Source organism: Cetorhinus maximus, chromosome 2 (genome assembly GCF_964194155.1).
Source record: "Cetorhinus maximus chromosome 2, sCetMax3.hap1.1, whole genome shotgun sequence".
Taxonomy (NCBI): domain Eukaryota; kingdom Metazoa; phylum Chordata; class Chondrichthyes; order Lamniformes; family Cetorhinidae; genus Cetorhinus; species Cetorhinus maximus.
The window spans coordinates 190,012,896-190,084,984 of NC_135880.1; the positions used below are offsets into that span (position 1 = coordinate 190,012,896).

Here is a 72,089-nt window from a genome sequence, read left to right on the forward strand (position 1 = left end):
CCAAAAGACACTCATATCACCCCTCACAAGTGAAAGTCTTTGGTTCTTCAAAAGCTTGTTTTAGAATTTTATTTTCTCTGCATCAGGCAATGAAAACCAAAGAAATATGAGCTGATTTAAAGACGAGCCAAAGTGGAATTAAAATGCCCAAGACTCCATGAGCCACAGGATGTTCAATTTATTACAGCTATATTATGTTTTAATAGCATTTAATGATATTTTAAATATGAATAAGTACAGTGTAATGACCCTGCTCACACAAGCAGACAACTTTCCATTAACCCTTGTGTTAGTAATAGTGAAAGTAATAAAAACTTAACTGTTGTCACTTTATTGTATCACGTTGCTTTTTTCCATCTATTAAATCATTTTGCCAAATTTCCTCTTGGACTGCAGCTGGCTTCTGTGCTATTCGCTTTTGATCTCGCATTGCAAGACTCCCAAGACCCCTGATAGATCTTTAATGTATTTTATGCCCCTCTCCATTTTTTGCTGCCTTCTTTGCTGAGTCATGCTGATGTTCAAGTCTATGGGCCAACTGTACTCTAGCAGTCTGTCACCAAACTGGGCATTCTTCATGTTAAGTTTTGACATTGGGTACAGCAACCTCAGTAATATTTTTGGTTATGCGAGACCTGCTCATTTAAGTGCACAGTACCTTTAAATTTATTGCATAGCATGCACACATGGTATCTTAAAGACAACAACATGTGTATGGCCTGCACAGTAATTTCCAGGTTGCTGAATGGGTGCAAACCCTCATAGTTTAGAAGGATGCGCTGGCACACTCCTCCATTACCCCCCGCACCTCCTCCCTTTCCTACAACATCTTTCCATGCAAGCACAGGCAATGCTAGACCTGCCCTTTTGCTTCTGCCCACCTCATCACCCAAGACCCAAGCACTCCTTCCAAGTGAAACATCAATTTACTTGTACTCCTTTCAATTTAGTACACTATATTCACTGTTCATTATGTGGTCTCTTCTACACTGAGGAGACCAAATGCAAACTTGGCAACTACTTTGATCTGTTCAGATCACAAGCCTGAGCTTCCTGTCACTTGTGGTTCTACTCCCCACCTTGTTCCCACTCTGACTTTTCTGTCCTTGGCCTTCTACTGTGTTTCAATGATGCTCAACACAAGCTTGAGGATTAGCACCTCATCTTTCATCTGAGAACTTTACAGGCTTCTGGACTCAACATTGAGTCAACAATTTTAGATTAAAACCTCTGCCTCCATTTTGTCTCATTTCATTCCTTATTCATTCATGTTGCATTCAGATGGCCATTATCCAGTCATTCACATTCCACCTGCACATATCTTTTGTATCTTTATTTTAGCCATTACCACATAACGAGCCTTGGCTAAGAGCCCAGACAACTATTACAACACGAGAACACCTGCACCCCAGAGGAAACATTTGTTTGATTGACAGCTCATGATCTCTGTTCTCTGTGGTCAATTTCACAATGTTTGTTGACACACGTTTTGTAGTTTCAAGGGTTTGTGGTTTTTGAAATGTCAAACAGCCTGGATGATTGACACTTTTATTACTTTGCCATCCAGTCTTTTATTTTTCAAGAATAGGCAAAAGTTATCAATGGCTTATATTGTTTCAAAGCTTTTCTTTACACTATCACTATACACTATGCTGTTCATTGGTTCTAGAAAGTGTAGAGTGGGCCAATGAGCATGGATGTGCCAAAGCTTGACATAGGAGTCATGAGGGGCATTCAAGGGGCATGTGAAAGAGCAGAGCTTGGCATCAGGGGCATAAGGGGGCATAGGGGTGGGTGGAAGGGCAGAAGTTGACACAGGGTGCATGAAGGGGACCTTTTAAACTTATCTTTTAAAAGGCCTCTCATTCCCATGAGGGTTCACAAATCCTCTAAAAGGCTGTGAACCATGACTCTTTAAAAACCTGATGCAACTCCATGAAAATTGCGAAGGAAAAGGACATACCTACCCCTGTGATGGAGCTGGCCAGGTTGGGAGTGCTGGATGCGGACTTTTGATAGGAACCAGCACCCTTTAAAGGTGCTCCTAAAAATCAGGCTGCTCAGGAATGGGGTCAGGAATCCATGAATCAGACTCACCTGTCATTCTTAAAGGGCTCCCGAGTCAATCAGGCTGTTAACTTTATTAATCTCCACAGGCGCTGCCTGTCCTGCTGACTATTTCCAGTATTTTCTGTTTTTATTTCTGTTTAGGGGGAACATCGATTCAGTATCAGTTCTTGAGGAGCAAAACACCTGAGCCCAGTCCTATACTTGCCCACCATATACACCATCACTTCCCATCAGGTGCACTGTTATTGGATCAGGAGAAGTAATCTCTCCCTTAACCATGGACATTGAGGTCAACAGGAGTGCTTGAATTGTTCCACTGACAAAGGCCAGTTAATGTAGCACAGACCAGGGTACAAAGTTGGGAACCTTCTTGGTCTACGTGGTATAGTTCTACACTACATAGTACATTGACCCACTAAGCTATAAGTGCTGCTTCTTTCCTAAGGAGCTTTATGGGTATTCCTGTGCTACTGGCCATGAAGTAATTGTGTTTTGGGGCTAAATAATAACTCACGCAAGGCCCAACATTGATTTTTGTGGTACCTTGCTGTCCTCAAATTAACTGCTACATTTCTACATTACAACAGTGAGTACATTGTCTGTAAAGTACTATGTGACATCCTGAGGTTGTATGATGAACTGTACAAGTACATGTCTTTCTTTTCTTTTCAATAAATCACTCACCACAAGTCAAGCGCCATAGTTAATTTACAGGAAAACTACTTTCTGCAGCCTGCACTACTCAGTGTTCTCATGTTGGAGAGCATGCAACCCCTGAGAAAGGACTGGCCAACACTGACACTGGGATGTGGAGGAGGCAGATGTTATAATTATGCAGAGCAAGTTTTAGGTAATGATTCCCTGTGGCTAGTCTGTAGAGCTGTGCACTGGAGTGTAGAGCTATTGTGGAGAAGCTTTTTATCTCCACAGTAAATTTTATCTACAGCAACAACGTGAGTCCAATTGAGACTCACACAAAGAGGTGGTTCCTGCGTGGATCTATCCTTTGCATTATTACTTGCCCTATTATTGTCCTTTGCATCATCATCCCTTTTATCATTTAATCTCTCCTGCCTTCCACCCTATCATAGATCTTCCCTTTTTTTCTCATTATTATATTATTATTGGCTATCCCTCGCTAGTGAGGGTGATTGTCTTCCATGAGTCCGAAGGTGGCTGATGAGGTCAATTCGGGATCTGCAGACGTAAGGCATTTGTTGTCATGTGGGATATCTGGCTGTAATATTATCCATTTGAATCATGGTGTCTTCTTTTCGCTTTTCCTCTTCGTTTTGACGTCATTTGGTCTTAAAATGCTGGGATCCTTCCCACAGACTGTGTTGCCATCTGATTTGGTCCAAGACGATGGTCTCCCAGGAGTTGATGTCAATGTTGCATTTCTTCATGTTGGCTTTCAGCACATCCTTGAAATGCTTTTTCTGTCCTCCTCTGGTGCGTCTCCCCTGACTGAGCTAGGAGAAGAAGACCTGTTTGGGGAGCCTGGTACCTGACATCTGAACTATATAACCACCCCAACGAATGGTGGCAGATGATCATAGCTTGTGGTGCCTGCTTGTGAGAGGACACTGATTTTGGTGTGTCTGTCCTCCCACTTAATATGTAAGATCTTTCGCAGGCAGCATTGATGGTATAACTCCAGTGCTTTGAGGTGCCTCTTATGAGTGGTCCATGTTTCAGCCCTGTACAATAAGTACCACATGGTAGACTATGAGCTTGGTTTCAGTTTTGAGGTGATCTTCAAACGCTCGCTTCCTCAGGTGGCCAAAGTATGGACCAGTAGATTTCAGGTGATACTGGATCTCTTCATCAATGTCAGCCTTCTGTGAAAGATAATTTCCAAGGTACCAGAAGTGGTCCACATTTCCCAGTCGCTCATCGTGAATCCTAATCAATGGGGCTGGGGTGTGTACGTTTGGAGCTTGCTGATGGAGGACTTTGGTCTTCTGAATGTTGAGTATAAGTCCTATCTTCTTGTATCTTATCTGCCTCAGTAAATACGTGAATGATTCTCCGGAGATCCGTTTCTGACACAGCGCTTACTTCAGTATCACCAGCGTATTAGAGCTCAATGACTGAGATTGAGGTGGTTTTAGTTCTTGATTGGAGTTCTCTGAGGTTAAATAGTTTACCGTCCATTCGATAAATAACCTACACTCCAGCGGGGAGCTTGTCTCTAGACAGGGCAGCAAGGAAGAACAAAAGAATAGTTGCGGCGAAAGATGGTAACGAATTTTGGAGGACACCCATATTTCAGCAGAATCTTCCGGAGCACTTCATGATTTACAGAGTCAAAGACCTCTTTCAAGTCAAAGAATGCCACATAGAAAAGGTCATGTTGCTCGTGACATTTTTCTTGTAGTTGGCGAGCTGTAAAAATCATGTCAGCCGAGCCTCGTGACAGCCTAAAGCCATATTGAAATTTGGGGAATAGCCCTTCAGCAAGTGTAATAAGTCGATTCAGAAGGGTTCTTGTAATTATCTTTCCTGCAATGGAAAACAGGGAGATGCCATTTGTTCTATCATCCCACAACACCTCCCCTAACCCCCAGCAGCAACCCCCTACCAGTGACCTTTTGAACTTGTTTAATCTTGTTAGATCTCCAGTTCTGATGAAAAGTCATTGTCTTGAAAAGTTAATTCTGTTTCTCTCTTCACAGATGGTGCTAGTTCTCCTGAGCATTTCCAGCTTTTTTCTGTTTTTATTTAGGCTTCTAATTAATCATCAGGTTGCAGGGTATTCTTGTATAATTGCACTGCATTCCTGGTTGCTCAGAAAATTGAGGGCTAATCACTGAGCTCTTTATTCAACAGGTAGCAGTTACTCACGGTATTACTCTTTCTGGTTTTATTGCAAATTTCCAGCATCTACAGTATTTCACTTTTATATTGTTGAATTATTACTTTTGGCTGTCATTTGACTTCTTGGGTGATTTTTAATAAGTTCTAGCACAGTTCAGAATTTAATTTGTCTCTCCACACAGAGGCTTGGCTGTCATTGCACTCCTGTTGACTCCTTCACAAATGATCAATTTCCGGACATGGGCAGCCTGGTAAGGCTGTCTCAAAGAATAGAGCACGACTGGACACAATGCAGATCAGGACAAGGTGTCAGATGAGGGACGACAAGGGCAGGGCACTTAGAGGGAATCATACCCTCAGAGATCTTCAGAGAGCAGCGTAGGCACTTTTTTCATTACCAAGGAACTTGTTACTGAGATGTGTCTGCTGCTGAAGCTGCTACCTTAGCCTCAAACTAGGGTATGGATTGCACTGTACACAGGTGTATTAGGATGGCCACTGAACTTCTATATGTTAAGAGAAACACATCTCCTTCCCCTTTAATGGAGAAGCAGGAAGAGAGAACATAGGCTTCCTCATGGTGCAAGGTGCCATGACTGCACACACACTGCCTTATGTGGCTGCTTTGAGAACCTTGCAATATCAATAGAAAAGGATTCTATTTTGTCAATGTACAACTGATCTGCAAGTAGAGACAATGCATTATGCAGGTCTGAACCTGTAAACCAGCAGCAGTCACGACTCCTGCATGCTGCATCAGTCCTCAGTGTTGCCTATATTTCTACCAGAGTTCCAAGTTAAAGACCGATTATTGGGCAATTAAGGTAATTTCTTCTGCTCTGGGCTCCTGCCAGGAATCTGTGCACAGCTGCGCAGCAGGAATAGCGTGAGGGCCATTTAGGAACATCATTGAGTAAATAATTGACATTGTCAAACAGTACTTCTACCTGGATTATTCAGGAAGAGTGTTGGAGTACACAGCAGGAGGCGATTGAGAGTTGTACTGCTCTGATGCATGCTATAGTCATCATCGTGTATGAACCTAGAAATTGAGAAGGAGGAGCAGGAAGTGCGAAGAGAGAGAGGGGGAAGAGGCAGAGAGAGATAGCAACTAAGGCTTTCTTCAGGTTTCTGTGAGGTCAGCCAATTGAGATATATTTTCACCAACCACAACTGCAACTCCCATTCATCAGTGATTACACAATCCTTACTTTTCTTCTTAGAATAACCATCATTTAGAGAATCTGGCTGCAGACCCACCATGTTGACCTGGGCAGCAGGAGGGCTCGCAGGCACCAAGCATGAGCACTGGTATTGTAGCAGGGGTGGGAGCATGTTTGCTTTCATCCTGAGTAAGAACAGCAGACTCCTCTTCCATTGTGATATGCCTTTAAGGGATATCAGCATGGCAGTACTAGAATGTCATGTGATCCAGTCTTAGTTTCACTTTTGCCTTGAGCAAAGCACACACACATATAGCTCTTTTGTCTTCAAGCTTTATACCTACGTGTAACTTTTCTCACGTGCCTCGTCTTAATAAATGAAGCCACAACATGTTTATCCAATCCCTTATGAGGGATTGGTGCCTTGTGCCTTGTATTGTAAATAGGGTGTTATATAATTATAATAACACGACAAGGGCAGCATGTTCCGCTTCCAAGAAACCAATGGCAACCTACTGGGCAGATGCCACAGGAGCCCTGGCAATCTTTAGTGAATCAAGTGCCAGATTGCTGTCAATACCCTGAAAAAAGCTCTTTCATCAGTAGCACCCTAAGATACATTGGCAACTACATGAGTTTCCTTGAAAATGTTTCATACTGTGATACAAGCTGTCATTTTTGTCATGAGATGCTCCATCATAGTGCATTACGTAACTGTGTGGTTGAACTGACCATTCATTCTTCATGGGAAAGGATGGATTCCAAACCCTGTGCATAGCCCTGCGCCAAGATGGAGGTGGGCTCCTCCATGTTCTGTGGCACTATAGGCATGTTCTGAAGCATGAAGCATTTTGTGGTGTATGCCCATGAGCCTTCCTCTGCTTGGCCCATCGAAGCCCACATCTGGGTCCTCTGAGGTTGAAATAACAAGTGACCTCACTCTCTGGTGAGCTGACATCTGTGGCATCCTGTGCCCCCACCCTGCCATTTACGCACCTGTGTCTGGTGACTCACTCCAAACAGATCGCTCTCCTACCCTAGCCTCTTTCACCATCCTTTCAAAGGTCATCAACCTGAAACTCTGTTTCTCCACTGATGCTGCCTGGCCTGCTGAGTATTTCCAGCATTTTTTGTTTGCAGTTCAGATTTCCAGCATCCTCAGTGTTCTGCTTTAGTATTAGTGTTTAACTCAGGACTATCCCTCAGGAATGAAGGGAGAAACAGAGAGGGATTATCAGTGGAATGATGTAACAGTCAAGTGATGGAAAGAATAATTCAAGAAATAGAAAAAATTGATTTGAAGAAATGGACAACACTTGAATCGAGAAATGATCCTTGTGCAACCCAGGAAGGATGCACCTAAGGGCCACAGTAAATTGTTCTGCCGGTCTCATTTGATTATTAGCAGTGAGTTGGCCTTGGAGGTAACACTCCAATCATGAAAAGGGAATAAATTCAGCCTTGTCAGACGGCAAACGTAGCACTCAGCAGAATCCAAGAGGGGAGCTATTTGGAAGGCACGGGAGGGTGAAAGGTCGCCGACAGAAGGCTGTGGATTAAATGTGGAGCCAAGAGGAGCAACCCCATTCCCTCTGCATTCATGATAAGGTAAATGAAAAGTTTAAAACATTTTCTTCAGGGGAAAACCTCCAGCAGTTACTTTTAAGACTGCCGGTTTAGCTGAAAACACCTGAAGACACACAGTGCCACACATGCCGCAGTCAATCGCAATCAAAATAGGCAAAGGGACCCTCAAACATGCATGAGAATCTCTATTTGCACTTGCAATGGCCAATACCACTGAGCATACGGAGGAACCCTAAGCAATATAGCCGAACCTGAATGAACGCACATACACTGCTTGCCACATTGGACCTTTGGACACCTTGTTCCATGCCCACAAAATAGCCACTGTCTGATCTAATTTCCTAAGCTGGTAAAACAATAAAGGATGAGTGGTTGAGGCACTATGAGGCCTAAGGAGAAAGCTAGCATGGACATGACAGGCTGAATAGCCTCCTTCTGCGCTGTAGCTACTTAGGAAAAGGTGAGAAAATGGGTAAGATGGGATGCATAGAATCCAGAAATAAGGCTTAACATTAAAACTGACTAGAGGTTGAAATTGAAAAGATGGCAAGGTGAATGCGGGTCTCACATCCTTTTTCTGATCCTATTAAAATGTTTTTCTATCTCCATTTTCCAATTCTGATCAAGATAGCCACTGTTCCCTTCACAGATGCTGACCGAAGGATCCAATTTTTTTTCTGAATTTTAATCAAATTACTTAATTTATTTTCAAAGATACAGTTGGATATGAACTTAAATGTGTTCTTTATCAGATTTCTTGTATCTAGACTTTTTATTTTTTATCAGTGAGATTTGGTTTCTCTGCTTTGTTCTATTTATTCACAATGACCCTTACTGATCTAATGTTATTGCTTTTAGTTTGCTAACTTTCAGTCTGTTTGATTATCTGATCATTTAACAGTTAACTCCTCCTTGAAACCAATTGTAAATTTTTGTTTCATGAATCTGTGATATCAGAAACTGTGATACCCTGAAGCCTGAAGTTGTGACATTTCCTTCTGTGTGACATGGCAGGTGCAGGCAAGATGGAAGACTTTTACTTAAATTAGTCTGTTTAAATTAGACTTTAGATATTCAGCATTTTTAGAGGGCACAGATGTAAGGTAATTGGTAAAAGAACCAGGGGCGAGATGAGGAGAATTACTTATATGCAGTGAGTGGTTATGATCAGGAATGCAATCCTGAAAGGGTGTTGTAAGCAGATTCAATCATAACTTTCAAAAGGAAATTGAATAAATACATGATGGAGAAAACCTTGCAGGGCTCTGGGGAAAGAACAGCAGCGTGGAATGAACAGGGTATAGCGATTTCAAATATTCACTTGATGGTGCAGAACTTGAATATTGCTGAAACGAAAGACATGCTGCTGAAGCTTTTTGTCCTACGAGCATATAAACATGCAAAATAGGAACAAAAGTAGGCCATTTGTCCCCTCGGGCCTGTTCCGCCATTCAATAAGATCGTGGCTGATCTGTTGGTGTTTCGAATTCCACATTCCCATCTACACTTGATAACCTTTGATTCCCATGCCAAACAATCTATATTGCTTTACCTTAAAAATATTAAGTGACATTGCCTCCACTGCCTTCTGATGCAGAGAGTTCCAAAGTCACACAACCCTCTGGGAGAAAAGATTTCTCCTTATCCCTGTCCCTAAAACGGTGACCCCTAATTTTAAAACAGTGCAGAGGAAACATTGTTTCCATGTCCACCTTGTCAATACCGTTCAGGATCTTATATACTTCAATCAAGTCACCCTCACTCTTCTAAACTCCAATGGAAACAAGCCCAGCCTGTCTAACCTTTCCTCATGAGACAACCCACTCATTCCAGTTATCAATCTAGTAAACCTTCTCTGAACTTCCTCCAATGCATTTACACCCTTCCTTAAATAAGGAGACCAAAACTGAACATAGTATTTGAGATAAAAACAAAAAGCTAAAAGCTACTGTGGATGCTGGAAATCCAAAACAAAAACAGAATTACCTGGAAAAACTCAGCAAGTCTGGCAGCATCGGCGGAGAAGAAATCAGTTAATGTTTCGAGCCTTCATGGCCCTTCGGCAGAACTGCAGCCGAGATGTAGCCTCACCAACGCCCTGTATAACTGAAGCATAATATCCTTACTTATATGTTCAATTCTTCTCATAATAAAGGATAGCGTTCCATTAGCCTTATTGATTACATGCTGTAGCTGCATACTAACTTTTTGTGGCTCATGCATGAGAACACTTAAATCCCTCTGCACCTCGGAATTCTGCAGTTGTTCTCTGTTTAATTAATACTCTGTTTTTTTATTCTTCCTGCCAAAGTGAACAACTTGACATTTTCCCATATTAAACTCCAGATTTTTGCCCAAACACTCAACTTATCTGTTTCCATCTGCAAACTCCTTATGTCTTCTTCACAACGTACTTTCCTACCTATCTTTGTGTCATTTGCAAATTTAGCTACCATGCCTCCGGTCCTCTCATCTAAGTCATTGATGTAAATTGTAAAAAGTTGAGGCCCCAGCACAGACCCCTGTGGGTCTCCACTTGTCACATCCTGCCAATCAGAAAATGACCCGTTTATGCATGCTCTGTTTTCTGCTAGCCAGCCAATCTTCAATCTAGGCTAATATGTTACCCCCTACACTATGAGCTTTTATTTTCTGAAATAACCTTTGATGTGGAAACTTATCAAATGCTTTCTGGAAATCCCATACAGTACATCTACAGGCTCTCCTTTATCCACCGTGCATGTTACTCCTTCAAAGAGCTCTAAGGTTGGTTAAACATGATTTCCCTTTCATAAAACCATACTGATTCTTCCCAATTACCTTGAGCTTTTCTAAGTGCCCAGCTATGACATCTTTAATAATCAACTCTAACACTTTCCCCACGACAGACGTCAAACTAACTAGCCTATAGTTTCCTGTTTTCTGCCTCTGTCCATTCTTGAATAGAGGGGTTATATTTGCTACTTTCCAGTCTGATGGAATCTTTCCAGAATCTAGGGAATTTTGAAAAATTAACGCCAACGCATCTACTACCTCATTAGCCACCTCTTTTAAGACCCTAGGATGAAATCCATCTGGACCCGGAGACTTGTCAGCCCGCAGCTCCATCATTTTGCTCAGCACCGCTTCCCTAGTGATTGAAGTTCCTCTCTCCCCTTCACCTTCTAATGTACAGCTGTTGGTGGAATTTTTTTTGTATCCTCTACAGCGAAGTCTTGCATTCATCAGGATAAATGCATGAATGCCAAATTTTAAATGATCACAAAACTTTATAGTACAGGAGAAAAGGGTGCTGATTGGTGCCCAGTCTACCTCAAATTACCCTGGAAAGGCAAAATATGTCAAATATTTGAACAACAGTTTAAGAAAACCGTTTCATGCCTCTACTGTGAGTAACTACAGTAACTTAGTGTTTTCCACTAAGAGGATGCTGCCATCAGTCCAAAAAGACATTCTGCCTCTCACACAATTGAGCAATTGTATGAGTTTCAGTGCTGGCATGATGCTAAGTTTGTAGGTTGTAATTATTGATTAGCAATTAGCTGATCAATCAAATGGCATGTTACTTTGGTTGATGATTATAGGCAGAGAACAGACCAGTCCATGACATCTTTGTCAATCTCTCCTTAGCCCCCACCTATTGCTAGCCTTCTATCCAGGTGAACTGCTCCGCCCCCCTTAAACAGTATAAATTTCATAACATTTCTATTCCTCTTTAGGTCTGAAGAAGGGTCATACGGACTCAAAATGTTCATTCTGTTTCTCTCTCCACAGATGCTGTCAGACCTGCTGATTTTTCCAGCATTTTCTGTTTTTATTTCAGACCGTACTCAACCAGCCCATGCTTGCATAACCCAAAACAAGACTTCAACTAGTAGATGTGATTCTGTGATTAGGCAGCACTTGCTGAACAATCCTTATTGCGCTGATAGCAATGTTAACAACCAATTTAAGAGCTTGTAGCATGGCTCATTTATACTTGCTGGAATCAACATACATTCATACACAAAGACCACGCTCTTCAAACAAAAAGAATAGGTTCAAGCCTTGTATCTTTTTTGGATAACCCAGGAGCTTGGGTTTCACTAAGCTGTTGCTTTCTTCATGGCCTTGACCAATCAGAGTTAACTTCCTAACCAATCAGCACCTTTTTTCCTATAGTATAAATTATTGTGATTGGTTAAAATTTGGCATTCTTGCATTTGTCCTGATGAGTGCAAAAAAAAACTTTAGCAACATGTTTCTCTTTTCAGCAATAGACATCAAATATCTGGCACAGATGCAATGGGCCAACTGGTCTCCTCCTATATTTCTGTGACATTAATATTGTGTGATGAAAGAATAAAGAGGATTTTTTTCAGATGGGGCTGCAAATTCATTGGAGTAGAAATTGGTTTTGGCTTCTTCTTTGGCCCAGTGTTGGTGCTATGTGGGCAGTCACGTCGAAACCTATTCCAAGTTGGCTTCAGGGCTTACATATTCTGGGTGAGCTGCCAGTGCCTGTTTGCACCACCACTCCCTTCAAGAGGATTGAGTTTTGGGCCACTTGCTTCACCGGTAGCATCCTCAGGTGAGTCCTGGGGCAGGGGCAATGATGGGGTACAGATTGGACAGAAGACAAAGGCTGAATGACTGTGACCTTCCAGCATGCTGTGAACCTGGGAGGAGAGCTCTTGGCTCCACATGAAAATTTAAATTAGTTTTACTTATGTTTTTTTGGCAGTGGTCGCTTGCTAAACCACACACCAGTGAGATCTAAACAGTCCAGGGCAGTACTACTGTAATCAGGGCAGCCCAGTTTCCCTAAATGGTCCTAAAACAGGTGTTAAGCACCTCATTTACATAGACAAGGGACCTAATTCCTCTTTAGGTGAAAACCTGGGTCAAATTGGCGTCTGGTGCCTTTTGAAGTTGCGTGTTTCTGTCCTGTTTGTGGCACTATAATTATTGATTTCTACCTCTGTTCTATGGTCTTATCTGAAGTTCTGTTCCAATGACATCATTAGCCTTTCTGCTGCTGTCATATCAGTGGGCCTTCTATACAAAATAGCTGCTTCAAGACTTTCACAAGCCATAAAACAGTACAATTACATATAAGTAAGAATAAAACAGAGCATAACTTACATTTAGAGTGTTCATTCCCCTTTAATTATCAGTATATTTAGTTGCATTTGATTGTCCTGAACCGTGTCTTCTCTCTGAGCAGAGTTACTCTTTTATATCCTGTCACCTGCACTTGTTTTCACACTTAAATGACATATTGTAAGTAATGTGTGAAGACTTGACTGTGACTCGGATATGACTTGAGTCTTATTTCAAGTGTTGATCAATACCATGTGGTGGTTTTGACTTGCTTCCTTGTAAAAGTGCTGTGTGGGTGTACTTACTGCTGTAATGGAAAATGCTAAAGATTTGCCAGAACTAAGTTTTTGTTTCTCAATTAAATTTCTGTGTCATAATGGATGACTCGAGATATGGCTACAGGAAATATTCTGAAAGAAAGGATAAAATAGAGTAATACTGAATGTATCCCATCTTCAAGGACAAGTACCTCTAAGGGCCTTCTTCATCTCTGGATTTGACCACTATGCTGTCTTCAGTTTATCTTCCAGGCCAATAAGTAAGGAATGATAAATAATGCTCCTTTTTCTGCATTTTCCCCATTGTAGTAAAATCCCAAACACAATTCACTGGGATGAGTAACTGATATAACAGTATCAATCTGCCTCTGCATTCTATTACTTTGACCTGCCTCTGCAAACAAATAGATTTCCTTGTGAATAAAGTTAGGCTCTGTTTTAGTGCACACTGTCTGTGTGGATCACTGGAATCTAAAAACTAGCATACAGTTAACCCATCAGTAAATTATAGTTAATATATTACAATTAATCCTAATTATATAGATTATCTGTGTCTGCCTGCCAGTTTTGTTGTAGCAGATCATGTTATTCACTGTTATATGCCTCACACATCAGGACTTGTGAAGAGAATAGCTGAACAAAGCATTCAAAAAGCTACTTTACAAATACCTGTTATGAACCCCATGGAGACCACCAAACCAACGCAACTGATTTTACTGAATTGCCTTAATGAGAAGACTAATGGTTAAGATTTCACTTCTTGTGACTTTTACTTCAATAATCAAACCAAAATCATAAATCGTCTTCATAAATTAAACATGACTTAACAGGAAAGTTGTGGTCAATATAAGCTAAAAATTACACGTGGAATAGCAGATACAACATTGGCAGATTTTGCAGATTTATGGGCAGTTCCCTCAGCATATATGGCACCAATTTCAGCCACAAAGGTTTTCAAAGCTCTGAACGTCCTCAGGTAGAATTCCATCTCCTTTCTTTTCAGGATTTAACCAATGATTTTCATCCAACAGCAGCTTACAATCAACCTGATTTCCAACCATGTGGCATGGTCTTCACCACATGTCTTCACCACATTGGCACACTTTTCCAGAACCTCCTCAGCTCAATTGACGACAATCTTGATTGCATGAATTCAAGAGAAACACCTTCATCCAAACCCTCAGTAACAATCATGTGCACTCTTTGGCCGGTGCTGGTCAAACCTTTAAAATAATGGAAGCAGTGACAGTAACCTTATTTTTCTTTATTGCCACTCCCAGATCCAGCCTTCATGTTCACTTATTTCCAACTACACCACTGGGGATCTAAGCTCGAATGGCTCTGTGCCTTTTATCTGGTCTCAACCAGCTTCAGTTTCCCCAGAAACCTGGGCCAGAATTTTCCAGTCGGCGATTTGGGGGCGGGGCCCACTCGCCAACGGGAAAATGACTCGGGATGACGTCGGGAGGAACACCCGACGTCATCCCGCCCTATTTAAATATTTAGGAAGGTGGGCGGACAGCGAAATCCGCCCGCCAACCTGTCAATGGCCAATTGAGGCCATTGACAGGACAATTAACCCAAATAAAGGCCCAGCCTGTCCAACCTTAAGGCTGGCGGGCAGGCCAGGAGCCCCGGTGGGCACTAGATAAAACATGAAACCTCATCCACTGGCGGGATGAAGTTTCATGTCCTTTTTAAAAATCTTTAATAAACTTTATGTCATATTTATTAACATGTTCCATTGCATGTGACATTGTCACATGAGGGGGACATTTTAATAATTTTTTTATTTTTGAGGTTTTTTAAACTGTCATCAATCTCCCTGAGACAACACATAGTCTCAGGGAGCAGTGTGCACTTTGATAGTTGTCCCGCCCACTCAAAATGGCGGCAGGGCCCGTTTCAGCGACGGAGTTCGGCTGTCCGCCCGCCCAGCGAGGACTAAATTCTGTCCCTGAAGTTTCCATTTCAGTTTCCCAAGAATTATGTTTAGTTTCCCTTTCAGTTAGGGTCGTACCCAAAAAGTACAAGCTTCAAAATCACGGATTCCATCACATACTTAAGAGACTCTTGCAACACTCATGACAGAAGTAGACTTCTAGGTGGCTCTGTAACATTAGTTGACTGTCCCTGCTCTAGTTGGCTCTGTAACACCAGTTGACTATTCCTGCTCTGGTTGGCTTTGGAACACTGGTTGAGCACCTCTGCTCTGGATTCTCTGATACTTGTAGTATCTGAGCTTTCTGCTTCTGTTTTGCAATTTACTATGTTAAAATTGAAATGATATAACTGTCAATGCCTTGTTCCATTTATGGATGACAATATTTGGTTACAATTGTGCTCTTACCTCTGAGAAGGAGGTTGTGGGCCCAAACGCTATCCCAGAGACTTGAGCACATAATCCAGGCTGACACTCCAGTACCATCTTTTGGATCAAATGCTAAGTTGATATTCCATCTGCTCTTGCAGGTGGATGTAAAAATCCAATATTGGAAGAACAGCACAGGGGTTCTCCCTGTTGTCCTGAGCAACATTTATCCCTTAACCAGTATCATTAAAACAGTCGTTCATTTCATTGCTGCTTGTGGGACTTTGTTGTGTGAAAATTGACTGCTGCTTAATCTACATTACAACTGTGAAAATGCCTCATTGGGAGTAAAATACTGTGGGATGTCGTGATGTCATGAAAGGCTACATAAATGCAAGTCATTTCTTAGATTAATTTGAATTGTCCAGGCATCTGACCCTATATAGGTTTAAGCAGTATGAAGAGCACAAAAATTGGAGACTTCACAATCATTAAATTCAATGACATTTATTGACATTTTAAAGATTGCAATGATGAATAAATAACATAAACATAGTCAATACTCAGCCTGATCTAGGGTAAATAAAGCCAGATGCAGGGAATCTAATGCCTGCTAAGAATATGGACCAGAATACAAATCTTTTCCAGAAGAGATAAGAAAGGAAAACCTCACAGAATAACTCAGCATGGGCTTCTGTAATTTGAATGTTCAGATTCTGGGAATTTTCTTCATTATGCCTCCTGTTTTAAGATATGCTGGCATATTTTATTTGTTCAAGAAACATCTGCCAGTGACATGAAGAATTTGCAAATGTTCACATTGTGTCAAAGTAACAGATGCTTCATAAAAGGTTAAGCTGTAAGCATCCTTCAGGGCTCAAACTGTCTCCCAACAAATTGCAGAATATGTGCAGCAGCTGCATTTATGAGTATTTGCAATTCACAAACCAACAGCCAATTTAAAGCTGATTTTTTTACTCTTCCCACTGTTATGTCCCATTCCCCGGCTGCATGGAGCATAATTTCTAAGCCTTTCAGTCAGCCCAGAGCGTGTCTCAGTCGACTGCTGGGGACTTTGCTAATGAGAGAACCCCAGCCAGACACAGCGGGTGGAACTTTCAATACCTGTTGGGGGTGGGGAGTTGGCAAAAACAGCAGTACTGGATTAGCTGCATGTTTAACATCCCAACCAATTTAGAAATTTAGAAAATAAATTTGGGCACTGTGCAATCAACTTCTTGCCAGCAGTCTTACAACAGCCGCCAAAGTTGAAAGTTCTACCCTGTATGTGCAATTTTTAGTGGTGGGAACTAAAAGCTACTAAATAGATAGTGAAAGTAGAAGCTGGTCAATCATGTTGCTAATGCTGACTCTTCCTTGTTGATGAAATTTCAATGATTGAATCCATTTTTCTCCTTCTTTCTTCAGTATGCTGAAGCATCGTTCACTCCGTATTACCCTGCGAATATAGGCATTCTGTGAAGCAATTTGGGCTATGCTGATTTAAGTGGGTAATTTACCAACTTTAGGTGGGGGCAGATTTTAAGGAGTCCACTAGAGCGGGAAATGTGGCGTGCGGGGTGACTTAATTAGGAAGGATACGAAATTTTGATTTCCCGTGAATGGTGGGTTGAGAAGCAGTGATTAAGTCTGTGGCATGTTTGCGCATGTCAAAAATTAAACTTGCCTGTGATGGGTTAATACTTGTAATACCTTTGCATTTCACGAATATTCATTGATGTGAAACAGTTTTCAAAAACGTCCTACCCTTGGGATAAAGTCAGCAGTGCAAGAGAAGCATGTGCACCTGGCTCAGGGACATTTAAAGGTGGGGTGCACCCATAAGCTTTGTGCAGTCGTGACTAAGGTAAACAGGTCTCCATGTTGAACTCTGTGGCACAAGGCCATGGGTGCTTAAAGTTTGGTGTTCGGGTGCAGGGAGGTGCAGTGGAAGGAAGAAAGGGTGAACAGACATCTCACTGGCTACCACATATAGGTGCATAGAGGTGACCAATGCCTATTTAGTCATGCCAATGATTTTATCCACTTCACCATCGATGAAGACAGCCAGGCTGCAAGATCAGCCTGTTCGGTGTGATCGCTGGGTTTCCTTGAGTGTAAGGTGTCATCGACTGCACTTATGTGGCCATAAAACCTCTCTGGGAACAGCCAGCAGCACTTGTAAATTATAATTAGTCCATGGGCAGAATTTTACGGCCCTGTTTTGGCGGGCCGTTATAAATCCCATTGACGACAGCGGGAATGTAAAATCCCAGTGTCGTAAAATTCTGCCCCATGAATGTACAACTGGTGTGTGACCACAGCAGAAAAATAATGCAGGTCTGTGCGCCTTTCCTTGGGAGCTGTCAAAACGCATACGCCTTGTACAACACATGGCTCTCAGAGCTTTTTGAAGCTCCAGCCCGGGTTGATGAATGGATCCCCAGTTTCATGGCTATCCCCTGCGTACATGGCTGATGACGCCAATGAGGCATCCCCAGAGCGAGGCACAGCAGCACTACAATCAATTTCATGTCTCCACCAGAGCCATTATTGAACAAACCTTTGGGCTTCTTAAAATTTGCATCTGCTGCTTTGACTGGTCTGGGTGGGCTCTGAAATATATACCGCAGAGGGTACCATGAGTTGTATTGGTCTGCTGTACACTACACAACCTGGTGCTGTAATGCAGACCAGGGAAGAGTGTGAGGAAGATCAGCACTCCTCAGGTGTGTAGGATTTGTCAGAGCATGAGGTGGACCCCATAAATTCAGTAGAGCCTTTCATGGATTCCAAGTCCATGGAGAGATGTGCAAGGAATGCCAGGGACAAACCTAATCTATACAAGATTTTCAGAACAATGACGTGTCTACGTGACCATCACTCCATCACCTGACCTCCATCGCCTTGCTGGGATGCAGACCAGCCCTGCCATCCTCCCTTGCTGAGTAAACTATAAACTTGCTTCCTCTACCACTTAGAATATTGTGCGTCCTTTATTAATGCAACACCAAATGGAAAAATCACCTATTCCACTTTAGTGCTCATACATTTATTTTCTTCCATCATGACTAAGCGCAGCCCTAACATCAACAGTTGAGTTAGAGACAATCTACTCAGTCTCATGCCCTATTGTCTTGGATGACCATGACTCTGGAGCCATGGGGCCTTAAGGGCTCCAGCCTACTGGGGGTCTCCCGCACTGATACAAGGGCGTCTGCCTTGGCCTCGCCTTCTGGGGCTATTGGTGGAAGAGATGAGGAGACGTTAACACTGGAGGTGCCCTGAGGTGATGGCCCTAGGGTAGCTGGCATGCACTCCTCCTGTGCCTGTGTGCACGATGGCACCTCCTGTCCCTCTGAGGGGAAGGGGCTCCTGGAGGGAGGTCCAGGTGCCTCATCCCCATCTCACCTAACCATGGCTAGAATGATGGAATGCAGATCAGAACACATATGGATCGAAGGCTCAGCCTGGCTCTCTATGGTAGTCACCATCTTCTCCATGGATGAAGTCATGGGCTCAAATGTCTGGAACATGGTCGAACTCATGGCTTACATGGACTCCTCCACACCCCACCTAAAGCTGTGCACAATCCGCCATATTTTCCCTTAGCCTTTGCAGGCTTCTTGAGGTCATGACTAGAGGCCCATCATCAGCCTGGGGTTCAGCTGGGGCCTGATCACCAGTGGTCCGCTGATCACCTGGGGACCTGGCTGTCACATCCTCTCTCAGCTCCTGGGATGTGTCTGTGGTGTGTGCATCAGATTGTGCTCCCAAATCTACACGTGAACCTTTTCCGGACTGGTTATAACTGTGCCGGCAGAGGTTGATGATGAGGCAGTTGACTATGGGGCACTGGTTGCTTCGTCCCCAGGGGTGAAGTCTTTGGGCTCCTGTCTTGGCTGAGGCCTGGCCTTTGGATGGTGATGACCTGTAGTGGAGAATAAAAAGAATCAGATTAAGAACCATTACAGTTTGAGCCTTCAAATTTCATCACAGCCATCCCGTGTTTCCATTGCCACCAACAGGATGACTGCCTCTTTCCCTTTGCTCCTGGTTGGTCCAGCCTCACCATCTGACACTGATTGTGCTCCCTCCTCACCAATGATCTCCAACACCTCATCCTCAGTGGCTGTGACTTCATCCTCAGGTCTGGAACCTCTCCTCCTGTCTGTCTCCTCTCCCTGCTGTTGTGGGTGAGCTTATCCTGCACAACAAGGAGCAGAATTAGTGACATGTCAAGTGACACCTAATCCCTTTGTCTGCATGCATCCCCAGCATAACATACTACCCTGTCATTTACATGTTGCATCCCCCATGAGAAACTCCTGTTGAAGATGTGACACTGGCACTTTCCCTTACAAATCGGAGAAGGCCATTGAACAATTTTCTGCACTGGACCCAGGTTCAGTTGCTCATCTCCTCTGCCTCCTCTGTCCAAGCCACCTTAGACAGGAGGGAGGACCTTCTTATGCCATCTTCACCTCCCGCCTTTCCCTGACAGCCCGGAGGAGAACATGCAGGGAGGCATCTCTGGGCCGTGGGGTTGGGTTGCTGTGACAGGCAGACATTTCTGCAAAGATTATGCTATTCTCAACCAGTGGTGAATTGTCCTGGCAGTGATGCACAGTGATGCTCTTTAATAGGCTGCCCGTAGATGCTGCATTGTCAGCTGACAGTAGGTTTTACCAATGAGAATCTACTCCACTGCTAAATTGCACATGTTTTGCATGCATGCCTCTGGCACTTAGAATTTGAATTATAATCGCTTGGGAAAAGGCAAAAAAAGAGAAAGCAGAAATAGCACTCAGTTCCTATTACAAAGTCGGAAATGACACGCTGTTGATAAAATCCTGGTCTCTTTGTTTCCAGCATGGATTCCTGCCTGCTAGAAGCACTTGTCAAAAATTCACAGGCACACAACTTTATAGCCAAGGTTTCAGCCTACTTTCTCAAAACTTAGCCCTTTTTAAAATCAGTTTAGTTCACAATTAAAACTGGTGACTTGTGGCATTTCCTCTCCTTCTGAGTTCTAACTAAATCCTCCATTCTCCTTCTTCCTCTATCCTCACTATATTAAAATCAAATCAGCAGAAGTCTTTTTTATTCTTTCATGGGATGTGGGTGTCACTGGCAAGGTCAGCATTTGTTGCCTATCCCTAATTGTCATTAAACTGATTAGCTTGTCACACTATTTCAGAGGACAGCTAAGAGTCAACCATACTGCTGTGGATCTGGAGTCACTTGTAATCCAGACCAAGTAGGAATGACAATCAACAATGATTTCATGGTCATCATGACTGAGACAACCTTTTCAATTCCAGATTATTAAAGTTCCACCAGCTGCCATGTTGAACCCTTGCCCCCAGAACACTAGCCTGGGCCTCTGGATTACTAGTCCAGTGACATTACCATGACACCACCATCTCCCCCAAATGAGCATTTAGAGTGGAGAAAGGGCAGTGGATAGCTGTAGATGGCCACGGGCAGATGGGCATAGTGAGGAGCTCCCTAGGGTGCTGTCTGCATAGGAGCCACCTTGGATTAGGGCTGCTCCGCATGTGGCAGAGTCTGCAGGTCATGCATTGGACTTATCAGCCATTTCAGAACCCATAGAATCAGAGTGGAAGCAAGTCATCCTCGTTCCTGAGGAACTGCCTAAGGAGAAGAAGAAAATCAAATTCAAGGCACCATCTTCTACACTCACTCTCTTTTTCAGCACCACAGGCGTAAAGCTCCACAATCCTCATTTCCTCTGACAGACTTTTAAAACTGAAACTTGGTGCCACCTCATCACCTCATCTTGATTTAGCTCCTCTTCTCTCATGTGCTTTTCAACCTTGATGGGACCTTCACAGTGTAAATAAATTGAATAAACAAAGAGTGTTTCCCCATCACTGATGAACTATAATCTCGTGCTAAGTTGATGTGTGAATTTTTGCAGAGTAAATAAGATCCAGAATTACTTGTTGTTGTGGAATTTACATATTCTTAATTAGCCGGCTGCATGCATTGATGATGATGATGTGTCTGTTCAGCAGGACAGAGATCCTCCTGTTGCTTAATGGAATATATTGTAGCTTTAATGTTGAGGCAGAATTGCTTAAATTATTGACAAATACTTAATACCCTGGTAATTATTTTTCAGGAAGTGTCTGTAGGAGTAAAAAGATGAATATTTAATGGAATCAGTTTACACAGATGTGAAAATGTAGCTGTCATTACACTTCATCAGGCAATGCACTGCAGGGAGTCTTGGAGAGGTGATGTGCTCGGACATACTCTTGGTGTATGCTTCATTTTTGAGAAAAATATATATTAACCCATTTAACCCAGCAATTCTATCATTCTTCAGATAGTGTAACAGACATACAGGATCACATTTTATTTTCTTACTGCAAAACCTGAATCTGGCAGCAAGGTGTCATGTAGCATTGGCACTTTGAGTTGCCATTGCACTGACTGGTAAGATGTGAGACAATGTCAATGATTCTCAGCTAGTTGAACTTATGGGGCATCAGGAGGAGGTACCGAGAAAGGAGCACTTAGACAGAAATGGAGAACAGGAAGGAAAGAGAGAGAAATCATTTAAAAGGTGGCGAGATAGGGTTAAAGTGGAAAAGGAGAAAAAGACGAAAGAGAAAGAAAATCTAAGAGGCAGAAAAAGAATAAAAAAGGGAGACGTATGAAAGACAGAGAGAATGTAAGAGAAAAGGAACAAAAGAGAATGTGACCCAGAAAATGAGAATAACAGAAATAACAACTAGAGAATGTAGGCAGGATATGAGGGAGAATTTGAGAGAATGTGATTGTGGCAGAGAGTAGAATGTGACTGAAAACGAGAGCAGATAAAAGTGCAAATAAATGGAAAAAAAGAACCGGCAGACCCAGAGGCCAAAAGGGAGAAGGGGAAAATAAGTGTCATCAGAAATATAGCATTGTAGAGCTAGAGAAAGATATAAAATATCAGCAACAACAATTTGTATTTATGTAGTAAACCATCCCAAGATGTTTCACAGGAAGATTATCAAATCGTATTTGATACTGAGGTGGTGATGTAGTGGTATTGTCACTGGGCTAGTAATCCAGAGACCCAGGGTAATGCTCTAGGGACCTGGGTTTGAATCCCACCACGTAGATGGTGGAAATTTGAGTTTGATAAAGTCTAATGATGTCCATGAAACCATTGTTGTAAAAACCCATCTGGTTCACTAATGTCCTTTAGGGAAGGAAGTTTGCTGTCCTTACCTGCTCTGGCCCTCATGAGACTCCAGATCCACAGCAATGTGGTTGACTCTCAAATGCCCTGTGAAATGGCCTAGCAAGCCACTCAGTTCTCAAGGGTAATTAGGGATGGGCAATAAATGCTGGCCCAGCCAGAAATGCCCCACCTAATCACCAGAAAAAACCATATGGAAATCTTAGGGCAGATGATGCAAAAGCTCAGTCAAAGAATTAGGTCTTAAGGAGCATCTTAAAGAAAGAGAGTGATGTAGCGAGAGAAGGAGATTTAGCATGGGAATTGGTAGCTGAATGTTTGGCTGCCAGTGGTGTAGCAATTAAAACCTGTGGTATACAAATGGCCAGATTAAGAGAACTGCAGATATCTCAGAGCATTGGAAACCTGGAGCAGATTATAGAAATGGAGAGCGGTTAGATCATGGAGGAATTTAAAAATAAGGATGAGAATTTTAAAATCAAGGTGTCGCTTAACCAGCAGTCTATGTAAATCAGTCAGCACAGGGGTGATGGGTGAATGGGACCTGGTGTGAGTTTGGACAGAGGCAGCAAGGTTTTGGATAACCTCAAGTTTTACAGAGGGTAGAATGTATGAGGCAGGCCAAAAGCAAAATTAAACAAATGCTAGTTTCAAAAATGCAGTGAATAAAACTATCCTTACATTCAGTAACAAAATGAAATGGTGGGCGGTAGAGACGGGGTCATTGAATATTTTTAAGGCAGAAGTGGATAGATTCTTGTTAGGCAAGGGAATCAAAGGTTATCAGGGTTAGATGGGAATGTGGAAATTGAAACACAAGAAGATCAGCCATGATCTTATTGAATTGTGGAGCAGGCTCGAGGGGCTGAATGTTCTACTTTTGTTCCTATTTCTTATGTTCTTAAGTTCTTAGGATATGACCCCAACAACGCAGACAGTAGGAAACCTCCTCACTCGACATCAATCACCTCAATCAAAATGTTCCACTCCACGAACAATTTATTTCTTGTTGCTTCTCACACTTTCTTTTGCTGTTTTGAGCTTATCAAGATGAAGGATTTAATGCAACGCATGGAACACGTTTTCACTGAATGTTAGCATCATGGATTGCTGAGTGGGGCTCAAATATTTTGCAAATAGCCGCAGGGTAAATTACATTGCAGCTGTGCCCAGCACTGAAAACACAGTTACCAGGTTGGAAACAACAACCGAGTTTGTCCTTCTTCAAACATTCGGGGTCTCTTACCACTATATCCAATTTCTCAGTATCTATCCATCAATCTCCAATCTTACACCGCATGTATAACCCTCTATATCCAAAATCTCAGTGTATCTAGCCCTCTACCTCCAAACCTTCGGTCCATCTCTCCATTTCCCATCTCCTCTCACCGTACCTATACACCATCAAAATCCCTCAGTGTATCTATCACTGAATTTAAATCTCCCAGTGTGTCTCTCCCTCTACCTCCAATCCTTCAGTATGCCTATGAGAAGAATTCTCCCCCCATTAGGGGGGGGAAATTCAGGAGCGGGAGCGTGCAGGCACGCCTCCGATCGGTGTCCCCAATCGGGGGCCCGCCGCCATTTTAAGTGGGCGAGCCAATTAAGGCCTGCCCAACATGACGTCCGCCAGGAAGCGCTATGCGCCCCCTGCGCGGGCAGGGGGGGATTCTCTAAGCCGAGAGTGCGTTCTTTAGTGCATGCGCAGGAAAGAGTGCACTAATCTCCCTGAGGATAAGTTCTGCCTCAGGGAGATCAGCGCCAAATTCAAAAATGTAAAATATAGACATATAAAATTTCCCTGACATGTCCATCACTTTTAATTCAACTTTTATTAAATTTTTAAAAACCTACATGAAACCTCACCCCGCCCGTGGATGAAGTTTTATGCTTTTTCTAATGCCCGCCAGTGCTCCCAGCCTGCCCGCCAACCTTAAGGTTGGACGGGCAGGTCCTTTAACTACTTCTATTAGTTTTCCAATGGCCTCAATAGGCCATTGACAGGTCGGCGGGTGCACAGCTGATTTGGCTGCACCCCCGCTGACCTGAAAATGGAAATGGGGCGGGATGACATCGGGAGTTCCGCCCAACATCATCCCGCATCATTTTATGCGTCGGTGAGTGGGCCCCGCCCCCCAAAACCACAACCCCACTCGCCGAAGTCAATATCCTGCCCTATACCTTTGGGCTGGATTTTTAGCCCCATTGGAGCTGGAAGTGGAGGCAGGCAGCGTTAAAAATAGCATCAATGGCTGATTTCTCAGCTCCATTATATCCCTGGGCCATTTTCCCAGAGGTGAGATTAGGGTGTAAGGCAGTGGTTGCGTGTAGCTGATTCATTTTATTAACATGGCCAATTATAGGAGGCTGGCTGGGACTTTCAAGAGGGGGGTCCTGGGCCAGGGAGGGGGACAGTTTAGCTGCCTGGAGGTGGCCTGCTGGTGGATGACCAGGGACCAACATAGCAGACAGGTTTAGAGGCCCTCTCTCTGTCAGCTGGGGTGCATCAGCAGACGCAGGCTGTCATGTAGAGTGGCTCCTTCCCCACAGAGCTGACCCAGCTGCAAAGGCCGTCTTTATTTAAATTTTGAAAATATTAAAGAATGGGTCCTCCATCTTGGGGTGCTGGCCCCCTCACTTGCCTGCCATGGCTGCTGTTTTCAAGCAGGAAGACCTCTGATTGGCCCACCAGCTTCGAGAGCCTGCCCGCCGTCCTTAATTGGACATCAAGCCTGACCTCTAGCCATTAATTGGTCGCTGGGGGAAAATCACACTGAGTGACTTTTTCCCACACATGACCCATTTGAAGCCCTCGGCAGGGTTCAGAGGCCCTCCAGGAAATCCTGCACTTTATTTCTATCCCTCAGTCATATTGTACAAATAACCAGGGAGCTCAGCTAGTAGGACTTCAGGCTTTTCAGGTGAGGGTCCAATGTTCAACTCTTTGTCTGAGTCTTCACTTAAATCAAGATTATCATGTGATTGGGGAGACGTGCATTTAAATGGAGTAGAGGTGCAAATCAGCCAAGAGATAATTGAATGGCAGAGCAGGCATGAGGAGCTGAATGGCCTCCCTTTTCTCTTGACTATCCTTCTATGAGCAATCCATCAGCAGGGTAGTTTTTCCCTGCATCCAGTAAAAAATAATAATGAAGTTAATTAGGGACCTGATGGTCCCAGAGCAGTGAAATGAATAGGTAAGGGAATTGCAAATGTGTTAGTCATGATTTGGCAAAGTTCTCCATATTCAGGAAATGTGCCTTTGAGTTGCAAGATTACAAACACTATTCCATTATCTAAAAGGAAAGGTAAAGAAGAAACAGTCAACAACAGAGCCATCATTTTAATACTAGTTGTGGGGAAGTTACTGGAATCAGAGACACAGTAGGCTGAATTTTATGTGCCCCCAGCAGGCATAGCATGGTTCCTGTGGGGGTGGGGCGGAGGCACGTAAAGTGCGGTGAGCACCCATCCCATCACCTTCGCACCCAACTTCTCCTTAATACAGGGGGCAGGGGAGGGGGTGTGTGCCGAAATCAGCAGCCCACCCACTATATTTAAATGAACAATTAAGGGTCAATTAATCCTATTATCGAGCCAATTGACCCTGATAATACGCTGCCCACACCGTAAAACATTTGGTGTGGGCAGCAGTGTGGGAGTGGGAGGCCCATTTTTAAAAAAACTTTAATGTTTAAAGGGTGGGAAGAAAGGGTGGGAATCACTCTTCGGGGGCTTCCCTTAGCTGAGCACGGGGTGGGCCCCCCCTTAGGTTGAATCACCCTTTCCTTCCTACCTGGTCCCTTCCTTAAAACCACCCCCTCCCACCCCCTGCCCCTCTACCTAACCTACCCAGACCCTCCCGACCCAAGGCTCCAGACTTACTTGCTGGGGGATCGATGGGCCTTGATCTTCTTTTCCTTCTGCAGTCCCGGCAGTGGCCACTGATGCTTTCCTGGCCCTGCTGGACTGATGGAGCTGACAGCTAATCTGATTGGCCAGCAGCTCCAGTGGGTGAGACATTCGCCCCAGGGGTGGAAGTCCCACTCGACCCACATTAGCCCTCCCACAGCGGTTTATGGCTGGAACATGTCAACTCCATGCCAACATGGGAGGGCATCATCTACCAACATCTGCCCCCCCCCCCCCACACTTCCCCCACCGTATTGTTCTGCCCAGTGAATGAGCACATAATGATGAGCTGATCCTTAGAGAATCAGCATGAATTTGGTAAGGGTAGATCAGTGAGTGGTTACAGCACAGAAGGAGCAACTCTGCTAGTCACACTCCCTGCCTCTCCCTCTAGCCCTGTAAATATTTTCTCTTCTGGTGCTTATCTAATTCCAGTTTGAAAGCCTAGTTGTATCTGCCTCCACCACACGTTCAGGTAACGCATCCTAGATCCTAACCACTCATTGTGATGAAATGCTTTTCCTCATGTTGCCATTGGTTCTTTTGCCAATCACCTTAAACCAGATTCTCCAATCTAGCCACGTACCTGGGAGTCCCTCATCCCTGGACACCATACTCCAGTTGAGGCCGAACCAGAGTTTTATACAGGTTCATCATAACTTCTTTGCTATTATATTTTGTCTCTATTTATAAAACACAGGATCCCATAGACCCTTTTGACCACTTTCTCAACCTGCCCTGCCAACTTCAATGATTTGTGTACATAAACCCACAGGTCTCTCTGCTCTTGCACCCCCTTTTTGAATTGTACCCTTTATTTTATAATGTCTTTTTTGTTTTTCCTACCAAACTGTTCACTTTACACTTCTCTGCATTAAATTGCATCTGCCACGAGTCTGCCCATTCCACCAGCCTGTCTATGTCCTTTGGAAGTCTATCGTTATCCTCCTTGCAGTTCATAGTACTTCTAAGTTTTCAGTCATCTCCTGCAAAATCCAAATCTAGGGGCGGGATTTTCCGCACCCTCCCATCGCCGTGATCTTCTGGTCCCGCTGCAAGTCAATGGACATCTGGCTGGGGCACCGCTTCACCCACGGCGGGTCCCACCCGCAACGAGGCCGGAAAATCCCGGCCTAGGTCATTAATATATGTCAGGAGAAACAGTGGTTCTAATACCGTTTCCTGGAGACCATCACAGTACACTTTCCATCAGTTTGAAAAACAATCCTTCACTATTACCCTCTGTTTCCTGTCAATTAGCCAATTTCATAGCCGTTCTAATGCTTTCCTTTTTATTCTATGGGTTTCAACTTTGCAAGTCTATTTTGTGCACCTTAATAAATGTCTTTTGGAAATCCATATACATCTCATCAAAGGCAGTATCCACATTAGCCATCTCTGTTATCTTGTCATAAAACTCAATCAAGTTAGTTAAATATAATTTGCCTTTAAGAAGCTCATGTTGACTTGCCCTAATTAATTTACATTTGTTCAAGTTACAGTTGATTTTGATCCAGATTATTGTCTTGAAAAGCTTTCCCACCACCAATGGTAAAGTGGCTGACCTGTAGTTGCTGAGTTTGTCCTTACAACATTTTTAGAACAAGGGTGTACATTTGTAATTTTCTACCACTCCCTGTATCTAAAAAGCAGGAAGATTACGGCCAGTTCCTCTACATTTTCCACCGTCACATCTTGCAGTATCCTCGGATGCATCTCGCCTGGTCCTAGTCTATCAATTTTAAGTACAGCCAGCCTTTCTAATACCTCTTTTTAATCAATTTTTAGGGCATCAAGTATTTCAATTATCCTTAGATAAAAGCAAAAAACTGTGGATGCTGGAAATCCAAAACAAAAACAAAAATAAAAATACCTGGAAAAACTAAGCAGGTCTGACAGCATCTGCGGAGAGGAATACAGTTAACGTTTCAAGTCCGTATGAATCTTCAACAGAACTAAGGAAAAAAGAGAGGTGAAATATAAGCTGGTTTAAGGGGGGGAGCGGTGTGGGTGGTTGGGACAGGTAGAGCTGGATAGAGGGCCAGTGATAGGTGGAGATTGCCAAAATATGTCATAGACAAAAGGACAAAGAGGTGTTGACGGTGGTGATATTAGCTAAGAAATGTGCTAATAAAAAATAATTATAGGTAGAAAGTAGGACGAGCAAGGTACAGATAGCCCTAGTGGGGGTGGGGTGGGGGGAAGGGATCGAAATAGGCTAAAAGGTAGAGATAAAACAATGGATGGAAATACATTTAAAAATAATGGAAATAGGTGGGAAAAGAAAAATCTATATAAATTATTGGAAAAAGGGGGATCGGAAAGGGGGTGGGGATGGAGGAGAGAGTTCATGATCTAAAGTTGTTGAACTCAATATTCAGTCCGGAAGGCTGTAAAGTGCCTAGTCGGAAGATGAGGTGCTGTTCCTCCAGTTTGCGTTGAGCTTCACTGGAACATTGCAGCAGGCCAAGGACAGACATGTGGACATGAGAGCAGGGTGGAGTGTTGAAATGGCAAGCGACAGGGAGGTCTGGGTCATGCTTGCGGACAGACCGAAGGTGTTCCGTAAAGCGGTCGCCCAGTCTGCGTTTGGTCTCTCCAATGTAGAGGAAACCGCATTGGGAGCAGTGTATGCAGTAGACTAAATTGAGGGAAGTGCAAGTGAAATGCTGCTTCACTTGAAAGGAGTGTTTGGGCCCTTGGATGGTGAGGAGGGGGGAAGTAAAGGGGCAGGTGTTGCACCTTCTGAGGTTGCATGGGAAGGTGCCGTGGGAGGGGGTTGAGGTGCAGGGGGTGATGGAGGAGTGGACCAGGGTTTCCCGGAGGGAACGATCCCTGCGGAATGCCGCCGGGGGGGTGAAGGGAAGATGTGTTTGGTGGTGGCATCATGCTGGAGTTGGTGGAAATGGCAGAGGATGATCCTTTGAATGCGGAGGCTGGTGGGGTGATAAGTGAGGACAAGGGGAACCCTATCATGGTTCTGGGAGGGAGAGGAAGGTGTGAGGGTGGTTGCGCGGGAGATGGGCCGGACACAGTTGAGGGCCCTGTCAAACACCGTGGGTGGAAAACCTTGGTTAAGGAAGAAGGAAGACATGTCAGAGGAACTGGTTTCGAAAGTGGCATCATCAGAACAGATGTGATGGAGGCGAAGGAACTGAGAGAATGGGATGGAGTCCTTACAGGAGGCGGGGTGTGAGGAGCTATAGTCAAGGTAGCTGTGGGAGTCGGTAGGCTTGTAATGACTATCGCCAGAAATTGAGACAGAGAGGTCAAAGAAGGGAAGGGAAGTGTCAGAGATGAACCATGTGAAAATGATGGAGGGGTGGAAATTGGAAGCAAAATTAATACATTTTTCCAGGTCCAAACCTCCCTGTTGCTTGCCATTTCAACACTCCACCATGTTCTCATTCCCACATGTCCGTCCTTGGCCTGCTGCAATGTTCCAGTGAAGCTCAACGCAAACTGGAGGAACAGCACCTCATCTTCCGACTAGGCACTTTACAGCCTTCCGGACTGAATATTGAGTTCAACAACTTTAGGTCATGAACTTTCTCCTCCATCCCCACCCCCTTTCCGATCCCCCTTTTTTCCCATAATTTATATGGATTTTTCTTTTCCCACCTATTTCCATTATTTTTAAATGTATTTCCATCCATTGTTTTATCTCTACCTTTTAGCCTATTTAGATCCCTTCCACCCCACCCCACCCCCACTAGGGCTATCTGTACCTTGCTCATCCTGCTTTCTACCCTTAATGTCACCTATTAGCACATTTCTTAGCTAATATCACCACCGTCAACACCTCTTTGTCCTTTTGTCTATGACATATTTTGGCAATCTCCTCCTATCACTGGCCCTCTATCCAGCTCTACCTGTCCCACCCTCCCCTTAAACCAGCGTATATTTCACCTCTCTTCTATTTTTCCTTAATTCTGTTGAAGAGTCATACAGACTTGAAACGTTAACTGTATTCCTCTCCCAGCTGCTGTCAGACCTGCTGAGATTTTCCAGGTATTTTTATTTTTGTTTTTGTTTTCAATTATCCTTGTTCACTGTCATTTTGGCAGAATCTTGTTCCTTAGTAAACATAGTACAAAGAACTCATTTGACAGAAAGCTGGGTGGGAGGGTGAGCTGTGAGGAGGATGCAGAGATGCTTCAGTGTGATTTGGACAAGCTGAGTGAGTGGGCAAATGCATGACAGATGCAGTATAATGTGGATAAATGTGAGGTTATCCACTTTGGTAGCAAAAACAGGAAGGCAGATTATGATCTGAATGGCTATAAATTGAGAGAGGTGAATGTGCAACGAGACCTGGGTGTCCTCGTACATCGGTCGCTGAAGGTAAGTCTGCAGGTGCAGCAGGCGGTAAAGAAGGCAAATGGCATGTTGGCCTTCATAGCGAGAGGATTCGAGTACAGGAACAGAGATGTCTTGCTGCAATTGTACAGGGCCTTGGTGAGACCACACCTGGAATATTATGTGCAGTTTTGGTCTCCTTATCGGAGGAGCTATAGAGGGAGTGCAGCAAAGGTTTACCAGGCTGATTCCTGGGATGGAGGGACTGACATATGAGGTGAGATTGAGTCGGTTAGGATTATATTCGCTGGAGTTCAGAAGAATGAGTGCCCTCTGCCTCCATGTGTGGATCATTGTTTCTCTTCATTCATGGGATGTGGGTATCCCTGGGTAGGCCATTATTTATTGTCCATCTCTAGTTGCCATTGAGAAGGTGGTGGTGAACTGTCTCCTTGAACTACTGCAGTCCATGCGGTGAGGTACATCCACAGTGCTGTTAGGGAGGCCAGGATTTTGACTGAACGACAGTGAAGGAATGGTTATATAGCTCCAAATAAGGATGGTGTGTGGCTTGGAGGGGAACTTGCAGGTGATGGTGTTCCCATGCATCTGCTGCTCTTGTCCATCTAGGTGGCAGAGATCATGGGTTTGGAAGGTGCTGTCGAAGAAGCCTTGGCGAGCTACCGCAGAGCATCTTGTAGATGGTACACACTGCTGCCACTGTGCATTCATGATGGAGGGAGTGAATGTTCAAATGGTGGATGGGGTGCTAATCAAGTGGGCTGTTCTATCTTGGATGGTGTCAAGCTTCTTCAGTTGTTGGAACTGCACTCATCCAGGCAAGTGGAGAATATTCCATTCCATGCCTGACCTGTGCCTTGTAGATGGGTGGACAGGATTTGGAAGTTAGGAGTTAAGTTACTCTCTGCAGAATTCCCAGCCTATGACCCACTCTTGTAGCCAGAGTATTTATATGGCTGCTCTACTTTACTTTCTGGTCAAAGCCCAGGATGTTGATACATCCTCTTATTGGCCCCTAATCTGCCCCACCCCTCCTCCTACTACCCTTTTACTAGCGATATGTCTGTAGAAGACTTCTGTATTTCTTTTTATGTTAGCTGCCCATCTCCTCATACTCTTTCTTTGTCTCTCTTTTCACTTCCACTCTGAATTTCCTATATTCAGCTGACAACTGTTGTAAAACCCTTTATTGTTTCATCTTACTCTATCTCCCTAATCATTCAGGGAGCTCTGGCATTGGTTGCCCTACCTCTTCCCCCAATGGAAGTTTACAGCCCCTCAGCTGTACCCAAATCATTTCCATTTTAAAGTCAGTTCATTATGCCATACAGTTTTTCCTGCCAATTTTTGTTTCCAATTGTCCAAGGACAGATCTGTTCTCACCCCACTGAAATTGACCCTCTTCCAATTTAGCATTTTTTTTTACTTTAATTGCTCCTTGTCCTTTCTTATGGTAAACCTAAATGTAATATTGTGATCACTGTTCCCTAATTGACACCTCATCCACTTGACCCACCTCAGAACCAGATCTAGACTGCCTCCATCCACGGTGGGCCATAAACATACTGAAAATTCTCCTGAACACATTTCAGGAACTTTTTCCCCTCTTTGCCCTTTACACTGTTACTAATTGAGTCTATATTAGGATAATTGTAATCCTCATGCAAATTTGCTCCTCTATATCTTTCTCACTAGTTTGTGACCTATAAAATACACAAATTATTGTAATGGCACGTTGATTGTTTCTTAACTCTAACCAAATAGATTCTGTCCTTGACCCCTCCAGAATATCCTCTCTCTACAGCACTATACTATCCTCCTTTATCATTACAGCTATCCCTTTATCTTTATTTCTTTCCTATTTTTCCTGTATACAGGAATATTTAGTACCTAGTCCCACCCTTTTTAAGGCAGATCTTCATTATCACCAGAACCTCATTTTTCCATGTGGCTGTTTGTGCCTGCAGCTCACCAACCTTATATAGCATGCTATGCATTTACATATATGCACAGTTAACTTAATTTACACATTATTGTATTCCCTCTTAGTCTGACCCCACCTAATACCTTATTATTTCTTACTCTGGTACTATTTGCTTTTTCCAATCCTTTGTGCACCTTGTTTATCCTTCCTAATGGTACAGCCAAGTACCCACCCCTCTGCTATGTTAGCTTAAAGCATCCCTGACAGCACTAGCAAACTGTCCTGTGAGCACATTAGCCCTGGTTTTGGTGAGGTGCAACCTGTTGAGGTCCCACTACCCCCAGAACCGGTCCTAATGTCCCAGGAACCTAAAGCCCTCCCTCCTGCACCATCTCTCCAGCCACGCATTCATCAGCTTTGTCCTATTTCTATACTCACTAGCAGTGGCAATCGGAGTAATCTAGAAATTACTATCTTTGAAGTCTGGCTTGTTAATCTCTTTCCGGGCTCGTAAATCTGTCTGCAAGACTTCATCCCCCTTTCTACCTGTGTCTTTTGTACTGATATAGATCACAATATCCGGCTATTAACCCTCACTCCTGAGTGTTCTGCAGCTGCTCATTCTTGACCTTGGCAACAAGGAGGTAATCTACCTTCCTGGATTCACATCTGCAGCCATAAAAACATGTGTTTTTAATGGTATGTTAATTATATTGTCCAGATACACAGGTTAAGGGCCTTGTTTAATTAAGTACTTAGAGCACTTATAAAGAGAGACTACGGGCCCAGGCAGCGGGTGGTCGAAGGATCGTCCAGCCCGACCATCTGCCCCTCTTCTGCGGGTACATTCACAACTGGGTATCCTTGGAGAGGGAGCACGTGGGGTCCATAGGCACAATTGAAGCCTCTGTGACTGGTGGGCACTGTGGGGGCTGGAGTGTCTCACTGGCCCCAAAACAACATTTTAGTTTAATTTGGTAAGGTTCTTTTAAAGTTTTTCTTTAGTTATAGTGCCCCTTTGGGGCTATGAATTTGTTCAATTGGCTTTTTGTTTCAATTGATTAATTTGTTAACGTGTTTCACTCAAAAAAGTATAAAGAGAGACGAGTAACATGCCTATAAATGCCTATCAATTGGTTTAATTGACATTTCTTAATTGATTAATTAGTTTTTGCTTTCACTGGTACTCAAAACAGTATAAAAAGAGAGACGGCTGGAAAATTGGGTTGGAAGTAGATATATGTAATGCTGCATTCTGTGAACAAACTCATTATCAATAATATTTATTAGTGAGCAGTTTCATATTTCACCAACTGGCTTGGGATTGGATTAACACCTGTCTGCCCCCCTATCTTTTGAATCCCTTATTACTATTGTTTTCCCAATATTCCTCTTGCCCCCCTGTAAGCTAAGTCAGTTTGGTGCCATGGAATTAATTCTGGCTGCACTCCCCGGATGAACCATCGCTTTCACCAGAAGTCAGAAGAAACTACTGGTTGGAGAGTGGGGTGCATGCAGGGGACTCCTGCACTACCTGCCTGTTCTGGGGATGGCGGGACTGTCTTATGAAGACAGAGTAAGGAAGTCTTGCTTCAATTGTATAGAAGCTTGGTTCGACTGCACCTGGAGTACAGTGTGCAGTTTTGGTCCCCTTACCTCAGAAAGGATATTATTGCCATAGAGGGAGTGCAACGAAGGTTCACCAGACTTGTTCTGGGGATAGTGGGACTGTCTTATGAAGACAGAGTGGGGAAACTGGGCCTGTATTCTCTAGAGTTTCGAGAAATGAGGTGATCTCATTGAAACCTACAAAATACTTTAAGGAATGGACAGGGTAGATGCAGGTAAGCTATTTTCCCTGGTTTGGGAGTATAGAACCAGGGGGAAGCCACTTAGGACCGAGATGAGGAGAAATTTCTTTACTCAGAGCGTTGTGAATCTTTGGAATTTTCTACCCCAGATGGCCACGGAAGCTCAGTCATTGAGTATATTTAAGGTAGGGACTAATAGATTTCTGATTAACAATAATATAAAGGGCTTTGGGGAGAGTGTGGGTAAAAGGCATTGAAGTGTTCGATCAGCCATGATTGTATTGAATGGCGCAGCAGGCTCGACAGGCTGAATGGCCTTCTCCTGTTCCTAGGAAGTTATTTTGAATGAAGACACAGCATTTCATGAATAATGCTTCAGAGATGGACCAGTGCATGTGGATAATAGTAAAACTCCTATATAGACATAAATTAAAACAAAAATGAATGTATTTACTTAACACCTTAACATAGAAAAATGACTTTGAGCGCTTCATAAAAAGTGTAACCAGGCACAAATGGACATCACCCAAAGAAGAGATATGGGGAAGGGTCACTAAATCTGAGTCAAAGTGGTAGGTTTTAAAGAAGAAAAGAAGGTGGAGAATTTTAGGGAGAGTATTCCAGAGCATAGGGCTGAGATGGATGATCCTCCTGGACTGCTTGGTGGTCACCCATCCCTGATTTGCCTGCACAGTCTTCACTGTGGGGTGACATATTCAGAGATATGCTATCCATATAGCCCTCAGCCTTGCTGATGTGCTACAGTGATTCCAGATGCTACTCAAGTTCCAAAACCTGGAGCTTGAGATCTTCCAGCTGGCAAAATTTCCTGCACATGTGGTTATCCAAGGTGCAAGAAGCGGCCAGGAGTTCCCATATGGAACAGGATATGCATTCCATGGGACTAAGGTACCTTTCCATGCCTCTATTTATTACAATAACTCAACTTAGCAGAAATAAATTTAAAGATTTATTAAGTACATATGTTAACAGAATACTTACCAGTTATTTGCCAATCAGCACCTTCTCTTGTAGTGATATCAATTTTAGTTTTCTTTTAACCTCACTCCTCACTGCTTGTTTTCACTCTGCTCTGTTGCTCTGGCCCTGAACTCCTTCAAGGTCCCAGTCCTTGCCTCTGGGGTCTCCAAACAACCAATTGTTCACCTGCTGCCCTGTGATATCAGTCCTTGATTTTTTGATTTGTAATTTGTTCTCTCAGTGCTCTCTGTGATTCACGCTGACTCAATGTTGTGGCTTTTACCTGTTGGTCTCTGGTACAGATGCCCCTCAGGCTTGGCTTTCTGGGCAGAATCTTGTCCACTTAAGGAATAATCTGCGGGTGGGACACAAGAATACAAAAAATGGAAGAAGGATTAGACATATGATCCATTGAGCCTTCTTCGCCATCAATATGATCATTTGGGCTTCCCACCAGCCTCTCATCATAGGACAACCCACTCATCCCAGGGACCAACTGAGTGAACCTTCACTTCAATGCAAGTATATCCTTCCTTAAATATGAAGACCCAAAGTGCATACAGTATCCCAGATGTGGTCTCACCAAAGCTCTTTATTCTTTATTCCTGAGCTCTCAATCCCCTGACAATAAAGGCCAACATGCCATTTGCCTTTCTAATTGCTTGCTGCACCTGCATGTTGACTCTCTGTGTTCCTTGTATGAGCACGCCCAAGACTCTTTGAACATCAACATTTAAAAGTTTCAAACCTTTTAAAAACTATATTGCTTGTCTATTCTTACAACCAAAGTGAATAGCTTCATTACATTATTATCCATCGGCCATCTTGTTGTCCAATCACTTAACCTGTCTCTATCTCTTTGCAGCCCTCTCTGTGTCCTCCCCACAGTTTAGCTTTCCACCTAGCCTTGTATTGTTAGTGAACTTAGAGACATCACTCTCCGTCTCTTCAATTAAGTCATTAATATATATTGCAAATAGCTGAGAACCCAGCACTGACCCACTAGGTGCAGCCTGCATACTTGAAAATGCCCCATTTCTGCCCACTATCTGCTTTCTGTCCATAACCAATCCTCTATCCATACTAATATATTAACCCCAACTCCATGAGCCCTTATCTTGCCTGTTCATGGGTTTATTCTTAGATCATTTTCAAGTCCTGACCTCGCGCCTGATGGCAGCGTGCCTGCTTATGAGGTCTTCCCGGAGCTGCCAATTAAGACACCACCTCTGGGAGCAATGCCCAATCAAGAATGATGCCCAGTTTCCTACGGTTGCAGGCCCAGTCTGAGGGCCTTGAAGCCCTGGAAGGACAGCAATGCCACTGCCAGAAGTAGGTGCTGCCATGTAGAAGGGGGAACGTGAGAGTGCCTCCATTTTGAGGGGCCCTTGAAGAGTTTTCAACAATTTTTAAAAATAGCTGCCAGGTCACCTTTGTAGAGGGGAAACTCCTCCACAGGACTGCCTGTGGCTGAAGCTGTAACTCCCTGCTACTCCTGTCAGAGGGTAAATGCAGGGGGCCTCGCTGGCCCCCAACCTGCCGGAAAGATCCCAGCAGTGCCTTCAATCTGTCCATAATTGGACATGTAATTATTCAAATTGGCTGCCTGTCACAGCTGTTGCCAGTGATGACCCTCTTCAGGCAGGTTCACCTAGAAACAGTGACAAGTTCTGGCATGATAGCCAAGTGGTTATGGTACTAGGCTTGTAACCCCAAGATCAAGAGTTCAAATCTCACCATGGCAAATTATGAAATATATAGAAACAGTGACATGATGTCAGCTGTGGCTCAGTACTTTGCCTCTCCTCTCTGAAGAAGAAGGTTGTGAGTTCAACTCCCACTCCAAGACCTGAGCATAAAAATTAATGCCACATGACCAATTTTTGGAGAATAAATTAAGAAACAGTGACACTGTCCAAGAGGACAGCTCTGCATCAAAGACTCAAGATACAGAGAAAAAAGACACATTTAAGAAAATGGAAGAGCAACTACTTTTCAATAAAGTGGACGTGCCATCTGAAGTAGTTAAAGACAAAAAGCTGAAGAAAAAAGAGAAACGGCAGAACATTAAATGTGGCATCACACCTCTGACTGGCAAAAACTACAAGCAGCTCTTAACTAGGCTGGAAGCCCAAAAGAATTAGAAACAGTGACACGCATGCGCGGGGCTCGGGGGTGACTAAGGCGGGAAGAGGAGGCGGGGAGCGGAGAGCCGAGTCTTGGTCACCGGAGCAACAGGAAACTCTTTCGAGTTATCAACAGTCACAGATTGCAACTCTTTCGAGTACAATCACAGTTCTTGGTTTCCGGGAGTGGGACATGAACCCACAACCCTCTGATTCAAAGGTGAGGGTGCTATGAACTGAGCCACAGCTGACACCTCAGAGCAACAGGAAGCCGAATCCCCTTGAGCCGCAAGCATGACGGATAAAGAAGCAGCCTTTGATGATGCTGTGGAAGAACGTGTCATTAATGAAGAATACAAGATCTAGAAACAGTGACAGGCTCTTTGGGCTGTTGTGATATTTTTATTCACATCCACTTCGATCCACCTCGTAAGTGTTTTACGGAGACTCAGTTAACAAAATATTAGAAACAGGAACATGTTAGGCCACCGATTGATGCCTTCATTTCAGAATTTTCTCCTGTTCATGTTCAAGCCATCACTGCAGGGCCAAATAGATTCTACTCTCTGTCTCCCTTCGGCATTCTCTCTGCCTATGAGCATATAAACATACAAAATTATGGACAAGAAAAATATACACTGGTCCATTGCATATCTGTCCCATATAGTTGTGACATAGTCCCTCAAAGAGAGGAGTTCATTTGCCTCGGAGCCCGTGGCAAGAGTTTGTGTTAGCGGGATTTTAGCATGGGGAGGCTGAGGTGCTGCAGCTACCACATGGTTCTGACTGACCAGGAAACTCTCCCTTTCTTACTGCCTGCCATAGGTGTATCGGAAGGATTTACGGGTTCACAATCAGCCTGCTTGGTCACGCCACAAATGTACCTCTCGCGGCCATCAAATCCTGGGGTGGGACTCAAACCCAGAGTTTCTGGTTTAGAGATAAGGATGCTACCCAGTGCACCACCAGACCTCCACATCAGAATGCGGGCGGTCCCCAGACACCCAAAGTCATGTAATCTCCTGAGGGAGGTGAAAAACCAGACAACACCAAAAACACAGCTCAAACAGAGAAAAAAAATATATAACATTTCTCTTCAAAACCTTTAGACCACCAAAACTAATCCAAGAGATTAATTTGACCCTGTTTTATGTTATAGCTTTCACCCAAGGTGGCTCTTGTCCAGCCAGAAACAGCTCCAGCTCTCTCTTGAAGGAATGCTGTGAATCAGCATTCACCACATGAGCCTGTAACCTGTTTCCAGGTTTACTAATCTGTTGAAAAATAAGAACCGCCTAATATGCAATTTTCAAAATTTGCATTACTTGTAATGTGAACCTTGGTTCACCCTATAATTTCTGATCCACATAAACACATCTAGTAGCTTGATTAGTTTATAAACCTCAATCAAATTGCGCTTGAATCCACGATTCTCTAAAGTATATGGATCCATTTCTTTGAGTTTATCTTAGTAACTTGGTAACAACAACAACTTGCATTTATATAATGTCATTGACATAATGAGACATCTTATGGTGCTTCACAGCAGTGTTTTCAAACAAAATTTGTCACCGAGCTGCATAAGAAGATATTAGGGCAGATAACCAAAATTTGGGCCAATCGTCAAAGTTTTAAGGAGTGTCTTAAAGGAGGAAGGAGAGGCACAGAGGCTTATTTCAAAGCTTGGGACCATGATACCTGAAGGCACAGCCCCCAATAGTGGAGTGATTAAAATCAGCGATACCCAACAGTCTGGAATTGGAGATATGCAGACATCTCGAGGGTTGTAGGGCTGAAGGAGGTTACGGAGATAGGTGAGGCCTTGGAGGGATTTGAAAACAAGGGTGAGAATTTTAAAATTGAGTCTTTGCTGGACCGAAGCCAATGTAGACCACACAATGGTGATGGGTGGATGTGGCTTGGTGTGAGTTAGGGTGCAGGCTGCAGAGTTTAAGTTTATGGCGTGTGGAAGATGGGAGGCCAGGCAGGAGTGCTTTAGAATAGTCATGGCATGGATCAAGGTTTTAGCTGCAGATGAGTTGAGGTGGGGGTAGAGTCAGGCCCTGGGTGAGAAATCATGGGTCTTGGTGCTTTTCCTGTTTCTGGGCCTCTTATTCTTTTTCCGCACCCCTACCCTTTAACCCTCAATCATGTATGACATATTTTTCCTTTCAAGATTCACCAGAAAGGCCCTAGTAACATGATAATGGCCATTGTTGGCATCTGGCACAAATATCATTTGATACATATGCAGCATGGATCATTAATATTAAGAGCAGCAACAATATAATGCAGAGTCAGACCATGTACGCCATATAGGTGATTCCACCTTGACTTTTAAACAAACCAGAGAGTACAAATTTTTCTTTCACAGCATCAGGCAATACTGTTAACTGACAGGAAAATACCCCATTAGTTACTTATAACACCGTGCACACTGATTTTGGTAACTGTCTCAGCCCTCATTAACATGTCTGCACTTGCACAATATGAACACAGTGACAGTAAACTCGTATTTGGGGGAAAGATTCAATACTTGCAACCCAGATAACCTGCACGAGATGTTTTTCATTCAGTAGAAGAATTAAAAGACTTTCTCCTGCTTGGGTGCATGGTGTTATTAAATATAATTATTTCATACAATTCTACAAATAGATTGGATTCTATTTTATCAGTAATCTCATGGGGTAGAAGGATCAAATGACTCCTCAGTAACAAAGTGTAATGATTGAACAACACAGGTCTTCACTGTCAGTGAGAAGTGTTAGAACTCTCAGGTGTCTCTGTGCAACACAACATTTAAGAGGCAGAGGACAAAGACTGAATAGTTCACAATTGTATCTGTGTTTTGTTGATGAGCAAGTCCGAAGACTCTGCTGATTGTTGCTTCAAACTACAATATATTTTCAATATCTACTATGCAACACATCTTTATCAGTATTTCAATACCTCAAAAAACTCATAGAAGCACCAAGATTGAGTGGGATAATAGGTAAGTAGACAACATGACAAGATTGAATTCAATAGAAATTTGAATCATGTGCAGTGTAAATATAAGCCCATTACAGGCTCCTGTCTGGACAATTTCACCCCACAAAGCCTGCTTACAGTAAACTTCCATTCACAAAATAAACAGAACTCCAGCCATTATTCTACCCTTTGTTCACAAGGTAAGTATGGATGAACAAAAGCTATCTAGCCCATCTCATCTCATCCATCCAAAATGACATACAAACATATATATAAGGAGCAGGAGTAGGCCATTCAGCCCCTCAAGCCTGCGCCATTTGGTACATTATACCAGTGACTACACCCTGGATTTTCACTGAGTTGGGATGACTTGGGAACCCTTTAAAAATGATGGACGGTCCTGAGTCTGGGATTCCTGACTGCATCCCCGGGCAGTCTGAGTTTTGGGAGTGCCTTTAAAGGTTGTGGGATGGTTCATGTCAAAAATCATAGGCTCGGCTGAGAGTCCAGACAACCATTAAGCCTGTTGAACACATGTCCCGGAGAAAATATTGTTTCATTGGCAGCTCAGGCTCTCTAACCTCTGCCATCAATTTCACAATGTTCATTTACTCAAGTTAAGTGGTTTTAAGGGTTTGTGGTTTTTGTTACTATACTTTAAAGGGTCTGGATGGTTAACACTTCTATTAGTTTGTAGTGAAATACATTTTTTTCAAGATAGTAGGTTATGAATGAATTCCTTTTTATAAAGCTATTTTTTAACATATGCTACTGTCATTATAGGGCTCATTGGTTCTATACAGTCAATGGGCATGAAAGTTCCATAGCTTAGCATGGGTGCATGAGGGGCCATAGGGGCTGCGTACAAGGACAGAGCCTGGCATTGGGGAATGAGGGGGCTGCAGGGAGAGTCGGTGGGGGCAAGAGGTGGCATGGATAGGACGTGGGGAGTTTTTGGAGGGTGAGGGAGGGGAGGGGAGGACTAGAGGGTCTGTTTTTATTTTAACTGGGACAAGTCCTACAGAACTGAGGTGGGCCCTTTAAACGGCCCACCTCGACACTCGGCAGCCCCTGTGGCTGCCTCCAACTCTTCTCCTGGACTGGTTGACCTGACTCAAGCCCACATCAGCCCCCACTCCACCACCACACCCCACAACTCTCCCAGCAATGAAGATCCCATTTTCTTCTTAGGTGTGCGGGCTGAGATGGGAATTTCTGTGAATCTGCTACCTGCCTCGAGGATGAAAATCCAAACCAATGTGGCTATAAAGTGATTTGGCACATCATCAAAAGTACTGTACACATATAGGTTTTGTCTTTCATTAAACCTGCATGAAATAGGCAAAGTGACTGTAGTAATGGTGAAATTGGAGGCCCAAGGCTGATTTTCTAAGGATAGTTAATCACAGAGCAATCAACTGATGTTAAGAAAGTGGCTACAAAGAAATCACTACATTTACAAAACAATTCAACTCTGTAGCTAATAGAACCTTACCATTCTGACTTCTGCGGCACTGACCCACAATATTACCATAAATGGTATCTACCCCTTTTACGCTAATGACACTATCCACAAGATTTGTCGACCAGACATCTACCAGCAGCTCAGGAATAATGTAGATTGAACGTTGATCTGAAATTTTCAGAGAAGAATAATACATGGTACAAAAATTGAGCACAGCCTTAACCAAGAATCCAATTATTTCCTTTCACCCAAAAGCTGTCATACAAATTGTGTTGTAGACTGTGAATTTACAGCCTGTCCCTACAGGTTCCATACAATGTTGCATTATATTTGTACTAAATAAATGAGCAAATAGTATTTTTTTTTACTCTAATTGTTTGAAATGTGAGAGAAACTGGCAAATTAAGTGGAAAAAGTATTTAATGGATAAGAAACTTCAACAGTGGAAAAAGTGTGACAGCAAAATCCTGAGAGAAATAATTGCTAGATGCTCTTAATTCACATTTCTGTAAAGACCATTTATGGTAAAAGCCCTTTAAGCTGCCTCTCTGGGATTTCAGTGGATTTTGTTTTGCCAAAGTTACACTGGATGATTGGGAATCCTCCCCTTCAGAAAAATTTTAGTCCCACAGTGTGACAATCTTCTGCTAGATTTAAAACAGGATGGTGCAGGGTAGGGTGAACCTAGGATGGAGTACAGCTTTGTTACACCTTTCTCTATGCAATCTCTTAGTGACAAATCAGGATTTAATTCCCAGACTTTGCAAGAGTGATAAGATGGGTGATAGTGAATCAGCACCCTGCTTCACATCACTCCCAGTTTTTAGTTTCTTATATTTCTTTTGATAAGATTCTCAAGCCTCTGGTACATCCGCACAACATGTCATCAGAATTCTGGCTATTTTAGGACAGAATGAAAATTTAGACTACTATTTATATGCTGGTTTAAATGCAAAAGGGAATTTTGAGAAGTGTAACAGCATTGAATTTTGTGGTACTAACCTTAAAAGTGACTGTCCCCATTCCCCCACCACCACTTCCCCACTCCACCAACCCCCACCCCCCAACCAGTCAGACTGACAGTTCTGAATTTTTAAAAAAGCCTATCTTTCAGGTCTGCAGGTCTGGCTGCTCAAGCTGGACAACGAGAACTCAATTTACAATGTCAAATCTGAGCCCCCCTAAATCCCCGGGCCCCAGTGTTTGGCACTGTGTGCATCCCCCTGTCCCAGGCCCTGAGTGGAGTTGGGTGATGTTACAAAGGTGGAAACAGATAGTCTTAATTATGATGGGGCTATGTGGTTGGCAGCTCATCTTGGGGTCTAGCGTAACACCAATGGTGTGAGCATTCTGGTTCAGCCTCACATTTAAGGTGCTTTAGACTGGTAATTAAACTTGTGGCCCTCCTCTCTAACTTTTACAAATCTTCAATATCACCTACCTTATATCAGGAGGTAAAATGTGGACACAACATTTTAACCGAAGCCTAAGCAAAACATTGTACAAGATAAAAATATCATGCCTTGTCTTATAACATTTGCTTTTGCCATTGTTTCAAGCCATTGGTCATAATCCTCTAGAGAATGCTGCAGCATAAACATCAGGTCTCTTGCTTTAGCTTTGATTATGTTCCTTGTAGTGTGTATGTAAATTTAGCATTAGATCTGCCCATGGGCATAACACTTCACTTGCTAATTCATCATTTGCCAAAGACAGTGCCCATTCCCTAACATATTAAGATCTGCTTGAAGCTGCTTAGCATCCTCTATAGTCCTAATACTTACACATACGTACACACGTACGTAGACCATTTCCCCAACACGTCATGACCATTATGTCATGTTTGAATGTAAGATTACAAAAGAGTATGAAGATTAGTCTCAGTTTTATTTGTATATTTTACTGTATTTAAATTTCAAGTTACTGTCATTTACTTCATTTTAGCTACTCAATAATAAGAGCCTTTGAAAATTAGCTTAAATGTCATTTTGGATTATTGTTGTGCATTGCAATTTCCTGAGAATGTTTGCATCCCTTAAAGTATTTGGTAGAAGTGTTCAAAATAATGAGGGTCCTAGACAGAGTAGATAGAGAGAAACTGCTGACATTAGCAGAAGTGTCGACAATTAGACAGCACAGATCTAAGGCGATTGCCAGAAGAACCAACTGCATCATGAGGAAAACCTCTTTTATACTGTGAGTGGTTAGGATCTGAATGCACTGCCTGAGAGTGTGGTCGAGGCAGGTTCAATTTGGCTTTCAAAAGTGAATTGATAAAGTAAGCCAAACTACTTAAAGTACCCACCATAATGCATAATGCAATTAAAGTACTCGGTAGGACCAATACTCTTTAAAGTACCCGCACCATCATCCGCACCATGTAAGTGAACCAGCATCATAAAGTGCTCCGCATGATCTGTACCACTTAAGGAATCTGATCCAAGAACTATTCAGCCACATCCACTGCAATGAAATTACTATATCATTAATGTATGTGGCATCATTGGCATCACTTAAATCACACACTATCCACATCTTTTAATGTTCCCTGCAAGATCCACATCATTTAACGTAGTTGGCAAAATCTGAATCACTTCAAGCACTCAGCAAAACATCTGTATTGTTTACTCCATATGAAGCACATAACTGAAAGTATGCAGTGTGAACTGCATCATTTAAAGTATGTGACAACGTCTGCATCACTTAAAGTACTCGGTAAACCACGTCAATTTGAGCACTCGGCATCATCTACGGTGCTTAAAGTACTTGGCAGCAGCTGGCTCACTTAAAGTATTTGGTATTATTTACATCATTTAAAGCTTTTGACACAATCCCATCATTTAAAGAATTTGGTATCATCTACATGACTTAAAACACTCATCAATATCAGCATCACTTAAAGTTCTCAGTATGAATAATATCACTCACAGGACTCGGCATGAACCACATCACTGACAGTATTCAGTGTGAAAGTCATTACCTGAACTATTCACTTTGCCTCACTTGAAGTATTTGACAACATATTCATCACTTACAGAACTCGGTGTGAACCTCACTAATTAATGCTCTCAGTATCAATCCATATCATAGAATCATCGAATGGTTATAGCACAGAAAGAGGCCATTCAGCCTATCATGTCTGTGCCGGCTCTCTGCAAGAGCAACTCAGCTAGTCTCTTTTCCCCATAACCCTGCAATTTATTTTCTCTTCAGGTGTTCATCCAATTCCCTTTTGAAAGCCAAATTGAACCTGCCTCGACCACACTCTCAGGCAGTGCATTCAGATCCTAACCACTCGCTGTGTAAAAGAGGTTTTCCTCATGATGTAGTTAGTTCTTCTGGCAATCACCTTAGATCTGTGCTGTCTAATTGTCGACCCTTCTGCTAATGTCAGCAGTTTCTTTCTATCTACTCTGTCTAGGACCCTCATGATTTTGAACACTTCTATCAAATCTTCTCTCAACCTTCATTTCTTGAAGGAGAACAACCCCATCTTCTCCAATCTATATATTTAACTGAGGTCGCTCACCCCTGGAACTCTCGTAAATCTTTTCTGCATCCTCTCTAAAACTTTCAGATCTTTCCTAAAGTCTGGTACCCAGAATTGGACACAATACCCCCGTTCAGGCCAAGACAGTATTTATAAAGATTCAGCATAATTTCCTTACTTTTGTACCTTGTGCCTCTATTTATAAAGCACAGGACCCTGTACACCTTTTTAACCACTGTCTCAGCCTGCTCTGATACCTTTAACAAGTCGTGCACATAAACCCCCAGGTTTTTTTGTTTCTGCACCCTCTTTAGAATTGTATCCTTTATTTTATATCATCTGTCTTCATTCTTCCTACGAAAATGTATCACTTCACACTTTGCATTCGGTTTCACCTGCCGCTTGTCCACCCATTCCACCAGTCTGCCTGTGTCCTCCTGAAATCAATCATTATCCTCCTCATAAACAACCATTAACTACTATTGTTTCCTGGCACTCAGCCAACTTTGTATCCATGCTGCCACATTCCCTCTTATTCCATGGGCTTCAACTTTGCAGGCAAGTCTATTATGTGGCATTTATCAAACACTTTTTGAAAGTCAATATACATCATGTCAATGGCATTACACTCATCAACTCTGTTAAATCATCAAAAAGCTCAATCAAGTTAGTTAACTATAATTTGCCTTGAACAAATCAATGCTAGCTTTCCTTAATTAATCCACACTTGTCCAAGTGATTGTTATTTTGTTGCAGTTTATTGTTTCCAAAATCTCACCTATGATTGAGGCTATGAAACTAATTGTAGTTATTGGGTTATTTTTAAACCCTTTTTGAACAAGGATAGAAATATTTATGATTCTCCGGTCCACTGGCACCACCCCATATCTCAGGAGGACTGGAAGATTATGGCCAGTACCTCCGCAATTTCCACCCTTACCTCTCTCAGTACCCACAGATGCATCCAAACCACCCTAGTGCCTTATCAATTTTTAGTACAGCCAGCCTTTCTAATACCTCTTCTTTAAAATTTTTTTTTAGCCTACTCAATACCTCAACTAGCTCCTCAGAATCACTGAACCACAGAATTGTTACAGTGCAGAAGGGGGCCATTCAGCCCATCATGCCTGCACTGGCCTTCCAAATGAGCAACCAACCTAGTGCCACTCTCCCACCTTCTCCCTATAACCCTGCACATTCCTCCTCTTCAAATAACAGGCCTAGTTCCCTTTTGAATGCCTTGGTTGAACCTGCCTCCACCTCTCAGGCAGTGTGTTCTAGACTTTAACCACTTGCCACATGAGAAAGTTTTTCCTCATCGCTTTTGCTTCTTTTGCCGATTATTTTAAGTCTGTGCCCTTTTGTTTTTGATCCTTTCATGAGTGGGAATAGTTTCTCCCTACTTACACTGTCCCGACCCCTCATGATTTTGAATACTTCTATCAAATCTTCTCTTAGCCCTCTCTCCTCCAAGGAAAACAGTCTTAACTTCTCCAGTCTATCTTCATACCTGAAGTTCCTCAAGACTGGAACCATTCTCATGAATCTTTTCTGCACTTTCTCCAATGCCTTCACATCCTTCCTGAAGTGTAGTGCCCAGAACTGGAGACAATACTCCAGCTGAGGCTGAACCGGTGTCCTATAAAAGTTCAACATAATCTCCTTGCTCTTGTACTCTATGCCCCTACTAATAAAGCCTCGAACATTGTATGCTTTATTAACCATGCTCTCAATCAATCCTGCCCTCTTCAATGATTTATGCAAATATACACCCAGGTCCCTCTGCTCCTGCACCCCTTTAGAGTTGCACCCCATATTTTATATTGTCTCTCCATGTTCTTTGTACCAAAATGAATCACTTCACAGTTCTTTGCATGGAACTGCATCCGTTACTGTCTGCCCATTCCACTAATTTGTCTATGTCCTTTGAAGTTCTACACTATCCTCCTTACAGTTTACAATGCTTGCAAGTTGCATTTCAGAGTTCCTCTATCATTAATGCTCTGGCAGCATTTTCTTCCTTGACAAAGACAGATGCATAGGATTTATTTAGTACCTGAGGATATTAGGAGCATGATTAGACCATAGATCAGCCATGCCCTGTGCCTCCATGTGTAAATCCCCTGTTTGGTCCCTAATTGACCCCACCATCCTCTTACTCCCCTTTTACTATTTATAAGCCTATATAGAAGACTTTTGGATGCTCTTTTCTGTCAGCTGCTAGTCTCTTCACATGCTCTTTCTTTGACTCTCTTATTTCCTTTTTCACTTCCCCCCTGAACTTTCCATATTCTGCCTGGTTCTCACTTGTATTATCACCCTGACATATGTCATACATCAGTGAAAATACATGGTAAAATCTACACTCTTTAATGTCCTCAGCATTACATTCACATCTAAAGCACCCGGCATCATCAACATCATATAAAGTACTAGGCAGCATCTGCCTTGTTAAAACACTCAGCATTATCTGTGTCGCTTAGTATTTACCACAACAATTTAAATACTTATCAACATCCAAAACACTTACAGTGCTCAGCAACATCTGCAACACGTACAGTACTCAGTATTTAACTTTATCATACAAAGTACATGGCACCATTCACATCACCGAAAATACTCTCATCACCCACAATATTTAAAGTACCTAGCTCAATCTACAACATTTAAAATACTAATATCTGTCTCACTTAAAGTATGCAGTATGAACCATATTACTTAAAGTACTCTGTATGAACCTTGTTACTTAATGTACTTGCATCAATGTACTTGCTTAACTTGCAGGTTGAGTCGGTAGTTAGGAAGGCAAATGCAATGTTGGCATTTATTTCGAGAGGACTAGAATATAAAAGCAGGGATGTGCTGCTGAGGCTTAAAAAGGCTCTGGTCAGACCACATTTAGAATAAAAACAGAATTACCTGGAAAAACTCAGCAGGTCTGGCAGCATCGGTGGAGAAGAAAATCTCTGTTTTTAACTCACATTTAGAATATTGTGAGCAATTTTGAGCCCCGTATCTCAGGAAGGATGTGCTGGCCCTGGAGAGGGTCCAGAGGAGGTTCACGAGAATGATCCCAGGAATGAAAGGCTTAACATATGAGGAACGTTTGAGGACTCTGGGTCTATACTCGATGGAGTTTAGAAGGATGAGGGGGGACCTGATTGAAACTTACAGAATACTGAAAGGCCTGGATAGAGTGGACGTGGGGAAGATGTTTCCATTAGTAGGAGAGACTAGGACCCGAGGGCACAGCCTCAGAGTAAAGGGAAGACCTTTTAGAACAGAGATGAGGAGAAACTTCTTTAGCCAGAGAGTGGTGAATCTATGGAATTCATTGCCACAGAAGGCTGTGGAGGCCAGGTCATTGAGTGTATTTAAGAGCGAGATAGATAGGTTCTTGATTGGTAAGGGGATCAAAGGTTACGGGGAGAAGGCGGGAGAATGGGGTTGAGAAACTTATCAGCCATGATTGAATGGCGGAGCAGACTCGATGGGCCGAATGGCGTAATTTCTGCTCCTATGTCTTATGGTCTTATCATCCACATCACCTAATGTGCTCAGCATCAACCACCTCACTTAAAGTACTCAACTTGAAACTCATTACTTCACCTTCTCAACATAATTCACATCACTTAAAGTACTTGCATCATCCACATCACTTGGAATTACTTGCCAACATCTGCAACACTTAAAGGTAGTTCATATGGTGTATGGGCCTCGCCCCTTTATCACCATAATCTGATCATCTGCAGTGATGTCACTGGTGCTTAATTTGTGATTTTTAGTCAAGGTTTGAGTGGTGACAACTTTGCTGATGAGGTCAGGATGTTAGTGCACAGGAACTGCTGAGAAACTGGCTGTTGATTTGCACCAGTACCTCCCCCAGGATGAAGGACCCAAAGGTATCTAGCAGAAAGGTGAATTTGAAAGCGGAATTTCTTTTTCTCCAGTAGCCCATGTCAACCGGCCAGAGGCACAGCTACACTTCAGGTCCATCTCCTGTTTATGGGTATAAGGTGCTTGATATCAGGCATGCTCTTGCACTGAGAGTGAGACCCACACTTTAATTACCCAGTGTACTAAATTCAGCAGCAGTTCAACCAGGACAGCCATAGTACACTTTGCTGAGTCTGTTTAGCACTAGGGGCTGAGGAGGCCTGTAGAATTAGCCCATCATTGTTATTGAGCATAATGCATCGTTCATATTCTCTGTTGCCTGCCGCCTTTACGATTCCATTTTGCATCAGTAGACTATCACATCACATCACAATCATTTCTTAGCATTTATTTATTTAACCATTGTTAAAATGTTACCTTTCCAAAGGCATTTTAGCGAGGGAGGAGATTTTGCTAATCCTTCATCAACTCATTCCTCTTGAGGATTGGGCACTTGGGTAAGGTTTCAGAGAGCATGCCCTAACACCACCAGAGCAAGAACATGACATCTCTTTTCCAATGAAAAATTTCCAAAGTTCTTATCAGATCGAGCGCTAGAGCCCATCTTTGTGCTTTTAAATTATTTTAAACAATACATAGCAAGGATACTCCAACATTCTACACAGGGTACTCCATCATGTGTGTGGGCCTCCACACTTAGGGCAGAACCTGGAGGTGATAGAGGGGATCTTGGTCATTGGCTGGAGAGCCGGCCAGAGCCCCTTGTCACCTTTTTTAGGGATGCCCCCCCGCCCCGCCCCGCTTTGTGTTCCACTTAGGCACTTGACAGGCAAACAGGGGGCCTTCTCCTGGGATCATTGGTCTGGGAGTGAAAGTCCCACCCACCGAGAGCTGCCAGCCATTCAGAGGCCAGCAGATCTGCTGAATTATATTGTTACTGGGGAGGAGGGGGCTCCTGCTAGTATATCACCCACCTGAGACCTAAGGTCGTTGCTGGATCCCAGGCCAGAGATGGAGAGGGGATTGTGGGTTAAGGTTGGCAACAAGGGAAAGGGGCTGGTTCTCAGCGGGACCACCCCTCAGCCTGATGTTGGGTCTCTTAATCAGGCAGTAAGTTCCTTTGGATGAGTGTTTGCTTGTTATGCTCCCTGAATGGTGAACCCCTCCGCCTGCCACTGGGTTAATACCTGTGGTGCAGGAATGAAGCCCCTAAGTGGGCATTAATTGTCCACTTAAGGGCCTCAATTGGCGTTGGGGCAGGAAGGTTCACAGGCCTTCCCACCACAGAGTTAATCAGGGTGGAATGGGAAGGTGGAGGGATCCCCACCCACCACCCTCCCATAGAACCATAGAAAAGTTACAGCACAGGAAGAGGCCATTCAGCCCATTGTGTCTGTGCTGACGGAAAATAAAAAAAACTGGAAAAAATAAAAAAAACACAGAAAAAATAAACAAAATGATTAAGCATGCCCGTCCCCCACTCCAGCCAACAATGCACTACTGGGGGAAGGTGGGGGGTGGGTGGAGGGAGGGCACACAATTCCATCCTTAGCTATATAGCCTGCATTAAATGAAAAGAGAGCCAGTTTGTCCATGAAACATATTTGCACTATTTGTTGTTACAATGCAAGCTTAACAATATTCAGCACACTGGACCTAGATTGAACACCAGAATGGTTACCATGGTGGATACAGCAGTATAAGAATAGCTTGTAAATAAAATCATAATAATTACTAAAACCATACAGGAACTTTGGCTACACGTACCACAGACAGTGTGTGATGTAGGAGTCACAACCAGGCAGTTATGACACAGGTGTTATGCCCTGACTGTAACTCTGAGCCATTAGCAGATCCTGGGACAGGGGAGGTACAAGCAGATGAAGAAATATGGTTACAAAGCGATTGTGACATCAAGAAAATTGGTGAAATCTTGAGTTAAGGGAAGTCCTGGAACTTGTGACATGGGAGTTGCCAGCATACAGTTATACAGGGTTACCAACAAACAGTGTGGCACAGGAATTGACCAGAAAGTGTGACATGGGGGTCACCAGTCAGCTTTGAATCAAGAGTTACCTAATTTGAAGCAGGAACCATCAACAGGTTCGGTTATTAACCTACCACCCACAGACTATGTGACACTGAAGTTACCAACAGACTTTGCAACACGGCAGCCGCACTCTCCCTAATATCACCCCCACTATCTCTGTGACACCAGGTTTGCCAACATATCCCATGACCTGACAGGATGTGCAGTAGGGGAGCCTCATCCCAGCTGCACAGCACTGCCCTTAGCTCTGACTTGTGTAATCCAGGAATTCCTAGCATGATGTGCAATGGAAGAAGCTTTAGCAAGTCAGTTCCCTGCAGCCCCTGGGATGCACAAGAAACCTCCACACAAAGTGACATAAGAATTTCCTGCTGGATGTGTGGGACTGAGATGTCTTGTAGTATCAAGGATGTGGATGCCGCCTGCAAGCTATGTGGAAAAGTGATTACTTGGAATACGCCCAACATGGGAGCTCTTTGCAGCATCTGTGATTTTGAAGCCACCTGTAAGAAATACTGTGCTAAATCCAGATGCAGATCTTATAATACAGGACTTAGCAGGCACGCTTCATGCACTAAAGCTACCGACAAACTGCGCAATGTGGGAGCCAACAGCAACATGATTTTTAAAAGCAAACCATATGACAGAGGACCTACCAGTAGACTCTATGACATGGGATATACCAACATGCCCCATGACACAAGATTGACCAGAAAGCCCTACAGCACAGAATATAACAGTGAAACCTGTAACAGGGGATTTACCAACAAACCCTATGGTATGGGGCTTGCCAATAAATCCAGTGACTCAGGATTCACCAGCAAACCCTATGGCACAGGACTTACCACCAAACCCTACAGTATGGGATTTACCACCAAACCCTACAGCACGGGATTTACCACCAAACCCTACAGCACGGGATTTACCACCGAACCCTACAGCACGGGATTTACCACCAAACCCTACAGCACGGGATTTACCACCAAACCCTACAGCACGGGATTTACCACCAAACCCTACAGCACGGGATTTACCACCAAACCCTGTAGTACGGGATTTACCACCAAATCCTACAGCACGGGATTTACCACCAAACCCTGTGGCACGGGACTTACCACCAAATCCTACAGCACGGGATTTACCACCAATCCCTACAGCACGGGATTTACCACCAAATCCTACAGCACGGGATTTACCACCAAACCCTGTAGCATGGGACTTACCACCAAATCCTACAGCACGGGATTTACCACCAAACCCTGTAGCACGGGACTTACCACCAAATCCTACAGCACGGGATTCACCACCAAACCCTACAGCACGGGATTTACCACCAAACCCTGTAGCACAGGATTCACCACCAAACCCTACAGCACGGAATTCACCACCAAACCCTACAGCACGGGATTTACTACCAAACCCTGTAGTACGGGATTTACCACCAAATCCTACAGCACGGGATTTACCACCAAACCCTACAGCACGGGATTTACCACCAAACCCTACAGCACGGGATTTACCACCAAACCCTACAGCACGGGATTTACCACCAAACCCTATAGCACGGGATTTACCACCAAACCCTGTAGCACGGGATTTACCACCAAACCCTACAGCACGGGATTTACCACTAAAACGTGTGATATGGGATTTTCCGACAAACACTATGACACAGGATCTACCAGCCAATCCTATGGTATGGGGCCTCCCAGCAAACCCTACGACAAGGGAAATACCAGTAGTTTGTGCGACACAACAGCTACCAGTAGCACAGAATATATGCGTCTTCCAGCCAGACTCAACAACCTGAGACTCACCAGCAGCATTTACAACCTCAGCAAACTTTGTGAGAGGAGATCCACCAACAGACTGTGTGACACAGGAATTACCTGTAGCCATTGTGACACAAAAGTTACTAGCAGAATGTGTAACCCAAGAAATGACAGCCACATCAGTAATACAAGCCTCACCAGCAGACCTTATGACACAACTGTCACCAGCGGCCTCTATGACACGGGACTTACCAGCAAACCTAATGACACAGGCCTTACCAGCAAACCTTACGATTCAGCAGTCAGAAGCAGACATTATAACACAGCAGATCTTATGACACGATTGTAACCAGCAGATTTTATGACCCAAGTCTTACACGCAAACCTTATCACAAGGGTGTCAGTGTCAGTGATATGAGCAGACCATCTGATGGGAATGACACTGACAGACTTACTGAAAGGAATGTCTCCAGTAGTCTTTGTGATGGCAGTGTAACCAGTAGGCTTTCTGATAAGAATGTAACCAGTCCAGCATGTGATAGGAGTGTCACCTGCGAAGCGTATGAAAGGAATGTTTCCAGGAGACCATGGGATATGAATGACTCCAGCACACCTTGTGATGGGTATGTTTGTGGCAGGGCTTGCAATAAGAATGATACCAGCAAGCCTTGCAATCTGAATGCATCCAGCAGACCTTGGGATAACAATGTCGCCAACCCACCTTCTGATGAAAGATTCACCAGCAGACCTTTTGACAAGGGAACCACCAGCAAAGTTTCTGAACCGAAAAGCCACAGCATATTTTGTAGTTTGGGAGTTACCAACTCACTGTGTGCTGCAGGAGTTAAAACCACGCCATGTAACACTGGAAACTATAGAAAACCTTCTGACAAAGGAGGAACCTGCACGCTAATTAACACAAGAGTCAACAATACATCTTGTTACACAGCAGCTTCCTGCAGAGTACCTGACATAGAAGATGACAGTATTTCAGAGACATGCAAGTATTCTCCAAAATCAAAGATATAGCAGTTTCTGAATGCTTTGAGAATGGAGTTACCAGCACATACCAGATCACATGTTTGTGCAATGAAGAAGCTGCAATGAAGCACACAGAAAGGACAGCGCTTTGTTCTGACAACTCAGATATTGTAGATACTGTTCTTTGTACCACCTCCCATGATAATGAACACCTCGCTCTTGCATATCCCTGCACTTTTTCCTTTCTCCATCATCTTGTCCCAAAACATGGAATGGATTTTACAAAAACTAATGGAATATTTGTGTCATCCATAGGACTTGTCTAACTGCACAGCAACAGCCACCAATAACAATTCACTGCAGACTATGTAACACAGGTATCGCCAGCATGCTATCGAGGTGTTAATAGCTGGCTGTGTAATATGGATGTTACCAACACAATGACATAATGTATTAATAAGGGTGGTATCAGTCGATTCTGAAATATGGGTGATGCCACATTTTAGGCTGCACAATATGCGTTTTACCAGCAGATTGTGTGATATGAATATTACCGACAGCTTATGGAATATAGGTTCTCTCAGCAGGTTATGCAATGCGGATATTACCAGCAGGTTGTATAATCTGCAAGTCAGCAGCAGATTGTACAGGGTGAGTTTTGTTAACACACTGTATGTAACATGTGTGTTAGAAAACCTGCTGTTAGCACTCAGAATTTAAAGATTGCATTTAATATAGATGTTACCAGCAAATGTGTAATATGAGCGTTACTAGCAAGCTGTATACAATGAATGCCAACAGCAGGTTTTCTAATGTGGATGTGGTTATCAGCTGACTGTATAATATGGATATTATCAGCAGATTGTATAATGTTCATGTTACCCGTATCTTGTGTATTGTGAACCATACCAGCAGGTTGAGTAAGATAGATTGTATCAGCAAACTGCCAAACATGGGTGGTACCAGGAGTGTGTGTAACATGAGTGTTAGGTGTAGCCTGATTAATTTATATGCTACCAGCAAGTTGTGTAATGTGCATTTTACCAGCAGGTTGTGTCATAAAGATATTACCACCAGCTGTGTAAACTAGTTATTACCAGCTGGCTGTTTAATATGGGTGTTACCATCAAACTATGCAAAAACTTACTTTGATAGGGCACATTAAAAATACCAAGAACTCTCAGGGCACTTAAAAGAGAATTAGTTGATCAAAGTGGTAGGTTTCAAAGAGCTCATAGAGGCAGATAAGTCTTGGAAGGGAATTCCATTCCTTAAGGCCACGGCAGTTTAAAGCAATAATGGAGTGATTAAAGTTGGGTATGTGTGGTGCCAGAATTGGAGGAGTGCAGATATCTTGAAGGCTTAAATATAAACAATAGGTCAGGTAGCTGTTTTGTTGTGTGTTCAGGGTCCAGACGGGTTATTTGGGATTTGTCTATTCTCCCAGAGTAAGCTGCTTGAGACTGTAGTTTGTGAAAACCATTACTCATTATTTACTGCTACAGTGTATGCTTAAGGACCGCTGTTCAAGGTCAGAACTTCTGCTCCCTCCAGATCGCTGTTACTCAATCATGTAATGTTATATCATCATCATCATGTGCATCTGATGTTAACCCTTTACTCTACATCTTCACCAAGTCGTTATCCCAATTATATACATTCTCCTGTAATAGCATCTGTGGAGAGAGAAACTGGGTTAACGTCAGTGATTTTTCATCAGAACTGGCAAAATATCATTGATATGAAATGTAACTGTGCCAGCTGTCTCCTCTCTCCATTCCTAATTGACTGTCCTCCTGTTCCCGCCCCTCCCCCACCACTTCCCAATGAGCTTCCTTTTCAGTCACCCCCTTCACTCAATCATTCCCTTCTCCTGCAAGAGCAAAATACTAAGGTGCTGGAAACTGACATAAGAACAGAAAATGCTGCAAATATTCAATGCGTCTAGCAGCATCTGCGGAGGGAGAAACTGTTCCAGTCAATGGCCTTTCTTTTCAGAACTGGGAAAAGTTTGAGATGTAACGGGTTTTAAGCATGTACAGAGGTGGGGAAAGGGAAAAGTGGGGAGCACAAAAGGGAAGACATGTGATAGGATGGAAAGCAGGAGAGACAAAATGACAAAAAAGTTGATGGTGTGAGGTCAAAGGGAAAAGGTAGTGGAACTAAAGATGTGATTAGAAGACGTGCAAATGGCAGAATCATAAACAGCTACCGTCTGAAAACAAAAAACGAGAAAAGTAACTAATTGAGGGCAGAGGGTATAATCTGAAATTGCTGAGTTCAATGTTAAGCCCAGAACACCTAATCACATTTACATTGGAACACTGCAGCAGGCCAAGGACAGGAAGGTCAGAGTGGAGGCAAGGTAGAGAATTAAAATGACAAGTGGTCGGAAGCTCAGGGTCATGTTTGCGGATGAGCAGCGGTGTTAAGCAGTCACCCAATCTGGGTTGGGTGCCCCAGTGTAAAAGAAACCACATCGTGGGCTACAGTATACTAAATTGAAAGTATAGGAAAACTGCTGATTCACCAGGAAGGAGTGTTTGGGGATATAGACAGAAGGGAAAAGGCGGAAGGGTAGGCCTTGCATTTCCTGCACTTGCATAGAAAGGTGCCATGGAGATGGGAGTGTTGGGAACAATTGAGAATGCATCAGGGTACCACTGAAAAAACATTTCAATCAGAAGGCTGAAAGGGGTGGGGAGGCAAACATATTTGGTGGTGGCATCAAACTGGAGGTGGTGGCATTGGCAGAGGATGATCCATTGAATATAGTTGTGGTGGAGTGGGGAGGAGAGGACAAAGGAAATCCTGTCTGACCATAGCACCGTGGTGCAGGAACACATTCAGATGTGGTGAATGAAAAGGAAGTGTTAGTGAACAGGATAATCATGGGGATAGATACCATTCTCTGCACTTGCAACAGGGTGGTCCAAAGATTGTGATGCCTGCATGCCTGCCCAGTCCCAGGGTCAAAGACACTTCTCCTGGCTCTGAAGACAAACTTGGAGTGAGAGGGGAAGATCCGGTTGTCATGGTCCATGTAGGATTCAACAACATAGGCAGAACTAGGAATGATGTTCTGCTGCGGAAGTTTGAAGAGTTAGGGTCCAGATTAAAATGCAGAACCCTCAAAAATAATAATCTCTGGACTGTTACCTGAGTCGCATGGCAATTGGTCAGGTAGATTCAAAGTAGAAGGCACAATTTTTATACCAGAAATGGAGGATAACCAAAGGGCTAATAAGAATGAGGAAAAGTATTAGAGAAGCTTAAGGGATGGACAAATCCCCAGGACCTGATGGTCTAAATCCTAGGGTTCTAAAAGATGTAGCTGCAGAGATAATGGATGCACTGCTTATGACTTTTCAAAATTTCCTAGACTCTGGAACAGTCCAATCGGATTGCAAGTTAGCAAATGTTGGCAAGGAGGTCAGGGTTGGCGGGCAGACGGGTGCCTTTGGATGAGTTGAAGAAGCTTGTTTGCCTTGTCCCTCTGACAAACTGCTTTATAACGGGGTAAGCTGCATGTTAAATGAAAACATCCATGGCAGAATTTACCGAGCCCGCTGGCAGCAGGCGTGATGGGAAAACAGGTGGAGTGCGCGGAAAATATGGCACGAACTGCTTCGCGACGGCATGAAGGCAGGTGGCAATCATCTGCTCAGCCCACAGACGGTGGGCCGCGTTTTCCGCCATTGGTCTGCGGGGAACTAATTGTAATACATTAGCATGTAACTAAAAAGCCATCTCGACAGGCTCTTGGAGCCCCGCCGTATTGTCCATCTGCATTGGCGGGAAAGCACGCTGACCTGTTTCACACCAGCACGGAGGAGACATGCACTTGGCGGCCTTCCCTTTGGAGGAACTGAGGTGAGTGAGCAGCAGCGCTCTCCACAGCTCGCCCGTTGTTTACAGGCCTCAGGAGCACTGGGTGGGGTGGGGGAAACATGCCTGGCCCCGGGGATGACAGCTGAGGGGGTGAAGGGATGGTATCCGAGGGGCAAGTGCTGGCCAGCCTTGGAGGTGACTGCTGAGGTGGGGGGAGGGGAGGTCAAGTGCTGCCCTGGCATTGCATCCCGCGCACAGGGAATCGAGGTGTGGGACAGGGTAAACAAGGGAAGTGGCCACGCATCAAGGACACCTGTATAAACTGATCATGCCTCTGCAGCTAAGACAGATCAGGCGCAGCCACAGTGATATGATTGGGGTCTGGCTCCGAGCCTGGCCGCCCATGCAAGCAGCACGGAGGTACCAAAGGGCCATCAAGTGTTCTATACCTTACCCCACCCCCACCACGGCACAGACTTTGAGTCCGCCACCACTTTATTGGACTGCGGAGCAATTGGAAAATCTCCTCGCCAACACTGGCCATGTAGCAGTCACTGCTGGAGGTGCTCACAGCCTCTTGCAATCTCAACATCCTGGTTTGGACCAGTGTCCCCCATGTCGCAGGTTGACAGGGCAGCCATGCAACGCACTCATCTCTGGCGATCTGAGGGGTGAGCAACACTCTCCGGGAAGCATTAAGGGGCAGTCACACAGGGCCAGGAAAGGTGCTAAATATAGCCATGATAACCATGTCTCTCTCTCTTTCAAGCTGCAGGAGGACCATGTCAGGATCTTGGATCCTGATGACTTAGCTGTGTGCCTGATGGCCTACAGAGATCATAGAAGATGAAGGATAGAGGGACTGTGGCTTCTGGCTGCGCAAAGGCAGGAGCAGCAACCTCAGGAAGAAGGGGCAACAGGGGCTCCCGCATGCGCTGCCCAGGAGCGACAATGAGCCGTGGCTGGTTGGCGTCTAGTAACACCCAGGGTCTATAGACACCGCTTGCCATTCCTGCAGATGACTGAGAACCAGTGTCACTAGATGACTGCACATGTCTAGGGACCTGTGCCTCAGATCTGCCACTTACTGCAGGACTTGGCGTCTTTCACTGCCAGTGGCTGTGAAAGTGACCGTGCCGCTCAATTTCCACGCCAGTGGCTCCTTTCAGGGCTCCACTCGTGACCTCTGTGGGATTTCACAATCCGGCTCCCACATATGCATCCATGAGGTCACGGATGCCATCTTCTCCATGGCACACAACTTTGTGCATTTCACCTGGGACCGGGACAGCCAGGATGCAAAGGCCATTGGATTCTCCCGAATCTCGGGATTCCCACGGGTGCAGGGTGTGATTGACTGCACTCATGTGGCACTCAGGTCTCCATCGCTACACTCAGTGGACTTCATCAACCACAAGGGATTCCACTCACTGAACGTGCAGCTGGTGTGCGACCACCAGAAACACATCCTGCAGGTGCTCAACGTCATTGGTCACAGATGCTGGTGTGATGGGGGCCAGCCCCACCTTAAAGGTGCTGAGAGCACACAGAGTGAATGAGGGAACTCTCTGGCGCCTGCCCACTACATTCTGGTGGCAATGACCAGCACCGCCGAGGTGCAGGCATCAGTAATATTTCCAGGGAGTGTGAGGATGGACCATCATTGTGGCCTGAAGGCTGCACAGAGCACAGGGAAGAGGCCCTGGACTGAGACGCCTGCCTTTTATCTTGTGCAGAAAAGTTTCACATCTGAGTGACACAAACACTGCCCATCAGAACAAGGAGTCACAGGCAGGGTGTCATTCTTAGGAGTTTATTGACAATAGTGAACAGTATGTACAAGTGATCAACATCCATGCCCAGGCTCTGCAGCTACTTTCATCTAACTTTCCTAACCCTGCCGCTATGTCTTGGTGTTCCCCGGACATCCACAGCAGCCTGCTGACTGTGATGCCCTGTCTGTGATGACTTTAGCAGGCGTCTTCTGGAGGGCCGAGACTTGGAGGGCCCTGGCCTGCTTTCTGGGTCCTGCTGTGTGGCAGTGACACCCTCCTCAGCCTGTGGAGCTGGATCTGCGGAGGTCACAGGAAGATAGGATTCAGATGGGCTGGTCACTCCCAGAGTCACCTGGGTGGATGGCCCCGGAGCGTGCCCAGCATCCCCTCGCATACACACTGTTGGAGGTCAACTATGGCTTCAGCGATGGAGTTAAACTCGTGCAGCAGTGCAGGAGTAATGTCCTGGACCAAGGTCCCCATGGTGGCCGCCATCCTGCCAATGTTGACCTCGGTGTGTTGCAATGCCAGCGCTATCACCTCAGCCTGAAGACTCTTCCATCGTGCCTTGCAATCTGAGGAGAGCAGCGGACATCCCTTCCTCTTGTTCCCTAGCTTACCTTTGCAGCTCCAGCAACTGTGACATGACTGAGTCCAGGGGCTCATCATCTGACTCGGACTCAGCAATGTTCTGTCCTCCAGCAGTCCTCTGAGTGCCATGGTCCTGGGAATTACCTGCCTCCACCTGCTGTGGATCAGAAAGTGCTAAGTGCTCACCGGATTGTGATCCCGAGGCTACACTAAAGCTAGGACCCACTGAGGTGTGTGTCTCTGTGCTGGTGGAGGGTGTGAGTGAGCGCTATGATGACACTTCAGGGAGGGTGCCTTCAGATTCCTCTTCAGAGGTTTCTTTGGAGCTTGGTTGGAGACCCTGGGTCATGGACTCTGTTGGCTGTTTGGCAGAAGTGCCTTTGAAAGCAAGGGGAGAAAATTAATGCATGGCAGTGGCCTGTGAAACAGGGTACATCACTCACAGCATGGTTGTCTGATGGATCCTCACTTGGTTGCACTGCTGGATCCTCACTTGGTAGAGCAGCGCCAACCTCACCGTCAGCACAGGACCGGTCCCAATCATCGCCAGCCAGCTGGATGGCTCTGTTTTCAAATTGTCAGAAATTTGATTTCGGGCATTACTTCACCTGTCTGCGACCTTTCCCTCCTGTTGTGAGCCAGTTTGTCCTGCAAACTAGATAGTGATGGGGAGATTGTATCAGGACTCCTGTCAGGCCAGATGATAAGTATGCCTAGCCTGTGTGTATGGTGAGCGGGCCCATGGACAGGATGAGGACAATGAAGGTGTGTGAGAGAGAGTGAATAGTGATGTCCTTTGCACTGGCAGTGAGTGAGGGCCCTGTGGGTGTGAGATGGGTTTTGAGTGTGTGGGTTGGGAGTGATGAAAAGAGCGACTTACCCTGGCGGAACAGAGGAGATCATTCATCCTCTTGTGGCACTGGGTGGCTGTCCTCCTCTGCAGGGCATTCGCGCTGACCACCCCTGCCACCACCTCCCAAGCCGGGTTGGTGACATTGCTGCCCATCCTACGGCCAGAGTGGGGGTAGAGCACATCTCGGCTGGCCTCCACAGCATCCAGCAGTCGCTTGAGGGACCCGTCGTTGAAGCGGGGGGGGGGCTGCAGTTTTTTTTGCCTCTGCTGGCCATGTCTCCCAGGAAGTGGTGGTGAGCTGGTGGTGATGAGCACTTTGCTGGTGGCTGCCTTTTAAAGATGGCAGCCAGCATGATGCAACAGCGGGGTGATGGCGAGTGGGCGAATAAGAGCCCACCCGCCTGAGAGCCCTACCCGCCATGGAAACGGCGTGTTTCCCAAGAATGCATAAATAATAAGGCGGGCTTGGGAAGATACAGCATGAAAACCTGCCATTTTTGTGGTTGGATAGGACTCCATTTTACCTGCCTGCTACCACACTTAGTGCAATTCTGGAAAAATTCCACCCCCAGAGTAATTTTTTAAACTATATAATAACAAAACTATGCCAAGTTGGGGCTGATTAAAATGGGGTACAGCTGTACTTACCTTGTAGGCAGTAAAGCCAAGTTTAACCAGACTGGTCCCTGGGATGAGAGGGCTGTGCTATGTAGAACATAGTTGCTAGATTGCTAGAACCAACAAGAGGAAAAGCCCTATTTGGCTTTGCTCTCGCTAGTCTACCTGCATCTGTCAATGACAGTATTGGTAGGAGTGACCACCGCACAGTCCTTATGGAGGCTAAGTCCCATCTTCACATTGAGGACACCCTCCATTGTGTTGTGTGACACTGCCAGCTAAATGGGATAGATTTAGAACAGATCGAGCAGCTCAAAACTGGGCAGATATGAGGTGCTGTGGGCCATCAGCAGCAGCAGAATTGTATTCAAACACAATCTGTAATTTCATAGCTTGGCATATCCCCCACTCTACCATTACCATCAAGCCAGTGGAATCAATCCTGGTTCAATGAAGAATGCAGGAGGTCATGCCTAGAGCAGCACCAGGCATGCCTAACAATGAGGTGTCAACCTGGCAAAGTTATAAAACAACACGGGACTACTTTTGTACTAGACAGTGGAATCCACATATGATATTGGAACTAAGTGATCCCACAACAAATCGATCAGATCTAAGATCAGTTTTGAATGGTGGTGGATAATTCAACAACTAACAAATATTTCCACCCTCAATGGTGGGGGAGCCCAGCACATCAGCACAAAAGAGAAGGCTGAAGCATTTGCAAACATCTTCAGCTGAAGTGCTAAGTGGATGACCCATCTCTGCCACCTTCTGAGGCTTCCAACAAACATGATGCCAGTCTTCAGTCAATTCGATTCACTCCACATGATATTAAGAAATACTGAAGACACTGGATACCGAAATTGCTACGGCCGTGACAACATATTGGCTAAAGTGCTGAAGATTTGTGCTTCAGAATTAGTCGTAATTCTAGCCAAGCAGTTCCAGTACAGCTACAACACTGGCATCTACCCTGCAATATGGAAAATTTCCCAGGTATGTCCTGTCCACGAAGGAAGATGGAGGTCAATCATCTCAATCCCAGGAGTTTCTCAGGGTAGTGACCTAGGTGAACCATCTTCAGCTGCTTTATCAATGACCTTCCCGCCAGCATAAAGTCAGAAGTGGGAATGTTTGCTGATGATTGGACAATATTCGGTAGCATTCACGACACTTCAGATACTGAAGCAGTCCAGGTCCATATTCAGCAAGACCTGGGCAATATCCAGGCTTGGGCTGACAAGTGGCAAGTAACATTTGCACCATGCAAGTGCCAGGCAATGACCATCTCTATCAAGAGAGAATCAAACCATCATCCCTTGACATTCAATGGCATTACTATCGCTGAATCGCCCCTATCAACATTCTGGGGGTTACCACTGACCAGAAACTGAACTGGACCAGCCATATAAGTACTGTGGCTATACGAGCAGATCAGAGGCTAGGAATTCTGCCAGTGTAACTCACCTCCAGACTTCCCAAAGCCTGTCCACCATCTAACTACAAGGCACATGTCAGGAGTGTGATGGAGTACTCTCCACTTGCCTGGATGAGTGCAGCTCCAAAAACATTCAAGAAGTTTTACACCATCCAGGATAAAATAATCTTTGACTGACACCCCATCCACCATCTTAAATGTTCACTCCCTCCACTACGAATGCAGACTGCTGCAGTGTGTACTATATTCAAGGTACACTGCGACTCACCAAGGCTCCTTCAACAGCACCTTCCAAAGCTATAACCTCTACCACCGAAAAGTAACTCAATAACATTCCAATAACATTCAAGAAGCTTAACACAAACTCAGAGGAGATGGTGGCATAGTTGTCATGTCACTGGACTAGTGATAATCTAGAGGCCCAAGCTAATTCTCTGGCCGTTCTGCCTACCCCAGTGTGAGTCAGGGAGGGGGATGGGGTGAGTCCTCGTTTGAGGAAAAAAAAAATCTGAAACACTGGAATGGAAGGTTGCATCCTCACAGCAGATGTAACAGGTGAGAAACTGGGAGAATGGAATAGATTCCTTGCAGGAAGTGGGATGTGAGGAAGACAGCAAAGTCAGGGAAGGGAAGGGAAGAGTCACAGATGGACAATGTGAAACCATGAGAAGGGTGGAAATTGGAAGCAAAGTTCAGGGTGAGGACAGGAAACTGCACTGATACAATAATCAATGTGCCAGAAATGAGGTGAGGGAGGGGACCTGAGTAGAACTAGAATAAAGAAGGTTCCACATATCAGATGAAATGGCAGGCATAACTGGGCCCCATTTGGGTTCCCATAGCAACATATTTTATTTAGAGTTAAAGGAGAACTTCAGGCAGGTGGAGGAGGGTGGGGGTCTAGTTGGTCCTCTGTTCAAGGAGGAAGAGGATGAGGTCAGCCTGGTTGGGGCTGGAAGTGTTGAGAGATTGGAGGTCAATGGTGAAAAGGAGATGGCTAGGACTAGGAAACTGAAACTGTTAAACTGACAGAGGACATCAGAATCGTCACAGAATGTTTGAATTATTATTATTGGCTATCGACTATCCCTCGCTAGCAAGGATGTTTGTCTTAAACGAATCCCAAGATGGCTGATGAGGCCCATTTGGGATCTGCAGACTTTATGACACGTGTCATGTGGGATGTTTGGTCATATATTATCAGTTCAGGTCATGGCGTGTTCTTTTCACTGCTTTTGCTTTTCCTCTTTATTTCGTCATCATTGGGTCTTAAAACGTTGGGATCCTTCCCACAGACTGTGCTGCCATCTGATTCGGTACAAGGCAATGGTCTCCCAGGAGTTGGTGTCAATGTTGCATTTCTTCATGTTGGCTTTCAGCACATCCTTGAAGCTCTTCTTCTGTCCTCCTCTGGTGCGTCTGCCCTGACTGAGCTGGGAGAAGAAGACCTGTTTGGGGGCTTGATATCTGACCCCTGAACTATATGACCAACCCAATGAATGGTGGCAGATGATCATAGCCTCAGTGCTTGTGGTGCCTGCCTGTGAGATGCTGGTGTCTCTGTCCTCCCACTTAATATGTAAGATCTTTCACAGGCAGCGTTGGTGGTATAACTCCAGTGCTTTGAGGGGCTTCCTATACGTTGTCCATGTTTTAGCCTTGTACGATGAGGGAGTGATCATGACCACATGGTAGGCCACAAGCTTGGTTTCAGTTTTGATGTTGTGATCTTCAAACACTCGCTTGCTCAGGTGGCCAAAGTATGGACCAGTAGAGTTCAGGTGATGCTGGATTTCTTCATCAATGTTAGCTTTCCGTATGTGAGAGATTTCCATTGCTCATCATGAATCCCAATCAGTGGGGCTGTGGTGTGTATATTTGGACCTTGCTGCTGGAGGACTTTGGTCTTCTGAATGTTGAGTATAAGTTCAGTCTTCTCGTATGCCTCAGTAAATATGTCGATGGTTCTCTGGAGATCCATTTCTGACACAGCACTTACTGCAGTGTATTAGAGCTCAATGACTGAGATTGAGGTGGTTTTAGTTGTTGATTGGAGTTCTCTGATATTAAATAGTTTACCGTCCATTCGATAAATAAGCTGCACTCCAGCAGGGAGCTTGTCTCTAGTCAGAGCAGCAAGGAAGAACTAAAAAGGAGTTGGGGCGATGACACAACCCTTTGACCCCTGTCGTAACCTTGAAAGGGGCTGTAATGGATTTGTTGTTAAGGATCATCGCTCGCATGTCATCATGAAGCAGGTGAAGGATGTTAACAAATTTTGGAGGACACCCATACTTCTTCCAGAGTACCTCACGATTTGCCGAGTCAAGGGCCTATTTCAAGTCAAAGAATGCTATATAGAGAGGTTGATGTTGTTTGCACCATTTTTTGTGGTCGGTGAGCTGTAAAAATCATGTCAACCATGCCTCTTGGACACATTGAGATTTGGGGACCAGCCCTTAAGCAAGTGTAATAAGTTCATTCAGAAGGGCTCTTGGAATGATCTTTCCAGCAAGGGAAAACAGGGAGATGTCTGTATTTTTCATAGTTGGATTTGTCCCCTTTCTCGAAGACTGTCACAATCATGCTGTCACTGAGATCATTTGGGATTTCCTCTTCATTCTAGATTTGTAGGATAAGGGCATGGAGCTGGAATGTTAGATCCTCTTATCTGTGCTTAAAGATTTCAACAGGGATTCCTTCACTACATAAATGGAAGTCTTTCCTTCTATCTATCTGTTGCATTGCAGGGAGTTTTCCCTGTACCCCTGAATTTCTAAAAAAGAGAGTAGTGGTCAATGGATAATTTTGGGCTGGAGGGATACAAACAACAGAGTCAGCAGTAGGATCACTTTCAATGTGTACTTTAAAAGATTTAGACTTGGATATTGTGTGTTCTGTGGGGCAGTTGGCTCAGTTAGTTTGATTCATAGCGTATGGTTCAGAATAACACCAACAGCACAGCCTCAATGTTCCCGTTCTGGCTGAGGTAGGCTTGGGACTAGCCTCCTCACCTGGCCCCTGAGGGTGGAAGGCAATGGCAAACCACAACTGACAAAACAAAATGTCAAGAAAGCGGCTCAGGATGAAGCAACAACAGACAATGAGCCAAGGGCCTACCTTTGGGCAGAGCACTCATGATGATGATGATGATGATGATTGTTGTTGGTACTTTGGCAAAATTTGTAAACAAGCAAAAATAGGGATCACAGATAAGAAAAATGTAACTGACTTCATGAGGGCATAAACAGGTTAATAGATTGGGAGGATTTCATATGAAAATGAATTTGGAGAAACCATGTACTTATCAAAATTTACAAATTAGACATCTTTGCCTTCAGAGCAATTTTCAGTTGGCCCCGTCTCTTACATTATTTTTACTTCTTTTTTAACTTGCTGTCTCTCTTCTATTGTTCTGGCTGGACTGATTTAGAGTTAACATGCTCAACCTTCTCAGATGGTCCTGGCAATGGACCTTGTGGTCACAGCTTGAGGGAGAATAAATACATCAATGAGGTGAGGACTGCTGGAGGAAGAGTGAAGATATCGTATGACCTGGGTCCATTTATGGACACTTTCTTTGAAATGTAAAGTCTATTCCAAACTGTTAGGTATTTCCTCCTTAATGTAAAACATTTGAGAAATTTTCACACATGAAACTATAGAAACACAAGTTGTGAAGTTCTGTATCTCAGGATTACTTGTATTAAAAATGAGTTCATGCTACTAACTACTTTTAGTTGTATTATTGTGTCATTAAACTATGGTATCTGCATAAATTAGGCATACTGTGCTATAGACACTGCCTAGGGGTTCTGCTTCTGCCCTTAATAGATTTGATTCTCTTGCTCTTTATTAAACATAAAGAGGTTATGTATGGCAAGCACAGAAACTAAAGACCTCTGGTCAACATGTTTTTTCTTTATTCTTTCATGGGATGTGGGCAACGGTGGCAAGGTCAGCATTTGTTGCCCATCCCTAATTGTCCTTGACCTGAGTGGGTTGCTAGTCCATTTGAGGGGGCAGCTAAGAATGAATCACATTACCCTGGATCTGGAGTCACATGTATACCTGACCAGGTAAGGATGGCAGATTTCCATCCCTAAAGGGGATGGGATTTTACAATAATTGATGACGGTTTTATGGCCACCATTTCTGAGACCAGCTCTGTGCATTACTTTCTTATGGTGAAGAAAATAAGGGTCATCTGTGACTTTATTTAATATTTAAAATAGCTTCTAGAATAAATGAGTTCCTGCTTCAAGGCCAGATTTGCAGTCAATTCTGAAAATGGACAAACATAAAGTTTAAATATGAAGTAATTTTTCCTCATATGGAAATGTTTGCACTGAGTCGAAATAAATTAGTCTGTTCAGTACTTACTCCCCATTTTAAAAAATTCTAAAGGCAGATTACAAAAAAAAACTCCTTGGCCATAATATCTGAGCTCCCCAGCATTGGACTGGGGGAGAGTCGGGGGGGTGGGGGGGTCGTCCCAAAGATGCACTGGGGAATCCCCTTCATTTCCCACAAGTACAAACTTCCTCTGAGCAATTGCCCTGCGCAGGGAACCATCCGACAATGATTTAAATTGCAAACTTCGGGTGATTCCGGCTGTGTTACACAAATAGTTACCCAGAAAAAGTTGGAAGAATTAAAACCTCTTCTGACTTCAGGGTAACTATTGGAAAGACCCAGACTGAACCCCCCCCCCCAGGAGACTCCCCCACATCCCTGACCAACCAGGGTACTCCACCCACCCCCAATGGGACTGCCCCACACCCCCCCATTAACCACTCCCTCCCTCCCCTCCATACTATTCCTCACCACCCCCTGCCTACTTCTCATGGTATTCCACTCAACCTGACTGGACCCTTGCCACAGGACAGACACCCCCTCCCAACCTGACCGGACCCCTGACATCCCGACCACCCCCCACCAACCTGACTGGACCCTACCTCCGACCCTGGCCCCACAGGCCTGACTGCGCACCCCCCCCACACACACCCGACCTCTGATGAAGTCCAAGGTCCGTCCCCTTCCCCCCAAGGTTCCACACCCCCAGCACCCCCACCCTTACCCACCCGAGGTTCAACCTACCCAAGGTCTGTCCACCATGCTTCCCGACCTATCCAACCCTCCCACCCTCCCCGAAGTCTGACCCACCCCACCCGCACATTCGAGGTCCGACTATCCCACTCCCACACCCCCACCCGAGGTCCAACCCACCCAAGCTCTGAACACCCCACCCCTCCTAGCTCTGACCCTCTTTACCCCCTCCAGACCACCAAGCACCTCCACCGCACCCCCCCGACCTCCGAAACCCCCATCCCCCACCCTCCCGACCTCCGATTTCCCCTCCTCCCCACCCCCCCCCCCCATCCTATCCACTTACCTGAGAGACTTACCTACTCCCTGGCCTGTCAATTTCAATCGGGTATTTAAACTTACCTGGTTTACGGCAGCTAGTGCTGTAAAAAAGGGGCTGTGTCCTTCTTCACTCTGATGGAGCTGGACTGCGATGCTGGGCTGCGCTTTCTGGATCTCGTCTGAGTCAGAAGGTCGGGTGAGACACGCAGGCAAGAAAACCCTCAAAGGTAACGGCACAGAATGGCAATCCGATGCTGACTGCCACTCTGAGGTCCGGTCGGCTTTTCCTGCCAGTACAAATATTTTGAGAAACCTTCTGCAATCTTGGGTTTGAATTTCTATCGGCTTTGTCGAGATTCATCATGATAACTTTGGTGCACAGAGCCCTCAGGAACAGCATAAAGGAAGTTCCTGAAAATTTGCCAACCAAGTTACCACAAATGATCATGAGAACACCCGCAGAAATTAATGACAACATCACAATGACGTTGCCATGTGTTCTTGGCAAAAATCAAGAGGTTTTGTTTTTACAAAAAGAAAATCGAATTGCAGGATGTAATTGCAAACACTGGTAAAAATGTTAGCGTCCATGTCAGAAAGGCAGAACTTAACTTATTCCATTGTCATAAAGCCATTGCCCTGGCAGATGCATGTAATCATGGCTGTTCTTAAGTCAATTTGGAGAGAAAAAAAATCAAAAGGGATAAAGGAATGTTGGTCTGTCACTGAAGGTGCTGGATTTAGAAGGAGGAGAAAGTTATACTTCCATTTTACAGGGCCCTGGTCAGATTCCATTTGGAACACTGAGTTCAGTTTTAAGCACTGAATCTCAGGGAGAGATCTGAAGAAGGGTCATATGGACTTGAAACATTAACTTTGTTTCTCTCTGCATAGATGCTGTCAGGCCTGCTGAGTTTTCCCAGCATTTTCTGTTTTAGTTTCAGATTTCCAGCAACCGCAGTATTTTGCATTTATCTCAGGAATGATCTGTTGACTATGGGGGGCACAGAATCATAGCAATTATCATGGTGAATTTTCAGGCCAGCTTTCATAAACTTGGCATGCATTCCCCTTTAGTATAGAAGATCAAGGAGTGACTTAAGATATTACAAGTGATAAAATAATTAGATAGGGTTAGAAACATAAGCTATTTTCTCTGATAGGGGAATTCAGAACAAGAGGACACTATTTTAATATTAGTGCTGAACCATTGAGGACTGAAATCAGGGATCAGTTTTTCACATGAGGGGTAGCAAAAGTCTGGAATTCTGTGACCTAAAAGCCAGTGGATGCTGGGTCAATTGAAAATTTTACGGCTAAAGGATGAATTTTATGGTGGGGGGGTGGTGGTCGTAAGGAGGTATCACTTGCTCCACTCTCTGTTAAAAAAAAGTCAGCTCCAAACCGACCGACTTTAAAAAAAGGCCCATCTGTAGACGAGAGTGGGACCTCCGCCCCTCAGTAGAAGGAAGTCCCACCCGCGACCATTCCGGCCAATCTGATTGGCAACTCTTGCCGTCCTTGCAGCGCCAGAACTCAGTAGTGGGCACTGCTGGGGCTGTATAAGCAGTTGCACAAAGAAGATGGCATAGATGCCGGAGTGTGATGGATCCAGCCCTCTGGGGCATGGAGGGATCAGACACCCTAGGAAAGATTGGGAAGGGGTGTGTGGGTGGGATTTTGGAGGCTGGGGGTGGAGGGAAGGGGAAGCACAAAGGGCTGGATACCATCTTAGTGGGGGGAGGTACCCTCGGTACACACAGGGCACCCCTTGAAGGAGGTATCCCACCTTTCTTCTCGAGTTTTCAGATCAGAAGATGAAAAAGCATGCTTCCCACTCTTATCCACCTTCCTGCTCTTATGCAGAGAGGAGACAGTAAAATCCACCCCTGAATTTACATTTTTAGTAGGTAAAGGGATATGAATCAAAGACAGGTAAATGAGGTTGAACTACTGATGAACCATCAACCAATGGAATGGCTGGAGGGACTTAATGTCCTATTCCTATTACCATGGCCCTAAGGTCTTCCTAAATTTAGGGTGATGTTAATCTTTTCAGTGTTGTCAGTTCTTTAAGGCAGGCATGCATTAGAATGTAATTTTCCTGCATGGCGATTTGCATAGATATTGGAACACTTCTCACCACTGAACTGTGGAAAGAAAGCAATGAAGCAGCCAAAGAGCAGCTAATGGGATTTATTGTGGGCTCCAGTTGGCACAGAGTGATCCTGGAAGTGTTAAATAAGGTGGAACCTATCCAGTTTTGGACCGGGGAGTTTAGTTTTTGAGTAGGTCTCCTGCAAATTGCTAAAATATAAACCTGACTCAAAAAACTGATTTAAAAATCTTTCTACCACTTAGCCCAATGCTTCACAAAATGAATGACCAGTGTAAATGCACTCCCAAGAGTGTCTTCTGGCCTGTGGCTCCTTGTAATGATGAGCAGTGTTCGTGTCACTCAGATGTGAAATCTTGGTTCCTGCACAAAGTGAAGGCAAGTGTCACAATCCAGGACCTTTTGAGCACAGAGATTGTCTGGCTTCAAACTCACTCTCCTGATCAGTGATGCGTGCACCTTGATGTGGATTGTGTTTGCTGCAAGAATCTCGTACCCAAGTGTCACTGGGCTCCATGAAGTTCTCTGTGTGCTCTCAGCACCTTAGAGGCGGGGCTGCCCCCCATCTCTGTACCATTCCTGACAGGTGAAGGCGTGGTGCTGCAGGGAACAGGTGATGAAGTCTGCGAAAGGATCAAGTTGTCTTAAAGTCCATGTGGTCACTGTCTCTCAGCAGCGTCTCCATGATATGAGCCTCTTCACAGAACATATGTGCGCTGCCCTCAGCCAGACAGGTGCCAGACGTTCCCAGATGCAATGTGAAGATCTCAGGAGTGTCCTCACTGCATCTTGTCATCATCCTCCTGCAATCTTGCGGCAATGAGGGTCACGCGACAATGCCTGCCTTGTCTGGCCAGCGCAATGGCCTCATTGCCTGCACCCTCACCTTTCAAGACCTCATCCCCTTTGACTTCCTCCTCATCAGAGGAGACAAGGAGGTCTTGCATTTCCTCATCATACAGGTCCACTCAACATTGCATCGCCAGGTTGTGTAGCATGCAGCAAGGCACGATGATGCGCGAAACTCTCTGGGGAGTGTACTGGAGTGCTCCACCAGATCTGTCAAGACACTGGAACCTCATTTTCAGGATGCCAGTAGTGCGCTCTACCAAACTCCGGGTTGCGGCATGAGCCTCGTGGTACCTTCCCTCAGAAGCTGTCTGAGGCTGCCACATGGGCATCATCAGGCATGTCCTTTGTGGGTAGCCCTCGTCCCTGAGGAACCAGCCCTGCAGCTTGCGCTGTCTCTGGAAGATGTCAGAGAT

General features: G+C 44.4%; 1 long non-coding RNA gene across 2 annotated transcripts; it reads right to left on the reverse strand.

The window, feature by feature from the left end:
* Positions 1–19,470: 19,470 nt before the first annotated feature.
* Positions 19,471–53,574, reverse strand: LOC144690880 (uncharacterized). Of its 2 annotated transcripts, none has more exons than XR_013578985.1 (3): positions 53,501–53,574; positions 35,500–35,833; positions 19,471–19,518 (listed from the first exon to the last, which is right to left on the reverse strand). It is a non-coding gene; the product is annotated as an uncharacterized LOC144690880 (long non-coding RNA). The 2 variants fall into 2 exon arrangements; XR_013578986.1 differs by lacking the exon at positions 19,471–19,518 and adding an exon at positions 34,848–34,911.
* Positions 53,575–72,089: the final 18,515 nt, after the last annotated feature.